The following is a 69,611-nucleotide window of genomic DNA, read 5'->3' as shown; positions in this document are numbered from 1 at the left end:
AGTTCACTTCGACCCATTCCAACATTGGCTGCGAATCTTCATTGTAGTATTCGAGATCGATGGGATTAATTTTTAGTTTCTCAGGCTCCTTGTCCAGGTCCACACACCGCAACCTTAGCTGTATTTTGTAGTAGACATATACTAGTTTCTCCAACTGTCTATATGATAGTTTGTTGTAGATCTTCATGCGAATCAATGCGACCGTTGACCAATTACGTTCGTAGCCACTTAATGTTGTCGTCTGTGGAGGTACACAAATCGTAACCTTAAATTGGGTGCGGACCCTCCTAATTGTAGCCACCACTCGATTGTAAAAAGATATAAATGACTTTATTCGCATAACAAATCATTAGTGACAATTTTAATTTATAATCAATATGTGTATAACTTTCCCTTACTAGACGTTAAAGAATGAATCGATAGTTTCTTGGAATAGTTGGCCGTTCGTAATAGCATTTACTGCATTGACACTTTTTGACAATAGTTCGGTATATTACATTCCTTCATGCCGACATTAAATCTGTTCGCGTACTAAGATTATACCGAAATTGGATGGTCAGATTTAGATAATATGTTGTAAGACAAATGATTTTGTTTGTAAAAAAAATTTGAATATTGAAATTTATATTATAAGTAACTCTTAATATGAATTTACATTCATTATGGATGTCTTGGTCCATATGAACTTCGATCCTATAATCGATGATCTGTAAGTATTGATCAGCCTTAAAATCATCAGCAAATGCTTTCTTGACCCCTCTTTTGTTGTATGCAATATATGTCTAAGATGAGGCATTGCAGATGCTTCTCCGTATCGACTTTACGGAGGATAACATAAAGTAGCTCCACTCCTTTTATAATTTCATTCACGACCTTCCAAAATCTAGAAGAAAGAATTATCTTTTTTACCTTTTTTCCATCACTTGATTTTGAATATACTAAATCTGACCATTCCTATGATGTGACCATTGCCATGTGACCCTATCTCTTTTGCTGGATTGATTTAAGACGATAAAATTTGTAGTAAACTAAGTGATGTGAGTTGGAGTATCTTACCATTTGTATATTTCTATATCGAGTGGACCCAATGATGGTTGTATATAAATCTTGTCATCGATTGTGCCGTTGCCACACATTTTCTTACTAATGGTAACTCACCAATATCCTTCAACATAAGATCCATGCAATGAGTTGCACATGGAGTCCAAAACAGTGTTTTCCTTATTTCAATCAATTGTCAATCGGTCTTCTTAAAATTAGTTCCATTGTCTGTGACAATCTGGATAAGGTGCTATAGCTCGATCTCCTCTACCACGCTGTCCATTAGGTTCTCAATCTAGCTTGCATCTTGAATTTTATCGAGAGCATTAACCGACTTATGAAATATGACCTTTCTGTTGCAATACACAAGAAAGTTGACGATGCTTATTCTTGTAGGCCCTGTCTAACTATCGTATATCAGTGTCACCTCATAATCGTCCCATCGCTTCTTGAAGGATTTGATCCAATCCTTTTGTTCTATCATATTCTCATCTAAATAACCGTCATGTATCTTCTTCGACGTTGGAGGTTCAATCCCTGTGCCAGCCTCTTGGATTGAAGATACCATACTCTGATACCATACCCAAGCATCATCATGTGCTTGTTACTTTGGAATCATATTGCTACAAAAATTTATCAAATTTACAAGTTGCGATTAGCCTTAATTTTTGTCGAATCAGAAATAATAAGTTGCGATTATATGTAATGAACCATAGTTTGCTACAATAAACATATCAATCATCCTAATAGGCATTAAATACATATAATTGATCAAATATAGGTTAAAATATGGTAAATTTATTATTAAATCCGCTAGTCACAGTATTAAAAAAACATAATTACTCCCTAATTAGCCCTGTTTTACCACTAAAAACATGATAAACACCCCAATAGGCATTAAATACATAGAATTGACCTAATATTGTTCAAATTAGGATGAAATCATCATTAAATACACTAATCACAACATTAAAAATTCTAATATCTCTCTAATTATCCTTCTTTTACCATTATAAACATGAAAAATACCCTAATAGGCATTAAATACATAGAATTAACCTAATATTGGTCAACTTATGATGAAATCATCATTAAATCTACTAATCACAACATTAAAAAATCTATTACTTCCTAATTAGTCCACTTTTACCACTATAAACATATCAAACATCCTAATAGGCATTAAATACATAGAATTAACCTAATATTGGTCAAATTATAAAAAAATATTATTAAATCTACTAATCACATCATCAACATGATTACTCCCTAATTGGCCCTCTTTTACCACTATAAATATGTCAAACATCCTAATACGAATTAATTACATTGAATTGACCCAATGTGGATCAAATTTTGATGAAATCATCATTAAAACCATTAATCATAATATTAAAAACCTTAATGAGAACCTTTTTAAATCTCATAAACCATCTTAAACATGTAACTTACCCTAATATGCAGTAAATACAAATATTTCACCAAATATATGTCTAATTTTGATTAAGTCAGTACTAAACAGACTAATCACATCATTAAAAGCTTTAATTACTCTCTGATTAACCCAACTCTATGATCATAAATATGTCAAACAACATAATAGACACTAACCTCATAGAATAGGGTTAATCATCTCATAAATCAATAAAAATCTAGAAAGAGAATACATACCTCTTGATTAGAGTGGTCATCCACTAACTTAAATGTTAATCCTCCAAATGAGTCCTCTAAATTTGATCCAATTCACAAATCACAGCATCGCTTGAGTTTAAGAGTGTGAAAATGTGAGAATGAGTGGGAGATATGAGTGAGCATGAGTTTGAGAGAGAGAAAAAGGTTGAAAGAGGAGAGAGGAAAGGGTTTAAAAACCTTTTGAACTGATTCCAGCGGTTAAATTGACTATTGGAAATAGGTAAATCTCAGCCCTTAATCAGTATCGATCGAAATCCAACATTATTGATTGGTGCAGGTTGGTAACAATCGAGTTTTGATCGAATCGCCAGATACAGAACCTGTATCGCTCGATGTAGGGTACCTAACACTTAACCGTCCGGTACAAGGTTGTCCGTTTGTCGGTCACCCATCAAACCGGTACATACCACCCATACCATATCATATTGGGCAGTACAACGAACCTTGATATAACCATTAAGTAATCAACATCTATGGATTCTAGATAGATTGTTACTTGATAATTTTCACTTGGTTAAATGTGTGGATGACTTATAATATTTTTGTTGATACTTAATACGAGATGAATTATAGGCTCAGACATCTTTAGTTTTCATGATCAATATAACATGTCATAATATTGGTGGTTTCATGATTCGTGATGTTAAAATCCATGACTCTTGAATGATAAGATGTGTTGGATGAACACAATGATGGGACATGATACCAAATTTTGGCCTAAAATTTAAATAGAGATTATCCTTGAAATATTCAGTTTGCTATTTATTATTCTTCCACAAGTCACTTATGTACATTGCGAAAAATCAATTACTTGGAGCATCTAGTACTAGTGGAGGTGCCTTTTTTTGTCTCTATGTCGTAAGATGGTTCCTGTTGTGATGTCAGGATATGTCTGCTAACTTTTTTGTTTGATAAAATGATGCCGTGTGATGCTTTATTTCTATCTCTGAGCATGCTCATTTAATTGTGATATATAGTTTTCTTAAAATAAAATGTGTAAGCTTACCATGTGATGCATCTTCTTTTATAGGTTTTCAACAGCAGGTCGTCAGCTAGCAAGAAATTTGGACTTACAATCATTGAATGACTTAGGATTCTCCAAAAGATATGTTCGGTGCTTGCAGGTAATTGAGAAGTAATTTTGGTGCTCTATGTTTTGTTCAGAAATCGACTTGTGATAGTGTTCCTTTTAATTTTTCCATAAAGTTGTTGATTGTTCATTTGCTTTCTCAGATATCTGAGGTTGTCAGTAGCATGAAGGACTTGATTGATTTTAGCCAGGAGCAGAAGATTGGACCAATAGGTATAAAGATAGGATCTAATAGATTATCTTTTTATTTTTCTTAGCTAGTTTGCCTTGAGTTGTCACTTGTTCTGCTTCACAGATCTATCTTTCTGGCTGAAACATTCTCAATCCAGGGTAATGTTCATACTGCATTTCATGCTAAAGCATCAGCATTCGAACATCAAAATTATATATTTTGAAAGGCCATTAGCGTTATGTATGTTACCAAGTAAACAGTCTTAATCAAGGTTTAAAGTCTTGGTCCAATACCGTTTCAAGACCTTGAACTATCGTAACACCCTCGATTAGTCCCATATCGAAAGTGGACAAGATTAAGATTGGCTTATAAGGGATCTGATGAGTGTACTACTATCAATTTCAACTTAAGCATTTTGGCCAGTGGTTTGGGTCAAACGAAATTGATAGGCTAGTTAGCTCATCAGGCTCGGGTTGTAACATTTGGTATCAGAGCTGACCTAATATTTGAGCATGGTGAGGGAGCTCGAGTATGAAGGGACTACCCGTGGATGGAGTGACTCGTCACGGCATGAAACCACCACTAGGCTATGCCTCACATGCACCATGCTAGCTAGTGGTTTCGGCCAAATAAAGTTGATATGTCAGTTAGCCCATTTTAGCTATTTGACTTGTATCACCTGGTATTGCTGAAAGAAATAACCCAAAAAAATGAATACTGACCATATTTAAAATCTTCATCTTAACAAATATTCTATCAAACATAATCATATTTAGCAATTTTGTTAGCTTCACCCAAGATATCTAGCAATAAATGACCTTGAAGTTGCAAGTTTTATCTTTGTTTTATGACATACGTCACACGTGTGCACGTGCCCCATTGTCATGTGTTATTATTAGGTTTAGTTGTTTAAGAGTGATCTGTCCTTTCCTTTATTATGCTTTATTTCGATTTTTGAGTTATTATGATTTAAATTTTATGTAAGCCTGAATAATTGCTTTAAATGTTTGAACTTGATATAATGAGTCTTTGTATTTGCTTGTATTTCCTGAATTGAGTCTCAGCTAAGGAAATTACTGGAAAATAGCTAGTATTAGTTGGTTCTAAAATGTAAGTAAACATTTTCTACAGAGAGTTTGAAGAACTATACAAGGCAGGCTTCAGCAAAGCTCCAAAAACAAAAGCTGGAGACGGAGCAGCTGATGAGTTATAATAGTCTGCCAGGTGATCAGAGTGCCGTAAGCAAAGTAATTGGCATCCATCCAGGGTTAAACAGTTACATGAACAACAATATAGCAGCTAACCAAGTTGTTAACGGCAGCCAGCAAAGTGTCCATGCACTAAACAGCTACCAGAATATGCTGAGAAATTCTCTGAACTTGAAGCACAATTTGCTTCAACAGGATGCTTCGAGTTCTTTGTGTGCCTCCAAACATGCACAGCAATTTCAGGGTTCATCATCAATTATAACAAATGCATCTGCCAATAATTTATCTGGGCAACAGCAGCAGCAACCTACATTGGATGGTTGCTTGCCCCAGCAGAACAGTGTGCAAACCTCCCAGGTGAACCAACACATGCAGCAACATATAATTCAGCAGCTGCTGCAAGAGATGATGAATAACAACAAGGCAGCACCACAACAATCTCTTATTGCTTCCAATGCAAATGCTAATTTGGCAGCTCGAGATGCAATTGGAGGTGGTATCAGTGGATCAATCAGAAGTGGGATTGAGATGCAAAATATGCCCTCAAACTTTCCTAATAATGGCACAGGGGCTGTTTCAAGCAGAAGTAACTGTTTCAAATCTGCTGCCACTGCTGGCAACCCCATCCATAACAGTGGCAACAGTCTTAGTTCAAGACCTGACTTGCCTCAGAACATGGATTTGTCAGAAATGGATCACATTGCTCAAGAATTTTCGGAAAGTGGCATGTTCAATGGGGATTCATGGTGACGTTAAATACGTTTAATGGTGTGAAATTATCTATAAGTTTGTTGAGAATTTCTTAACTCCACTTAGTATCTGCAAAATACTTCAACATATATAAGGATTCTTATGTTGCCATTATGAGGTTTCCCACTTTGAAGTGCTTGGTTGCACAATGGTGATTCTTGGAATTATATTTCTTGCTTCCTGTGTTGGTCTTTACTAATGCATGGAACCCCTTGGAGGATTGTAAATGCAATGATGAGTTTGGAAGATTTGCTGCCCTTTTGGTGAAGTAGTTGCCAGCAGACACATTACCAGAGTCATTTTTGGCTTAATATGTTCATCCATTAAGTATCTGTCATATCACTATCTAGTTTTCTGTTTAGCATCATCCCTTTAATGTAAATATCACAAATGCTAGCCTGGGCAACAACTATATGCATGAAACATTGATATTTGGGCAAACTTTGGTATGCTCACAGAGATGTAAAACATAATAAGTATTTTTATATTTATCATAGGCCATCACATTATCTATGTTTTCGATACTATAGATGGATTAGTCTTCACTTCACTTTAAGGTGCATTTTGTTGCCTACAATTTTTCTATTTTTCTTGCATTTTGGTGGGTACTTAATTCCTTTAAACATGCCATCAACCCATTACTAGACAATCACAATTCCACAACCTTTCAAGAATTAGCTTATACTGTTTTGGATTGGCTTCATTAATTTAAAAATCTCTATTACAAGGCAATGCTTGCCCTTTCAACGTTTAGCATACTCGATACGAAGGGAATTGACATGGTAAAAATGTCTTTGCAATATAAGATCGAGGATATGGTAAAAATATCTTCGATCATCTATATATCTATATCAATTTGATATATTTGTTAGAATCAATTTTGAAAATAATTTTCTGATATAGTATACTGATACATCGTATGTCATTAGTATATCAATGTGATAATGATCGTAGTCTAATCGTTGTGAATCATATATGTTCAAGCTAGCTACTAAGGTAAAGACGATTGTGGCATGTATTGGTGTGGAACATGAAGAATGTTAGAACTTCTACTTTCATCACTGATCTACTATTTCGTATCATAAGATCAATTATTATACCATTATTCGGAAAAATATAACCAATTGTTATCATATTATTTTTTACCATAATATTATATATAATACTACAGCTATGAATACGATGAGCTTCACTATATATCTACATTGTGTAAGCTTTGTCGCATTTCCTTAAGATCATCCATTGTCTTCTCTTTCCCTTTCTCTTTTCGTGTATAAACTTGGCTAGTACCTCGTTGAGCTCTATAGTCTGAATCTTGAGTAACATGTGTAAAATACTACTTATTGATCCATGCACTACTCTCAAATTCTGTAGACGGAGCCATAAATTCCTAAGCGTCATCGTCGTTATCGATCGAGGCATTACTGTTCATGTCGTTGTCATGTCTCTGGATCAAACGAGTTGTTGAATACGATTGATAATGTGTCTCATCACTTTTATTGATTCTTTTCAACGGTACAACTGATGCTATTATCTTTCTCTTTACCTTTGCTTTTACATGCTATGCGAACGACCGTGACAAAGAAAAAGGTTTAAAAAATTATTTTCTATGGTTCAAACGGTTAAATTGATCTTCTAAAATAGGGCAATCTAAACCCTTGATCAATAATGATCGAAATTCGATTGTTATCGTTCAATACAGGTCGATAATGATTGGATTTAGACTATTATCAACGTGTACAAACCCCGTATCGCATGATACAAGGTTATGCAATAAGTATTGCCTAATTTATTGTGATCCACATATTGATTTCTTATCAGACCAGTATGTATCGTCCGTATCGAGTAGTATAGCTCAATACGACGAACTCTAGTGTAGATAAGATTATATCTCAGTACCTAAATTACCTTTATGAGCTAAGTTAAGACATCTTCAAAATTTTATGGTACCAAAGTATGTGAATGTATAAATTTATCAAACAGTTTTTTGAATTGTAGTAAGTCTAATTTATTATCATCACATCAATATTTTAAATATAATATTTATTGGATGAAAATTTAATCCTCAAATCAAATTTGTTTAATAATATTGAATGATGCAAATCAATATATAACCTAAAATACTATTCTGATGGTTCCCCAATATCCCAACATCAGCCCCGTACCAGACTTCACCAACTAAGAAGCGAAATGATCATCATCATCATCATCATCAAAATTGCAAGCATCCAAAATAATATCATGGCAATGCCAGTCAAACACATCAAGAATTAATAGCCTAAGGAAAATAAAGTGAAAAAGATCCAACCCAAAAAGAAGCTGTTTGCGATGAGACCAACCAGCAGAATAATAAGAATGACATAAGAAAAGAATCGTGAGAGCTGCCGAACACCAAATGGACAACAGGATGGCAGCTATTCATGGGATCTTAATAGCCTTAATCCCACCTACACATGAACAATCTTGCCACTACCATCACCATACCGAGCTTTATCATGACATCTGAAAAGATGAATTGACGGATAGACACTTGAAATGTTGGTAACACATCACTCTGGACGATCGAATAACAGATACGACAAATGAGGTTCTTAGCTATGTACACCTGTATTCGAAGTACGATAAAACAAAAGGCATCACATAGTTTCGCCGCCTCCACAAGCAAAAGCTCATTGTTTCTTAGGCGTCGCAGCTCCACCTCGATGATGGCACACAGTTCAGGTAGTGGCACCAGTGGCAGTGGTCGTTCCCATTCACTCCCCTAAAGAGCATGACTAAGCCGACTACGAATCTGCACAAGAAACAGCCGGATGTGAGCAGAGAACCAAAGAATGTGATAGGCAATAGCAACACCAACATTGTATTTTGACCAATCATTGCTGATCGATTGGTAATAAAAGCAAGAAGTTGTCAAACAATACTGCTGGTTAATGCATACTGAAATGACTTTTATAGAGTGTGGTAAAACCAATAATGTTTGATGCTAATCTCAAATGCTTATGCATAGTGTGAAATTTTCGGGAAGACTTACCCAGCTATCAGCAAAAGCAATGCAATCACCCATAAGACATATTGGTAAGCTTTGTACTTGGATGTAACCTGGGCTGAAGGGGGGAGATCATCCCGTTCCAGCCAGCCGAACTGGGGCCGGATTAATAGAACAAAACCCAGGAGGAAACCGGATAAGAACCCTCCAATGTGGGCAAAGTTATCGACATGAGGAAATAAGCCTATACCCAAGTTGATCACGATGATGACCACAAGAGTCAATAGAGCTGCAACCTAAAAATTGGAATCGTATCTGTTAGACTGAGGTGCTAAACTAATCTAAACTCCTATAAATTCAAACTCCACAAAAAGCTTATAAATATTCACCCTATTGGAATAGATAGTCCAATTTATAATAAGTTCTGAAAGCATTGCTCCGAGAAGTCCAAACAATGCCCCTGAAGCACCGACCGAGATGCTCTTCTTTAGGAGAAGAGCTGAGAGCACAGCCCCACCAAAGCCTGATAGGAGGTATAGTATCCCGATGCGCACTGCAACACAGAAAAATTAGAGACAAGAAATGATTGACATGTCGACACCATATTCAAATAAATTAACAATCCAACATGGTAATTTATTTGACTTAGGTGGTTCAGAAACAATATAAAGAAAGGTCGTCCAGAGCACATGGCTCCTGTCAATGTAGGATCTAAAGGAGGGCTATCGTGCATAATTTTATCCTGCAAATAGAGAGATTGTTTTCACAAGTTAAATCCTCGTCACCTAGTCCACAAAAGAACAACCTTACTGCGACACCAAGTCGCGTTCTCGGTTTAGAAACAATACATTGTATAACATTAAGATACAATACATAGTAGCATCTGACATTTTCAACCTCATGTTTTCTGTTGAATAGAAGGAGAAATTGAAATGGACAATCACCAACTCCGAATGATCAGAAATCATTCCATGAGAAGGCAAACAATGGCTGCAACATTTCTTAACCATATTCACCAAAACAAGAAGCAAGAGTAGTAGATACAAAGCATCAAACAAGAACAAAGCTCACCAAATCCAAACTGCTGTTCGAGGCGAATTCCAACAAAGAGCAAGCTCAGCATGTTGGCCAGCAAATGGATGAGCCCGGCGTGCAACCAGATACAGGTGACAAGCCTCCAGCCTTGGCTTTGATGGACTACTTTGTTCCACTCAAGAGCCCCCAGCTTCTCCAATCTGCAAAGAAGAGGGCGAGCAAGTCAGAGAGAACAAGCTCACTCCACGAAGTACCAGATAAAGAACTCGAAAAGCAAGGTAGCGACGCGTACTAATCCACTTCACTCTATGTTCAGAGGAAGAGAAATCAAACAGTAAATGCTAGGAAACGAAGTCTACAAAGATTCGAGAAGAGAAAGGGAAAAACAGCAGCAACAACAACATCGAAATCTAAAGCTAATCGGTGAAATTGAAGGTGGAGAGGGAAAAAGAACAAGAGGGTTTGGTCAAACAACATGAAATCGTTCTTTTCCTGCACCGCAGACGAATAAAAATCCGAGCTTTATCGGAATACCGAGAAGAAGGCGAGATGGGGAGAGGGGCTTACGTGGAGGAGGAGGGCCCGAGGAGGGGGTTCTCGCGGACGGGCTGGAAGGAGACGCGGTGGAGAAAGCGGGCGGCGCAGGAGCCGAAGGGCCCGGGGTGGGCGGGGCAGTTATTGACGTACATCTCCGCCACGAACACGGCCACGCACGCCACCACGATGAGCGGCACCAACCACGCCGTCCACGCCCTCTCCTCCGCCTCCGCCTCCTCGTAGTAATACGCTCCTCCGCCCGACCTCTTCCCAGCTCCGCCCGTGCCGGCCTCGACGTTGGCCATCTCGGTCAGCGGCTTTCCTCCTTCTCCTCGCTCTCCGGCGCCCGAAGGCGGGGGCTTTAAGGCCGCGGCGGGGGTGGCGGAGGGGCCTTGCGTCGCTTCCAAGGAGGGATTGGGTGGCCAATGATGATGAGCTGGGGGAGGTTAACAGCTCATGAAAGGGGAGTGAGAATGTGAGCAAAGCTGTGATTTTAGTTCTACACATGGAGGATTTGGTGGGGAGGAGGTGGTGGTGGAGAGTGGGGCAGCAGGGGATGATGGCGGCGGTTGGGGAGTGACGAGTAGTGGTGGGCCCGTGAAAGACACCGCCAACCGCCACCTCATCGCTCGCCAGCCACCACTGGCGTGAAAATCTTGCCGATAGATACGTAACAATCGACCGGAAAATGCCGAAGATCGTGAGATGTATCAAATTGGTCAAAATTGCCACTAAGCTCTTAGTATCTTAATCCTTTCGTAGTCACGATTTGGTAATTATATATTATATCTTATAATTAATTTTTTTTAAATATTTTTAATTTTTATATTTAAAAAAATATTAAAATATCTATAATTATCAAAGTGAAACATCTAATTTTATTTATCGTAACGTTAATGATTTTATCGATCGAAGCATAAAAATGATAGATAATAATTTTAATATTTTAATTAAATTTTTGATGATGACAAATGATAAATACAGAGTGACGAAAGGATCGCTCGATATCTACATCAGTATCGATATAGATGAAAATATCAAATGGCTCTTTCGTCGCTCTACATCTACGTCAACACCGATGAATCACCGAGTAACATCGACGCAAATACATAACATCGATATCTGCGTTGTCCTCTTCCGTCTTATCCTTTACGATGTCAACGCTTGCTATCACCAAAAACGTAATTAAAATATTAAAATTATCTTTGTATCTATTATTTTCGTGTTTTCATCAGTAAATCAATGACGTTATGTTAAATAGAGCAAGATGTTTTACTTTTATAACTATAAAAAATTTAAATATAATTTTTTAAAATCTAAAGACCGAAATATAAATCTAACTAATCTATAATTAGTCCAAATCTATAATTTTTAAAAGGCTGACTCCATGACTTACACCATGGACTTCTTCATGGTCTGTGACATGAAGAGTAAAGTATAAAGCATGATGTGGTATTTGAGGCAAAAATTTTCTACCAGAAAAAAATAACATGAGGAGCAGTTGACTTATACATACCATGGAAAACAATTTCAAATATTACAAACAAGTCATTGTAAATCTTATGGTGAAAAAATCAAGAATACAAGCCAATACAATGACTTTTGCTGGAGGCACTAAGCAGATGGCAGCAGTGTTCAGCTAGGAGTGAATATAGAGTTTTTGTTTTGCTCTGTGTAACATATTTGAATTCATCTTTTTAATATTTGATCCATCTTGTTTGGATTTGATCATCCATTTCATTCTAAAGTATCTGATGGAATTGAAGGATCAACTTGAACCAAATGCAATGATGTGCCAATGTTGAAGTTGGGGGGATAAATGAGAGAAGATGGTTGATCAAGAAACAATTTGTTTATCCTGTGTTCATAAACTTATCATTTTGATTTAACTTTATCTATGGAAAAAAAAATTTATGGACTTTTCTTGCCATGAATTAAATAACATGGTCACAAGAGATCAGCCAACAGGTTATATCAACCATACAGTTGGATTATAAAAAAAAGAACTTACCATGACCATGGTGGCTCATGATGGCAAACTGAAAATAAGCAACATGTTCAGAGTCTGTACAGGCATCTAAAAGATGTCAACTTAAGAATAAAAACAAAAAAGTTCAAAAATCTCAATCAGTGTTAGCTCCTGCAGTATGAAACAATTTTAAATATAAATGGAACACCATGAAAAAGTGAATCCAAAAACAAAACAATGTTACAAGTTGGGTGCAACAACCCTTGGGAGTCGATTAATATCATAACGTTTCCTGTGACAACCGAAGAAAATGCTGCTGGTGAACCAGCATGGCTACCTAACGTTCTATTGGCTTTTGTTTGAGAGATGTAAGATGCTAATAGCAGTTTAAGCAATTCAATCGACAACACTTTACTCTGTCTCAAAGCTTGGGTCCATCAGGTGCCACACCGGTCCCCCTTTTTGTCTGCGATCACCATGTCTTCGGAATCATTTCATCCTTCTCTGCCTTGTCATCCTTTGTTTTCTTGATTCTATTTGATTTCGCTGCATAATTTAGGCAACCAAAAGTCCAGATGATTTATTCAAACAAAAAGCCCTAAAAGAAGTAAATAACTAACCAAGAAAACCTCTTCAAACATACTAAATATTAACAATAGGTTAAAAGGTACAACCATATAAATGACATGCATGAAACTCGGCCTCAAGTTACTTCCAGCCCAGTGCAGTGCATAAAAAAATTATTTATATATATATATATATAGAAGATTTTTCTGAAAGCTACCTAAATTTGAAAAACCTACCATTCTATGGGATTCCAATTTACTAAACTACATCCAAATTATGATTCCACCAGATAGAGCGAACTTCAAATGTTCAGATATGTTCTCTGCACATGTTGATTAGTTATAATTAGCTTGCCTTCTACTTGAGTATAAGATGTTTGAAGGAATTATATACAGTATATAGCACGCGGAAGCCAATATGTTTTAATACAAGCATTAATGTGCAACCCAGATAGTAGATTTTACTGGAAAGTTTGCGGCCAAACTTCAATACTTCCACCATTTGAGTTTCTAGTTGCCGATATCAATTTAATCACCGTCTTGTTAGCTACTTCAAACTAATCATTGGTGTTGAACTGAGCCAAATTCTCAACTTTCAACTTGTTTAAGAATAGCTCCATTAGAATGATGACAACTTTTCAGCTTTGCAAGAATCGTTCCAACCATTCCTCAACAAAAGATTTAATGCATGTGGTGCCCATCAGCACATCTTTGTATCAACACAAGATATTTTGTAGTTGCCTTCAAGCCATGATTTCGAAAGAAAAGTTTAAAGCCCCTCATGGCAGACATACATCAAGAAGCTAACTTATCAGCAATCTCATGACCAAAATGGACAATGATATGCTCGTAGTTTCACAAAGGAAGGTTCCCCTAAGGTCATGTGTTCTCTACAATAAGTGTTAGGATCTCTCCATTTTTCCTTTTCTTGAGCTACAGACTTCTGCAATTGATTAATACGCTTAGTCTATTTCCCAGCCTTCACATGAGCCTTTCCCTCTACATGTAAGTATGATGAACATGTCAATACAATATCATGTATCTGTGCCAATTTTGAGCCCACATTTCGACTCAGATAAACAGGAAGCATTCTTGTGAGTAAATACACCGATCCAAAACAAAATTCCTAACAAAATCAAAGGAGAATGACATCAAAATTTATTCAAATATCGTCGTCTTCCAAATAAATTCGTCAAATTATCCCCAAAAGCAATCATATTCAACTGATGCCATTCTACACATCAAAAATCGACTTCCAATGTAACCCTACAAATTTGTAGTATCAAGAAACTAATACCCCACTAAGAATCAAGATATCATAAGCCAAAGCAGGTCAAGGAAACAACCAATCAACGCGATTTTCGATGGTAACTCCCCCCATCCCAATCAACCCGATCGCCAATACCCCCAAAAAGAAAGGATAGAGACTTCAGGACCTCGAGACCTGACGCACATTCTTGGAAGAAACAACCAAAGAAAAGGGAAAGCTTTTTGACGTACCGCCAAAAGAAATGAAATTGGAGAAGAAATTTACCGGTAAACAAGGAAGAATGGAGGAGGAGAAGAAATCCTCCTGTCTCCGGCATTCTCGCTCCGCGTCCGGAAACGGAGGCCCTAATACGAGGTCGATCAACCCCAACGTTTAAAAATTTACGATAACGCCATTGCCACCGACGCCCATTATATATAACGGTTTGATATAAAGCTTGCAAAGCTATATCGCCGTTACAATCGATAATTATCTAACAAGCTTCCGTATATACCGGTTTATAATTATCTAACTATCCCATTTATAATGAAAGGCGGAAGGGAACACCAAATCCAATCCCTTTGAATTGTTTTGCTTTATTTTATGTATCTCAAGTAGATTAATTTTTTTTACTTCTTTTACACTGAAGCTGATGATGCTTAAGTTGACAGTATGAGACGAGTTGGTGAAGAACATGACCTTTGCAACATCCATGAAGAAGAAGAAGAAGAAGAGCTCAATCAAAAGGGGTGGCATTAATCCAAGAAGAAGCATTTGGTCCCTGTGAGACCACTCAAGAAAAGACACAACATCATGTAGACATCACTGTTCCTTCAATGACACCATCTTCAGTGATTCCTTTTGCACCTCCATCCATTTTAGCTTCTCTGCCAGTACTGTGAAGAAGGTAAGGTGATGAGCTCTGAATCCATTCCAATGAAATAGAGAGAGGACTTTGTGTAGTCAAACCATGCATGTTTTGTTCATGTCTAATTATTCTACCTTGTGAGGCAGAGATGCTGACCCTACAAAACTTCTTACTGGTTTAGAGCCTGTGTTGAAAACATTTGCAATTCAATTCAGATATCAAGTATTTAGAGGCACTTCTCAGTTGTCTTCATACTGACAGATAAATATTCAACATCAGATTATTTCCACCTACCTTAATACCAATGACAGTGACAACCACAGCAAGCCTTTATTTGCCAACTGCATGATTGTCCTTTGCATCTTTCTCACCATCCAATCTTAATCTCATTGCCTTCTGTTTAATCTGTAGACTTGCAGCTCTGCAAATTGTTCTTGGTGATCTTGTGTCTCCAACTAAGAGTCAGAACAACAGCCTGAGAGAGTGTGAATTATTGAGAATAAGCCGTGAAGAGTGTTCTTTCATAAGTTGACATGACATGTGGACGATGAAATATCATGTCATCATCAATGCTAGGCGGAGTTGAATGCTTTCTCAACTCGACATGTTACTTATTGACTTAAGCATCGGAGGGTCAACAAGCCTACGATGCATCTTTGTAGGATCCCGATCAAATCCACTTGCTTCTCTGGAGAACAGTGTTGATGCTTCGAACAATCAAAATATATATTACAATTCTATTCAATGATGATTTCTGCAATCTTCTCTACTCGAACACGTTTCTGTTTGAAGTTTCCTTCACTCCACAATGCTCAAAACCCTCAAGATTAGTGATTGATTCCTCTAAGCAATAACAATGACTGACTTGGGAGGATGGATTAGACCAAGTCGCACAAGTTAAGCCATTAAAGAGGACCAAACCATGTCCGAGGTTTTCCAAAGGTGACGTAGCCTGCTGTTGACAAGGTGTTCCAAGGTTGTCCCTTGCCTTGGCAGAAGTGTTCTTCCACGTTAAGATGTCAGGATTCATTTCATTCCACCAAACCATCATTTACCTGCGTGAGATGGATGCGTCAAAGAAGAATGGTGCATCGGTCTAAGAACTGACAGCTTCTGATGTGAATTCTGCGTGGGTGGAATCGGTCCTTGAGCGTGTTGCTTGACTGGGTGTGCGAGGTCCAAAATATGGAGCTTGCAGCTGACGGTTCACGCGCATGGACAAAGATAAGAACCTTGGCGTGTCTCTTTCCCCTTCCTTTGTTACTATGTCTTCCTTTGACATTGTTGCATTGTTTTGGCGTCTCCCATTGATGCATGCTATATATTGCTGAAGAGATTCTCTCACCCTATCTATCTCCGTCTGAGCCGATGGGGAACTGTTTGTGGTGCTCCGCCTCGGGGAAGCGACTGATGACGGCAGCCAGGGATGGCGACGTAGAGGAAGCTCGGATGCTGCTGGAGATGAGACCAGGCCTGGCCAAATACAGCACCTTCGGCGGCCTCAGCTCGCCGTTGCACGTAGCTGCCTCCGGAGGCCATTCTGAGGTCCTCTTCCTGATTCAAGCAACAAAATTTGCATGAAATATTGCATGTTTACAACATTATTTTCGTCAAAAATCGGAATCTCAAACTAAGTATTCGTTCAATTTAAAGACAAGAAAAATATATATCAGGAGTGAGAACTTGCTCCTTTTTCAGCAGGAAGTAGCTGTCTGTTGATTTTGTGCACAGATTAAATCACTTTAAGTTCAATCAATCTAACATATTTCTGATTCACTGATCACTTTAGCTAACTAAATTTCTTACACATAGTATTAGGAGCAGTTCATGACTTCTCTATGCAACGTAAAGATTCTTTCTTCTCTGCTCAATGAACAGTGTGGTAAAGATTCTGTCTTCTTGTCAGATTGCTATGATGTTGCTGGAGTATGGAGCAGATGTGAACTCCAGGAACATCTATGGACGGGTGAGCACTATAAGCCTTAGCCTTCAAATCTCTATTCATCTCTTAACTACTCAAGAAGTCTTAATCTTTCTGCCCTGCACTTCAAGACTCCTTTGATGGAAGCATGCAACAATGGCTACTGGGAGGTGGTGCAGACATTGCTGCTGTATAAATGCAATGTATGTGTATATGTGTAAGCATTCATTATCTGTTCTAATTTGGCTAAATAATTAGACTACTGAGCTTTGAAGTCTGTCAAAGGTTTCAAGAGCAGAGTACCTGAATGGCTGGACAGCACTGCACTTTGCAGCTCAAGGTGGACACATACCATGCATCAGGCTACTGGCTGCAGACTTTGCACCTGCTGTTCCTGATGCAGCGACCAATTCTTCAGAGGATGAAACACAGAGAAACCTCCCTAATTCTTCCTATGATCAGCAGTAAGTTGGTTTGAAGAGATTAAAAAATGCATCTCCAAGTGCCTCTCTTAATGTTTTGGCAATCTGACTTTTGTTTGTTTGTCACAGCTCACTCTCTGGATTTATCAAGAAGACTGCCAAATGTGGCATAACAGCCCTGCATTTGGCAGCATTAAATGGAAATGTTGATTGCGTTCATCTACTGCTTGATCTACACGCTGATGTCTCAGCCACGGCCATCTCACAAAACACTTCATCGGCAGCCTCTATAGGTTTTCATTCATTTAAAATTTTCTTTCTAGGTGGTTGTTACTACATTAAAATGAGATTAAAAGAAAATTTTCTCTCAAACTGTATGACAGGAGCTGGAAGCACTCCTTTGCATTATGCAGCATATAGTGGAAACCTAAAGTGTTGCCAGGCAATACATCTGTTTCTGACATTAACTTAATTTTTTTGAGAATTCCTCATTTATTTGCATAATTGGCATTGTTGGAATTGTTAAGCCCAAAAACATCTCTTTGTTCAGATTCTTCTTGCTAGAGGAGCCAGCAGATCAGCAGTGAATGGCCATGGGTAATCTCCGTTTCTCTATGTTATTGCAAAAACCGATCTCTTTTCTGTCTGCATCTCTGGTTCTAGTCCTTATTCCTTTTTGTTTTTGTCTTTCAATTTTTAGGTGGCTCCCAGTTGATGTTGCTAGGATATATGGATGTAATGAGCTTGTGCCAGTACTAAAACCTAATTCTAATCAGACGATACCTGTCTTTCCTACAAGTTGTCTTTCCCTCCCTCTTATAAGTATTCTGAAAATTGCAAGGTACTACTAGACTTATTGTTGCACTTCACAGGTCCTGAAATTTCATAAATCTCATGGTCATTCTTAAATTTACTCACAGCAGCATTATCTGTTTTTGTAGTTGATACTTTTATCTTGTTTATTTTATGATATGTGGACATAAAATTTACTATACATCATAACTGGCAAAGCATATGTTGTTCACTACTTTTTCTCTCTCTCATAATTATAAAGCTCTGATACTGCTGGTGTCTAAATAAAAATGCATTGTAGCAAAATACTTGCTGAACTTCATCATGGTGGAACATATTTAGCAGTACAATTGGATCATCGCTGAATCAAAGAATTAACTAATATAAATCTTGAAAATTATAGTTATTTTGATGCATGTGCAACTGAATCAATTATAAGACATAAACTTGTTCTCAAATTTCTACAGCATAAGGTAGGCCCATGGGATTTTGTCGAGTTTGTTTTCCTGGCCCTTCACTTATCATGCAATTGACCCATATTTGAGTAGACCTCCACTTCCACATGTAGATTTTAATTGGAAATAAGATTATAAAGATAACAGATACTAAAATGTTTCTGAATCTTGCATGGTATAGTTTGAATGTATCAGTGCAATAACTGGTCATGCTCAGATATGTGAATCTTGAGCTAAATGTGTTACAAAGGCATGCTTATAAGGAAAAAAAGTAACTTGTTTCCCCTAGGAATCAACAAGCATGCCACCTAATATCCTCTTCTTGCTTATGTTGAAGTACCAGATGCATCATTGTACATGTTTACCAGACAAAAATCTATCTAATATTAAATTAGCAAGCATCCAAATAATCAGAGACTGGATCACATGAATAAAAGTTCAGCAAGTTTGGTAATTGTAAAACTAGATCTTATGTGTATCCTGAAATAATTTTTAAGACTTATCTCTGCAGAGAGTATGGATTGCATTCTTCAACTGTTCCTTCTGATGATAGCGATCTCTGTGCTGTTTGTCTAGAGAACACATGTGCTGTAGCCGCTGAAGGTAAGCATCATTTCCGATATCACCTCAGTTTGCTTTCTTCTACTTCATGCATTTACTCGTTTCATTTACTCTCCTTCCTGTGATTACACAATTTTATGTCTCCCCAACAATGTCCTGACACTGCTAATACCACATTGGCTTGATGGTTGATGCTGAGGATAAACTCTTCTTTCTTGGGTCATCCAAATTTGCTTCCTCTTGTTCTTCAGGTTGTGGTCATGAATTCTGCACGAGATGCACGCTCTCTCTTTCCTCAACATGCAGTCTGGCACCCGAGATGTCTGCACCACCTGGTTCAATTCCATGCCCCCTCTGTCGAGAAGGAATCGTGGCTTTCGTAAGGTTGCCTACTCTTCTGGTGAAGGATCCCAGTCTCAAAGGCAATAGCGACTCTCACAGCCAGAATCCATCTGCAATTGCCATCAGATCCGAGTTCTGTAAGAAACAGTCTGCAGTGGTTCCCTCAGAAGCCATTGGTCCGATCTCTTGTCCCCCACACATTCCTCCCGCTATTTCATCCTGTTCGAGGCATCAACATCCTGGCAGAGCAGAGAAAACAAGCTGCTCGACGTCAGTTCACAACGGTAGCTTGTAGTTTCTCGATCGTTTTGTAGCGCGTTGCATCTGCTATTGCCGATCGCATGGGTTCGTAACAGCGACACAAACAACAAGCATTTCATCAAGCGAGTTGTGCTCATGTACTAGTGATAAAAATCTCATTGCCCATTCAACTATTACACATGCGCGCGCACATGGAATGTACAGTCTCTCATCCTACTTAGAATCCAAGGCAATGGGAGGCTAAGGAGCCCTGGATATGCTCAATCCCGGCCGCTGGCAAGCTCTTCGATGACCTCGACGATGGCGTGGGCCGAGACGGCCTGTGGCGGCGGAGGGCGCGGGTGCTGGAAGCAGTCGATGAGTCGTTCGACGAAAGTATAGGCTGGCCGGAAACGAAGGACGACGAGGGCGATTTGACCGATGACTCCGCCGGTGAATGTGAGTATGGTGAGAGGTTCCATTTTGGAGCAGAGACTAAGATGGGAGGAGATGTGTGAGATGGAAGAAGCCTTGGCTTCATGCATTTATAGTGTGCTCGATGGCTGAGAGCTATTTTAGGCGAATTATAAGAATTAAAAAGAAGCATTTTTTGTTCAACACAAAACCTTCAGTTTACTTAACAGCATAAGCTATTTTTGGGAGGTGAGTTATGTTAGGTTTTGTTGGTGTGGTTAAGGGAAAAAAACAGTTAATGATGCTCGGATAAGCTCGATGTGGTTAAGACTCGTGTGCAAGAGTAAGTGACTCGAAACATCGAGATGACTCGAGAGCTCTTTCGAGATTTAGCTAATTTGCATGAAGATCGAGATTGGTGGATTTTTCGATTCGATTTGTTTAATGTTCAAGTGAGACGAATAAAATAAATTTAATAAAAATTATTTGCCTTTGATTATCGTATTTAAAATTTTCTTTTGTAGTTGATAAATCAAGGAAATATTTTCTCCACTGCCAATTCTAGTATATGGGAAAATGTTAATTGGATTATCGTCTCAGATTGATGTATGGTCATACACTCTTTCCATTGGCTATGCCACCACTATGTTTCGCATCGGTATTGAAGGAGAATATTTCCTCTATCAAGTGTCTTATAAGAATTTTAAGACATCATTGGCTATACCACCACGAAAATCTACCTGAGCTGTTATTGGCGAGATTGATGGAGTTTCCGGGCCCCGGTTCGGTAATCTCCAATTAAAACGTAGGTTGCGCGTCGAGTACAGACGCGCGAGTGACAATAGTATACCAAAATAAATAAAAGAAAATGGAAAACTGTTACTAATAATTGAATCCAATTTGTTTAGGATTCTTCTTCTTATGCTTCGTCTCTGAGATCCCAATTCCGTTTCGGTTCCCGTCGATCGATCGGCCGATCGATTAAGGCTCGGGTCTCGAGCTCGCTTGTCGATTCTATTTGGGGATCTTCTTCGCCGCAATGTGGTGGAGAAGTTCCTTGAATCCCGTTCTCGTCGGTGGTGGAGGGGCGTCCATCGACCCATCCCCCCTCGTGGCCGGCGGGGACGACCGCGTCCGCCTCCGGGGCGGTGGACCCCGGCGGCCCAGCCTCCGCGGCGCGGCCCGGTTCCTCCGCCGGGCTGGCAGCCGGCGCGGCATGCGGGAGCCGTCGCTGCTGGTGCGGGAGGCCGCGGCGGAGCAGCTGCAGGAGCGGCAGAGCGGGTGGGCTCAGTCGCGGCCCATCGTGTTCCTCGACGCCCTCTGGAATTTGGCGTTCGTCGCCGCGGCGGGCGGTGTCCTAGTCCTGAGCCGGGACGAGACGCCGTCGATGCCGCTGAGGTTGTGGATCGGGGGGTATGCCCTTCAGTGCGTGCTCCACATTATCTGCGTCAGCGTTCAGTTCCAGCAGAGGCTTTTGCAGCGGGGCGTGGAGGAGAGGGCAAGGTGGGGTCGGGCGAGTTCGGGACGGCCTTCTCCAATGGAGATGGTGGAAGCTAGGGGTTATGATGCTGAGCAGGGTCATCATGAGGAGACGACCGGGTAAGAAAAAGCTCATTCCCAATTCAATCTTTTCCTCATTAGTTTTGTTCTATCTCGGACTACTATTGCGTTGGATCTGAAGACTTTGATCCATTACTGACAGTTGAGAATGCCAATGATGCATGAGCGGCTCTTTAAGTTGATTGCAAGAAAACATTTGCAAGAATCAAGCAAGACCTACATTAAAAGACAAAAAAAGAAAGTTGGATTAGTTTTGGATTCCGGTCATGCAATCTTGTTAGTGGTATTTGTGGCGATTAAGATTGTTTAAGAATAAAGCTTCAGAAAATTATTATTTTTATTTATGCATGTAGGATCATATGCTTTACCATTTCCATTATATTAGTCAGAAATTTGGTCTGCCTATAAATGCATATAAGAGGATTCAGTCATTTGTTGCTGAAACAACTGGATATTTTTCTTCATAAGAATTCCTTGATATATTGATTCTTGGAAAGGATGAGTTAGGTCAATTTTTAAGGGTTCATACTTGTTCAAGTTGCAAACTACTATATGAAGAATATGTACACAGAGCAGGAAATACATTTTCTCTATGAGGCATATAAAAGAACAGCCAGCAAAACAAAAATGCTTCCAACTATATATGGTCAGGAGAGAGTCAATCTAGACAACCTTACCCTATAAGCAAACAGGTTGTTTTCCTGAAGAATACAAGACATCCTCAACATAAATGAAAATGAGCAGTTGAAGACACTGGTAAACTAGTAAATAAAAATGGGTAGCCTGGTGCACAGATCTCCCTCAAATATACAGTTTGAAGAGGTTAATGTAGGTAACACAGGTGAACTAGTGATTCCAGCATTAATTTCATTACATTTCTTGATATGTGGGCAACTCGTTTTTCATGATAACAAATATCCATACTTTTTATTGATCATACATGCTAGAGTTGCAAGGATGGTTCTTTGAAGACTTATCTCATTTTGAAAGTATCTTTTGGTAAAGCAATTTTTCATTTCTTCTGGCAAGTACTCTAAGAGAAAGCATCATACTTTGTCTGTGGCCATATACATGGGTATTTGTTTTATATCCATATTCAGTTTAAAAGGACAAAATCAACTCCATTGCATACATGTGCATGTGGGAAGTGGTGGCTTCAGAGCTGATCCATGATAAATTTTACACCTAAATGTAGCATGGCTTTATTCGTGAGACATGAGAGACCTTTCTTCAGATGCTTTCTTCTATTTATCCTTATCTTATTGCAAGCATGCGATGAAATAACATTTAAATATCTAACAAGCACTATCCAAAAATTATAATGTTCAAATCAGTTAGTTGTGCTATGATGAAAATACATGTACGTGTGAGTTATTTCAGATAAGAAGACAAAAGATCAAGGAAGATATAGACAGGCATAATAATTCTTTCATATTTACATACAACATGGCCATTGGTTAGGCCAAATGATGGGAACAAATTTATGCAGCTCTGTCGTTGCACCCTATCCTACTGACCAGATCTGTCTGAGTGGACAAACCTATAAATCCAAAAAGCAGCTTCTTTCAATATCTTTTGCTGGATAAATAACATTATTTGATAATTATCCATTATTTCAATTTCATGGCATTTTGCATAGAGATGCTTGATGCTATGTGTTCTTTTTTCCATGGTTTTTCTATTTAAGCTTGCTCCTTTATCTTTGTTATCTTTATTACTTTGATTTCTTTTTTCTTGTCACTTTTCATTTTATATTAGGATTCATAATCTTTTTTTTTCTTTCTTAATATGAATTCCAACTCATTTATGAGTGTAATAACAAGTTACATATGTTGTTAGGTATCCATTGTCTTTTGTGAATCACCTGGTGCTGAAAACAAAGCACTATGCTATTACCTTTTGTGTGTGTGTGTGTGATGTTTCTCTCTCTCTCTCTCTCTTGCATCTTTTTAGATTTTGATATATTGAACATTATCTGATTTGGTTGATCTTACTGATTGTGGTCCCACATAAATGATCAATTCCATATATGATACTGTGCATCTTGTTCCAGAAACTGAATCTCTAGAATCCACTTAACAATTTCTTGAATTGATAAACAGGCTCAGAAGACTGCTGCATATGCCTTTAAAACATCTACATAACATTATTTAACTTGAAATGCCAAGTTAAATAAAATGACTATTGTTACTTTTAAGGGCAGTGATTGTTGGTCCCATCTACTGTCTTTTGAGCTTGAAATCCTCACCCACATACTGGTGTCTGGAAATTTCTTTTCTTTTGGTGTACCCTAATATCCTAGTTTTAATTTTATGGTGTTGGGAGTTTTATATCCTATAAATTATTTCCCTGGACTGATTTCTGTGTTTATCACCTCTTAATATGTAGTGTTGCTAAATATCTGGAGTCAGCAAACACTATGTTCTCATTCTTATGGTGGATAATTGGATTTTACTGGGTTTCGGCTGGAGGTCAAGCATTGACACGTGATGCACCACAGCTATATTGGTTATTCCCTGAATATGTATCTCTGGATAATTGGTTTACCATGTAAATCTTTCTTATTACTTATTTTTTCCTGCTTGATCTGTTTCTTTTTTTTTTTTCAGGCTTTGCATAGTTTTCCTGGCATTTGATGTGTTCTTTATCATTTTTTGTGTTGCTCTGGCGTGTGTCATTGGCATTGCTGTTTGCTGTTGCCTACCATGTATCATCGCAATTCTTTATGCTGTCGCAGATCAGGTATCTGATACTATTGCCAACTCCTTATTGTAGGATAACTTGTTCCCACTATAGATTAGCATCAGATATAGTTTTGTCTTTAAAAGGTAAAACTCTGTTGTGCTTGATCACGACATCACAATCTTTTTGAAACTATATGAGAGAATTTTTTATTGCTAAAATAAGGTCAATAAGTTAATATCAGAGATACAAAAAAAAAAGTGATTGATTTTCAATGATTGGAAATATGTTGTTTCCATTTGATAATATATTTCCTTTTCAATTTTATGTTTGGCTTAAACTATTGCAAAATTTGTCTTGCAGATATGAGATAGATCTGTACATTAGAATGTATAAGGAATAGTGATAATTTTTCCCAAGTTGATGTACTATCCAGGTAGTCAAACTTTAGAAGGCATGGTTGGGCAAGGCATGTTCCAGTTTTATTTGTACCATATAGGGAGGGTAGAATTGGTCTAAATGTTTAAACTGGTTGAAATGTGGGTCTATTACCCATTAAGATAAGAACAGAAGATAAGAATTTGTCTTCTTCCAGTGGGTATTATGCTGAGCTTTTCATATTTTTGAGATCATATACATGTATATGGACCGGAAGGGCTAGTTGGGTTATGGCATTTTTCTTCTTTTGCCCTATAAACTGAAATTTCTGGGTTTCCCTGACAAAGTACTAAACTAAACTTCTAATATTCCTAATGTCTTTTATGTTCTAAAAGATATATGCTATTTTTATAAATATCTCAAATGAAAAATTCATTCTTCAGAGCAGATACTCCTTTTTGAAAAACTAGCACTCTCCTTTCGATGTATTGACTGTGATATATGCAGAGCATATTAGGTGCTTACCTGATATTGTGATATATAGTACGGTTCATCTAGTCAAAGATCTGTGATATATCTAGAGCATATTAGTTGCTTACCTGATATTGTGATATATGGTATGGTTCATCTAGTCAAAGATCTGCTCATGAAAGCTAGGTGCCCAGAGAAATAGTAAGGTACATTTTGCTGGCATGAAGGAAATCAAATTACCCTATGACCTACATAATTATTATGTTTATGACCTCGTGAATGTTGTTTTATTTTCTGGCTAACTGTCCTAAAAGATATTCAATTGTTTGTTATCTTCATGTTTCCTCTTAAAGCAAGAAGGTGCATCTGATGAAGATATCCACCAACTTCCCAAATACAAATTCCGAAGGATTAGCAATTCTGAAAAACTTGGTGCTGGAGCACAAAGACCCGTAGGTGGAAGTATGATCGAGTGTGACACTGATTCACCTATTGAGCATGTTCTATCAGCAGAAAATGTGGTAAGCTTTCTTCTTTGATTGTTCATTGAAGTTCATGTTTGTGAGCATTTGTGCCTTGATTATTTTTCTTTATCTTTCACACTCCACTCCCCTCTCTCACGGTTTGAGATTTTAGCTGACGTTATGGTTCTCTTCTGCAAGATCAATTTAAAACTAAAATCTACATAAAACTGATGATGGTGGACAATTATAGTTGTTGGACGGTGTTATTCTTTGTGACAGCTAACCATGGACCGGACGAGGCAATTGCATTTATCATGAATTTTACCTGGGAGCAATAAAACCTTTTTGATTTGTTACCTTGGTTCTATACTTAACTGAAGTTGTAAGTTAGCATGCATTATCTGCACATATTATTTTGAAGAAAATAGAATTCTATAGAGCCCATTGCAATAGATTATATATATGCAGAAAAAGGATCTTTGATTCTTTGTGAGATGTTTTACCCAATTCTGAGTAATAAACTAAGTCTTACTCTACAAGTTATATTGGGCACATGCAGGAGTGCTGCATCTGCCTCTCGGCCTATGATGATGGGGTGGAGCTGCGGGAACTCCCCTGCAAACACCATTTCCACCGTGCCTGCGTGGACAAATGGCTCTTCATCAATGCTACTTGCCCCCTCTGCAAGCACAACATCGCCAAGATCACCAACCAAGGAGGGGAGGAGGTTTAGAACAAGGTAAAAGGACTTCATTCCCATTCCTTCCTTTTCCAGTATTATAGCCAGTGTTCAGAAGAGCCCCGTGAGTGTGTGCCGACCTGTCCTTTCTTTCTTTATATACATGCATATCCTATTATTCCTTGTATTGATGCGATCATACGGTGTCCTGAGTGTGTGATTTTGGATAATTAAGAATATATTTCAATCCAAATTTGTCATACGTTCACTTGCAGCATTTAATATCAGACACCAGTTTTTTAGGCACCAACGAGGGCGTTACATCGTCGTTGTGGCGTCGGTTACGTGAGTCCCATTTGGTTCCCCGCCGCTTCCTCCAATTATAAGGCAGGTATGTCGGGCAGGTGGGAAATTGTTGGTAACGATTGGCTTTATCCTCTAAGCCTTTCCTGACGAAGTCAAAGCGGACACCAGAACCCACGCGTCCTTCGGAGAAGCGGCTACCCGGGACACGGTCAACGCCGTCGGGACGGGCCCACCCCTGCGGCGTTCGCTTTCGGCGAAACGGTCACCTTGGACGCAGTCAGGGCCGCCAGAATAGGTCCACCTCGGCGGCGGGAGCGCCGCCGCGGGCACCGCCACTGGGATCCCGATCGCCACCCGACACCAGCCGGGCTCCTCCATTGGCTTCCCTGGCTGGGGCGGCGACGGGAGGCGGTCCACGCCGCGGCCCAGGAGCCGGACGGTCACGTGGATGACCCCGTGGCCGCGACCGCCGTGGCGAGGGGAGCGGAGGGCGTAGCTGAGGCGGCGCAGATCTGAAGGCGGCCGGAAACCGTCGAGGATGTCGGCGGGAGGGATCCGGCACCACCCGAGTCGCGCGGGGCCGCTGAGGGTCTGCTTCGAGAGGACGACGATGTAGACCGCGGCTCCGTCCTCTCCGCCGCCACCGGCGGCGGCGGACGTTTCCACGCTTGAGAATGAAGAGTCCAGCGGCAGGCGGACCGTGTCGCCCCAGTCGGGGTTATGGGCACCGTGTTCGTCGACGCGCGTGCGGTGGAGGGAGGAGGGGAGGCGGTCGCAGTCGGGGGAATAGAAGAGGGCGGCGTAAGGGCGGAGGCGGCGGCCGGGGAGGAGAGGGGAGGAGGGGTTTTTGAGGTCCTGGGCGGAGATGACGGTGATCTCCATCGCCAGCTCAGCGTCGTTGCCCTTCATCGAGGGCGAGGCGGCGGCGACGTGGTGACAACGGGCGGTGGTAATGAATGGAAGAGTGGAGGTGCAGGGAATGGAGCTCATGAGGGAGGAGCGGGAGGGGTGCGTATGTCTACTGTCATACATATAGAGAACGAGAGAAGGAGTTCGGAAGACATATATATAGAGAGAAAGAGAGAGAGAGAGAGAGAGAAGAGGCGAAGGGAAGAGAGAAATTTCTGCGCTGTGGAAATTGAGGAGAAAGGTGGCGCGTTGAAGCAGGTTTTGGCGGTTTTGGCGCGTCGAAGGTGGCCGAAACTAAAACTTGGAAAGAAATTTGTTTTAAAAAATGAACATTAAGGACTAATTATTTTACCACATATATATATATATATATATATATATATATTAGGTAAAAGAAATATAGGAAATACTTTGAATGGCTTGGTATATAGATGATGAGAAATTATTATTATTATTATTATTATTATTGTGGTGAGCTGATAAAGTAAACATATGCCAGATGAGATTTCTGAATCACAATCCTTAGTAAATGGGTTTGGTATATTATCATCGAAATAATATTTTAAGAATAATCTTAAAGGTATGTGTGAGAGGACGAATAGGATTTTTAGATTTACTCAATCAATAGAGAATATTTTATTTCACTTTATGCACATAGGTAGGTAAATAGTTTCGAAACACATAAAATCTTATATGTACTTTTTATTTATATTTATGTTTTATTATTTGATATCTTTGTTGTTGTTTTCTTACGAGAGTATTCTTTCATCGACCCCACTTTCGTAATGGAGCGTAGACAGCATGATGGACGTGGTGGCGTAGACAGCATGATGGACATGGTGGAATGATCACAAGCTTGTCTCGGCGACGGGGCGGAGGCTGGTGAGCGCGGTCGTGGTTGGTTCCGGCGAGCTTCCTCGGATAGAGCGCAAAGCTCGTCGATCACTGCGAGAAACTACGTAGAAATGCGGATCCCGGCGACCATGTTTCCGACAAGGGCTTTGACTAGTTCTTGAAGCCAAAAACACGCGGCTTTCATCTTATTCCACGCCGTTTCCAGTGCACACGAAGTCAGATGGCCGTCACGATCCAAGAGGAGATTGCGGAATCCACCGGACTCCGTCGTGTGTGTGTGTGTGTGTATGAGCCGCAAAGTCCTTGTCAGTTCACACGCCCGATGAATAACTCCTCGTGAGGAATGATGGTAGCGCTGGTTAATTAGATTCTAGAGGACTATATTTATGACTTGAAATTTAGTTAGATAGAGAAGTGATTAATGAATTATGATTATTTATATAAATATATCATGTTTTTTGATAAGAAATATATATTGTCATTAATTGTCACGTAGTGTAAAGGAGAAGACGAAGGTCATCCTTTCACGTGAGCAATGGTCTAAGCCACACAATTATGGGTTGCCCCTCATTTTTGTTAACCTGAACAAGAGACTAAAAGAAGGTTATTGGAGACGTTAGAGATTATATTCCTGTAGAATATTTTATGAAATATTATATTCTTTTACGATCAAGTATAAAAGTGCGTTTTCAACACAATAAAAAAGGTCAAAAAACCTTTTTCGACCTCGATCTTCATGTATGTGGCACCTCAGACAATCCTATGCATACATATTTAAACCACGTCAACGACTTCTTCCCTTATTATTTTTTATACTAGAAGGAGGGCCCGATGTTGTAAGCACACCCGCTTACTAACCCTCTTAATGAATGTGGTACTGACATTCTAAGAGCACCCGAGACCTGTTGAACAATCCACCGAGGGAGCACTTCGCTCCCTAATTGAAGAATTCAACGAACCGCACAACCGCTCTACCCTACTTAAATTTGAGACCTAGTAGACGAATTTGACGGAGGATTCCTTACAAATCTAACTTGACGTTTGGAGAAGATGCGACTAGAGTTCCAACTTAGTAAGTGCAAAATGATCGATGTGCGAAGACCATCTTGAAAAGCGTAAAAGTGATCGATGCACAATGACCATATCGAAAAATATCAAAAATAATCAATGTGCAAAAAATCTGACTTGCATAAGAAGAAACCCGTTATGGCGGGAGATACAAGACAAAATGTGTCCGAGGCGCACGAGTTAAAAAAACTTAACCTGTATCAAAAGAAACTCGCCACGATGAAAGGGACAAAATGAAATGTTCTTGAGGCACGTGAGTCAGCAAGCTTGACCCCTATCTTCGCCCGAGGCATGAAGGTCGAGAAGAGTAACCATCACCTCTGCTCGAGGTGAGGAGGTTGACGAACCCAACCCCTATATCCATTGAGGCACGAAGATCAAAAAACCTAATCATGCCTTGGCCAATCCCTGCCTCCGCTCAAGTCGAGGAAGTCAGGAAGCCCAACCCCTGTCTTTGCTCGAGGCCTAAAAGGTTAGGATCGCCTCTGCCCAAGTCATTGAGGTTGGGAAGCATGACCCCTACCTTCGCCAAAGACGAAGAGGTCAAAAAGCCCAACCCTTGCATCCTTCGAGGTGTGGAGGTCAGGAAACCCAACACTATCTAACCAATGTGCATCCCTCAACAATACGAGGGGTAGATCGGTGATGGATCGCCACTAGCAGTATTGGGGGGAGACAATCCTAGATGGACATGCTAAACAAACTCGTGCTAGATGATACAAGGGGCATGATGGACTAGACATGGCAGACGAACTGAATGTGCCACTAGGTCGACAATAGATCAAAGAGGTATAAGCTTGACATGTCGGATGAACTAGACATTACACTTCGGATCTCTCTCGCAAGAGCCCCAAAGCATGCCTTGAGAAAGAGGACAAAAGATAGGGAGCACACTATCAGCTAATCGTCATCTAATACGTAACCATCACGTGATGTTTAAGGTAGAAGGCGAAGGTAAAGATCATCCTCCAACCATCTGCCTATGTGGCAATACTGAAAGGCAAATGATTATGAGTTATTGGAGCAGTTAGAGGCTACCTTCCCATAGAGTATTCCATCCCTTTATGATTATGTAAAAAAGTTCATCTTCAACACAATGAAAAATGACTTGTATTTTTTGACCACTCACGTCCGCATTCATACATCACGAGTTACTAACTTGAACATCAGATGGATCGGGTTAGGAAACCTTTCTTGATCTCAATCTTCGTGCAAGTGACACATCGAGAGCTAGACATTTCTACTCAGAAGCACCTCAAACAACCATATACATACGGGTTTGGATCACATTGGGTTGCTGAGAACGTCAACAACTTCTTCCATCAATATATTTCAAGATTTTGATAAGATGATAAACATATAAAATAATATTCTAGATTTTTTTGAAATTTTCTTTAGTGGATTAAAGAGAATTGATTGGAAAAAATGAAAGAAATAACTAACTATATGATCTTTAAATGTTTTGTTTGTGTATTTGCACAAAGACTTAAAGACCTTATCCTTTCAAGTCACGGCTTGTTTGTGTAAGCTCGTAACGTTTAAAGATTCTGTCTGTGCAATCATCTATCGTCTCAGCTTGTTCTTGTCGTAGGCATCTTGTAAGAGACTTAAAACAGACTTCGCAGTTCATTTCAATTCCGTGGAGTCGTTTTGTCTTATAAATTAAGTTCATGAGCAATCATTTTATGCAGCCAAAATTGTTCAAAAATGAAGACTTTTAATCTGCAGTGAAGATTTTTCCTTATATGGAGATGATTAAAAAAGAATTGTTAGTCATATGACTACCCTAAAATCCATCGAAGAAGGCGAAGTTGTACGGCGCATTGGATGGTATCCAAAGTGCTAAAATAACATCCATATCTTAAGTATTATTCCTAAAAGAAATTAGTTTCTCATATATAATTGAATTTTAATAGGAGACTCAACAAAAGGCCCAAATTCAACAAATATACTCGCAAGGAAGAACAAAAAGTCATCATAGGATGGTTTCCAATCGTGATTCTTTGATGATCATGTCTGTCATAAAAGATAACCTTGGCACTGAGGCGACATCTTCCTTTGTAAGTTGGCATCTCCATGATATAATATGCCATAATGATTCTTCATCAGGTAAAATTAGAATCTATTGTGGAGTGCATGTGTATGAGACTATCTTTGAGACTAGTGGGTTTGGGTATGAGATATCACAAAAGGATCCAACTAAAATTATCTATGTTGAAAACATGTCTATGCTTAAGTTAATAATTTCGAAGATTAGTCATATAAGATTTAGAGAATTCAGAGAGCTTTAGGTGAGCTAACATACCTAAGCCCTTTTATAGAGATCTTTAATAACCATTGGGACTAAATGATTACTTGACTTATACGAGTGATTTCATGATATTATCAATTACATCTAGCATTACAAGTAATGTCATTGTGTCAATGGCATGGGCCACTCATCCTACAGGTCGAACTGTAGGGTGCGTGGCACCAGAGTAGAGTAGAACATGACGTATCATCGAGTAGTCCATTGGCATGTCCATTATAAAGTGTACAGCTATAAAATTATGAATGTTAATCGCCAAGTTCATGCCCATCCCCACACATCATGAATCGATTTAGTATAGCAAACCATTAATTGGGTCAATGAGTCGATAACCCTATCCATGCAAAGTTTCTAAAGTTAGAAAGATCAATTGAATGTGGATGCAGCAACACAGGAGAATCATCATATGGGCCACAGGATTTCTACCTACCCTTACTTGATTGCTACTAAGCAACTACACTCTTCATTCTATGTTCGACAAAAAGAAAAATGATATGAATTCGATGACAATGAGGTTACAAAAAGGAAAAAGAATTGATGATAGGGTCAAGAATATTCTTTGGTCATCACTCGAGAGGGATTTATGATAGGAAGAAACCTAATATAACAATGGAATCTGACACATATCTAAAGAGGGTTAAATTGGTATAATATTGAATTATAATGATTCAAAACATTATTCTTACTCTTCACTACTTGTAAATATAAAGATTTCTTATAGTAGCGTTTCTATGTAAAGAATAATTCTCAGGTAGACTCGATCGATAAGGATTAACCTAAAGATTAAGAAGGGAAAGGAGGGCAAGTTAATTAAGTTTGAATTAGTACCAATTGGGATGTCAAATCCAGCTTGTCAGCACCCAAGATGACGCGGATCGTCCTCTGGTACGAACCCTAAACCGCGTCTGTCATAAGCAACACGGATTAATTATTGGATGCACCTGAAACAAGAAGGCAACAAAGTGAGAGAAACTTACGAGAGATGAAGGGATGACACCTCTCCCACGCGCTCGCTGACCGCGTCCCTGAGTTCAAACAAGATATATATATATATATATATATATATATATATATATTACAAGACTCCAAAATATCCTACTAAATTAGATAAAATTTTTATCTCATTATTACTAAGTACTATTTTATGTGCAGTTAGAAACACGTGATGTCGCCCCGCAGTCACGTGCGCGCCCCGTCGTCGATCGGCCGGTCCGGCGTGATGCATGCTTTCCGGGACGGCCGGGGGCAGTGGATGACCCACGGCTGCCGGCCGCCGCGTTCTGGCGACACATCCTTCGGGTTTGGCCACGCGGATTCGACCGACTCCGTTTTTACCTCCTGCGATACGGGTGGGCCGTCGCTGTCCTCCAACCGAGGTCGTTTCACCCCGATCGACACTCCGAAGAGTTTCGGGCTTGCTCCCGGAGGCACCTCACTCTTCGTGGCTTCTTCCTCCTCTTCCACTTCCTCCGCCGCGGGACCAGGTGGCATCAGCTCTAGCAACGGCGCGGCCGCCTCCTGGCCTTCCACCCCTTCGCCGCGCTCCTGCCGGCCCGACGCGTGCCTTGATATTAGCGTTGCGATCTCCCTGCATAGCTTCTTCATCTGCGCCACCTCGCGGGAGAGCCGTTCGTTCTCCTTCCTCAACCACGCGTTCTCCTCCCCCAGCTCCGCCTCGCCGCGGGGACGCGTCGTGGCCGAGTGGTTCGGCGGCGGCCCGGAGGAGGAATTCGATGACAGCACCTGCTCCTCGCCCGAGTACGTCGACGATCTGGCCCGTCGCACATGCGCTGTCCCCGGGATCGTGGCGGGCGCTAGCGGTGGCGCCGCCGTCGAGATCTTCCTGCGGTGGATGTCTTGAAGCAGGCGCTTCTCGCCTCTCCTGAAGCAATCGTTAGCGAACTCCCATCGATCCGGCACGATCTTCCGAAATCCCTAACAGATCCCCCCAAGAAACCTCAAAAACACATCAAAAAATCGCAAAACAATCGAACATACCCGGGAATTAGACATACATAGGTGTTGAGTTGGCGGACGAAGCTGGAGAAGTTGTTGTGCTTGAAGTACTTAGGGAGGAGGTCGCTCGCGAACTCCGCCGGCCGCCAGACGACGAACGTCGACCCGTCCTCGTTCCACGAGATCACGTCGTCCACCGCGGGGTCGTCCACTAGCTGGTACGTCTTTGTCAGGAATGGCGTCGGCAGCGACCGCTGCTGCCCCTCCGCCGGCTCCGCCGCAAGGGTCATCTTCGCACGCCGCTCGCGAGTCTTCACAGTTCGAAAGGCGACGGGGGAAAGATCTTGAAGCTTTCCAATAGTTTCGGTGGGCAGAGGAGGAATTGTAATGGAGTAAGTGGAATATGATCCAACGGCGACGGATGATTCGGTGGATGGATCAGACCGAGAAGCTTCGATTCGGTTCCTCTTCTCGAAGGTTCGACGACAGTGCGTGCCCGTGGCTGCATATGATGGGTTGAGACGTGGAAGGGGCGGATCTTTTGCAAATATGATTGCATATAAATAATGAAAGGCGGGCGAGGCATGAACACGTCCGGATGTGGAGGGAAAGAGAGACGGGGCAAGGAAGAAGACCGAAAACATAAAACATGTGTAGAATGGATTACATTTACGGCTACTACAAGTCAAATTTGAACATGTGGAAAATTGAATTAGTGGACTTTCTGAAGAACTTGTAAGCAGATGTCATCTTCTTTCATAGGATAAGAATTTGTAAGCAGGAGATAGATAAAGTGGGAAGCTTTTAAAAGTAAGAACCAATGGCCACTGGTCAAAGTTAGGAGCAAAAGCAAAGGCATGGGAAACAGCTTGGTGCAGTCTATAATTAATTTAAGTGAAGCATGAGGAAAGATAAAAGACATCCTGAAGGACATGAATAATCTCACAAGGCTAGTTTTAATGATGTTTAGATGAGCTTTTCTACATCCTTGAAGAAAAATGAGCAGTTTGAAACCAAGAACATACAACTGAAGCCAAGTTCCAGAAAGCCAACTTTAACCCTCTAAGATGGGGTATTGGATCTTCCCAATCATATGGAGGCAGTAACATCAAAAGATGCTCATAAAAGAGAGGCATTCACCACCAAAGAATGATAGTAGTAAGGGCAGGAAGACATTTAATGTCAAGCAACTCATACAGTTGGGGAGCAGAATCAACAGTCAAATGATTGGGAGAAAAGTTCTAGATGCTTGAACTAGGAAGTAAATGACCAAAATACATGTAGCAAACAACAAATCTGCAACTTGTAGCAGTTCATCCAGTTCAGAGACTTGTAATCATCAAAAGGTAGAATGAAAGGGAAAGGATAGATTAATTGAATGGAAAATTTTGTTTCTAAGAGTTATGTACTGCAAGAAAGAAGAGAAGGAAGAATCTTGAACTTCATTTGTAAGGAAAAACATATTGCAGATAGTATTGGCATGATACAACAATCACATGACTGATTAATTATGACATTTTGGTGCATCCATCTCTTAAATTAAACCAGAAAAGTACAGGAGAAAACTTCCTGAGAAGCAGATTGTTTAAACATTTATCTTCTTGATGGATTTCAAGTAATGAATGAACTTTGAATATTCATTTGACGATAACCAAGGAAGTAAGACACACAGAGCCGATCGCAAACAGGAGCTATCAGATGAGAATAGGAAAATCATTAACCAACATTAGAACTATGAAACACAAACTAGGAAAATCATTTACTCGTAGAAAGGAAACATCCACGAGTCGAAGAAACCTGAAACACCAATTAGCAAAAGAGACTTATACATGAAAATTAATCTGTTTGGACAAGCAGAGTCACTTAGATTAGCAATCAAGCCACTGATGATGAAAGATAACAATAAAAGTTGAAAACAGGTACAAACAACATGCCACCAATCAAAAAAAAAAAAAAGGTTGGTAAGTCGATCTCTGTTCAATGCCATAAAAAGAAGCCCCATTCATCCTATCAGCATATCAGAAAGTAGAACTCGATTTCTGCAGAGTCTTAAGAGACCAAGCTGCCCGAGAACTGAGTAGCCAATGAATGGTGATGCTTGACACAGACGTATATCATTAGTCTCCAACTCAATTGCATTTTCTAGAAGCAGAAGAACATTTTTCTTGATCTAATTTGACTCAAGTGGATCTCATCAAAAAATAGATAATTGTAATGATCAGAACAATGACTTAATTCTCCAAATGAAATGATAAAATCAATATGACTTCGATTTTATGACATTTACCCTCTTTTCATTGGTTACCTCATAAGTTGCAACAACAACATGACTTACCTAACAAATGCTGTAAAGCCTTTCATTTTAATTAAAAAGAAAAAATGTTCCAGGAATCATATAGAAAGCTACCTATTGAAAAAGAATGAATGGTAAAGTTCACCAAAATTTTCTACAAAATTAAATCCTCTTAACAGAATATCTTTCCTAACTGCAAGTGTTCTAGATTACAGATATAAAATGGAAAGGGGCACCTGCTCTAGTAGGTTGGTACAATAGCTGCTTGAAAAAGGACAATCAATCTTTCACATTTAAAACATACTAGAAAGATCATCCAGATATAAATTTCCTTTCTTTAGAGATGCTTTACTTTTGAGCAATGAAAGAATAGAAAAAGCAAATAGAGAGAAAACACTTTAGCATTCCTTAGGGTTGCCTCATAAACTATGAAGGGTTTACTCATGTAGAAGCAAGGCTCTAAACTATTGTATTAGGTGTATTGCTGGGTTTCACACAGATCACAAAAAGAGGAACAGGTGAAGACAAGATCATTTGCTTTCTGCACGTGCAATTTCCTAGGATGCAACTCAAGATGTGATACCTTAGGTAATGAAGCAATAATCAATGAGGTGGATTCCTTTTACCTAGATGGCGTTTGGTGTGGCCCAAACATCAAACTTGTAACCATCAAGAATTCTCTGCAGTTGGGATGTTGTAAGTAAACTTTATTAGATCTCTCACCCAAATTAAACTACAATATCCCCATCCCTTTCCCTGTTACACTCACCCCTTCTTCAGATCTATATACTAATGACATATCAACACTTACTGGGTACAAACTGATACTTTCTTTTTTATTATGAAGAAGTTGCATGCTTATTTTGATGATGCCTCTAACATTTCAAAGAAAGGTAATTAGCTTTGTAACTTTAAGTTTTAGTTATTTTCATTTTTTTTTAAATCCTAGATCATCCTTGTCCAAGCTTAATTGTCAAAATTTCAAGCAGCTCCAATCACAGACAGGAAAAGAAAGATATCTTGGTAAAAAATTGTAAGATATTGTGTGCCCATGTTGAATTGGAGACAATACATATGCCAAGAACTCATAAAGCAAACTATTTTGATGATGCCTCTCACATTCAAAGAAAGGTAATTAGCTTTGTAACTTGAAAGTTTTTAGTTCTTTTCTTTTTTTTAAATCCTAGACCATCTTTGTCCAGGCTTAATTCTAAGCGGCTCCAATCACACACAGGAAACAAAAGATATCTTAGTAAAAAAATTGTAAGCAATTGTGTGCCCATGTTGAATTGAAGACAATACATAACCAAAGAACTCATAAAGCAAACTAACCATACAAGGAATGATTGCATTGATGATAAATAAGATAGAAGTGTCAAGCTCCTCAATCGAAATTAAATATCCAATTACTTTAACATTGGTGAGTAACAAATAATCCAACTCCCATCTTTCTGAAGGCAATGTTAAACAAAATAAAAACTCAAATCAAGACACAAACAAGAAACCAAATCGATATAAAGTGAGGATTGACATGGTCAATATGGACCAAGCAAACATAATCCACCAAGCTAAGAACAAAGCTATCTCTTTTACAAGGTCAGAGAAATGCAGAAGATCACCCATGAAAAATAGACCACCAAACAAGTCAGATCTAACCTGAGATAACCCAATCAACAGCAGAACCATAACCGGTGGTGCAAAGAACTGGAGCACCACCAAGCAGAGGTAGTGATTGTGTAGAAAAACTTTTGCTCTCCCGTAATCCATGTCAGGCACCCGGCTAGCGTGCAGCCGCTGATACCAGCTGACCACGGCCTCGTTAAGGTACATTTGAACATTAGGGCGGAGCACCATAAGCTGCAAGACGGCAGAAGCAATGAGAGCCCAAACTCTGAACTCCCTGAACCAGACTGACCCGACCTCACCACCAGCCGGCACCACTGCCACCGGGATCACCCAGAGAAGCGGTGCAGCGGCCGCTGCAAGGACGGCCACGTAGAGGAGAACCTGGTTGAGGGCGCCACACGAGACCACTGCAAGGTCCCACCGGAGCTGATCCGTCCCGAGCCAGAAAGCCCGTGCCGCTCGAGATGCCGGCACGAAGAGCAGCCCCACGAGGACGCCGGCGAGTACCGAAACCGTCGCCTTGGTGGATCCGGCGTCGACCCCGCCCAGCTCGAAATCGAAGAGATAGGGGGAGAGGACGAAGACTATAAGTAGAGCAGAGAGGAAGCCCAAGAAGCCGGCGACAAAGCTCAGTTCCTTCTCCGACCGCTTGGAGGCGGATCGCTCGAGGGAGAGCTTGGAGAGTAGAAGAAGGAGGTGAGCGACAGCGAGAAGTGCGACGGCAGCGACAGTCGTGGCAGCGGGGGAGGGATCGGGAGGAAGAAGGAGACGGAGGATGGCAAGATCTGTGAGAGCGACGGCGGAGGCGACGAAAGCGGCGCGGAAGGAGGGGAAGAGAAGGCGGGTGCGTAGATGGGAATCGGAGAGACGAAGGCGGAGGAGCTGGGCGTTGCCATCGTCAAAGCCAGGAACACGGTGGTGGGAGGCGGAGGAGGATCTGGGCCGGCGCTTGGGATCAGGGGGGGCGTCTGGACCAGAGGGACGGCGAAGGACGGCGCGGAGTCCGTCGCCGCCGGGGTTATCGGGGTGAATGTAGGTGTGGAGGCCGTAAAGGAGGAGGGAGGGGAGACAGAGGGTGATTGAGAGGAGGGCCGCGGCAGCGGAGGCTGCGGCGAGGAGGAAGAGGTGGTCGAAGGGGGAGGCGAGCATGGCGGGCGAGGAGCGGATTAGAGCTCAGAACCGTAGATTGGGTTAAATAGCAAAAAGGGAATCGGGTAGGAAAGGGGCTCTTATGGTCCGTGATCGACTGGTAGTAGAATCTGCTCAAACCAGACCGGCATCATTGTTTCGGACCCGCCGAGGGCCCCACTATGTCCTAGTTTACAGGTAGGTACACTGCTCGTTTGTGCGGGTACAGGTTTTTTTTTTTTGCTGTGAACGAAGAAGTCAATATAATCTCCATCACTACATCATGATTGATTTAAAAAGCATACACAATATATACTGTAATAGAGGATGAATACAAGTGCAATGCAGGTAAATACAAGTAACCAAATTGATTGAAATTTTATACGTAACTCTGGAATGGTACAATTGCTTGCAACCATAGTATTAAGCTGCACACAGTGCATGGAATGGTACCAGACAACACAAATATGGATTACCAAGAAGTTACACAAAAGCCATAATTGAAACTTCTTGGAGATTTGTTTCTTGAAGTAATGATTTAGTAGGTTCGAGTGTGAGAAGATGAACATATCACCTCTGACACCTTCGACTGTTATAGCTCTAAGGACTCCACAACCCTTCGAGCTTGGATTTGTAGAGCAGTTTGTCTCTGCTCTGGATCCAGAGTTGATCCGAACTGGCTTGCTGCCCAAATCAGAGATGCACACTTCTCTCCTAAGCTTCGTCGCATTTCATCGGGTATGTTTGCCAAGGGAGAGTTCTCGGTCTGGTTGACATACCCAACTAGTAGCAGCAGAAACTCCCCACATTTCAACCTGCATCAAGATGTGGAGATAAGTCGTGTAAGCCTACCTAGAAGCTAAATCTCTTAATGTTATAAAGAGCTCCTTACAATTATGATAAACTGATCAAAGATTCTTTTTCTTCATAGATGAAATAAGTTTCATGAACCAACCTAAATGCTAAACCTCATTTCTCTTTATTTACTGTTCTCTTACTAGTCTTTTAGAACATTTGAAAGACTATGGTTCTTCTACTCCCTCCAACCACCTTCAAATTTGCTCCAAATCTTCTTTACCATCTCCGACTTACCCTTGATCCTCTGTCATAGTTTCTCTACCATTCCAGCATTTCAACCAGACCTTAGTCAGCAACAACGAATGATTTATCAGATCCTAGCTACAGTCCCAAGACTTACATCACTCCTTTGATCCCTCATCTTTCTATCCTCTCAAATATGTCAAAAACACCAACATAAACCCTTGAAGATCCAACCTAACCACACACTGAAAATTAAAGGGCTACTAATTTTATGTTCTAACATATCTGTGAAACATGCATAAAAAGAATAAACACATAAAACCCAATAACTGAATCATTTACATTGAAAACATCTTGAAATTGTAGTCACCTGCTACGGTCATGATGACAATGTTCAAGAATGATGGATATAAAAACCTGATTTTAAATGCTTGCATACTTGACCAAGAATCACAGGCATTCTAACCTTGGAGATAAAATTAGAGAAATTGAACACATGTAACAAATGAGAAATTCAGTGAGAACAAGACAATAAACCATAAACTGAGGTGAAAACAAACTAACCTTATGTTTTCATCTGCTTGCTCATCCTTAATAAGATCTGTGACGTTCTCAATTGCATGACATTCCCGAAAATCCTGGGATAAAAAAGTTCGACAAAATGGGATAACTTTATCCATAAACGGGATTGAAGATATGAGAAAAGAATATCATTCATAAGAAACTTTAAACATGATGGTTGTCCTACAGGTGACGCTTGACCTTTCTCTATACAACTCTAGGTTCAAAAAGACCCACTATAACTAAATCACAGTTGTCCTTTTGGAATATGTTACTATGATACACCAAAGGACAAGGAATGCCACCAGCCTACAAAGGACCATGGGGAAGCAAAATATGCTCAGCATGTAGTATCGTACTGTGCCATGCTTTGTATTTGATAATTGTACTTGCATTTGAGCCAGAAACTTAGCAGCGAGATAAACATCATACATCATACCACATAGATTGCCACATTATAACATATAAATTATTATTAATTAGCTTCCTTCTCAAGAGTGGCAAAATTTACATGCTTACCAATAGCCATAACATAGCTCACATGGTACAATCAGACAGAAATTCACGACTTTAAAGAAAAAAAACTTTTTAGCTTCCTAGTGTGATAAAATTCTAGAATACAAAGGATGCACAAAGCAATATAGCAGGGAAATACAAACTAATTTGGCAATCACTTCATAAAGGGGATTTTCCATCAAGGTTGTGGAACTGTTACTTTCTTCTAAAGTTGCTGTAAATTGAATTGTTCCAAGTTTTTCATTCATTTCAATCTAAAGAAAGATGACAACCCAGGGACAGGGAAGCACTTAGAAGTAAACAATTCAAGAAGATACAGTGACATCAATATCATCAGGATATTCAGTCCATTTCATTGAGGTTCAAACATATTGAGTTGACATATGAATGATAAATATCACAAAAGACGAGAGCACAAAATTAAAAAAAAGGATGCTTTTTGGTGAGACTAACTGAAATGAGAAAATTGATTCAGTATTGTTGGCCTCCAAAAGCCTTTAGAGAAGTAAACTAAATGCATGGGACTGACAAGGCAACTAAAATAATCAAGAAAACAAAGGGTGACAAAAAATCATAACATCAATTGTAGCTTAGTCATCACAATTACACTGACAACATAAAACAAATGGAGCAATTTTACTTATTAGGCAAGATTACCGAAAGATTTCCTTCAATGCAAGTATATGAAACACAAGAAATTCAAAAGGCAAGATCCAAAGATCATGTGCCGCATCATGTTAGCCAAGCTTAGCATTGCATGTAGTCTGGTTTTACCATGATAATTTAACATGGATTGGACTATAGGGTATTAGGGATTATTCTTCCTAACCAGGACCAACATTAGGGGAAAATTGAACCTGAACCCTTCCAAGGGAGAGGGAGAGAGAGAGGAATAGCATACCATCTGATTGGATGAAGAATCCAACACTAATGATATTAAAGCGTCCAAGCATGCACCTTGCTCAGTGGTTCCTCGAGTAGATAGTATGTTAGTTAACACCTGCAATCACATTGTTCTTAGCCTTTTACAAGCATTAATATTGTCTTTGTTAAGAAGAACATTTTCATGAACAAATAACATCAATAAGTAGATAAGCAAAAAAATTCAATACTCCTACACAAAGTAGGTTTTTAGATGTCTATTAAATAGAGCATAGAAGCAATATGATAATTTTCTCCTTAATAACTTGGACAAATCCTCTAATAATTGTCAAAAAAGATAGCATAGTCAAGATGTTGAGTATACCGAAAACAATAGAATATGTAGTGACTTGCATATCCAATAGAATGCAGGATGTCATCCTGATGCAGCTAAATTACTTTAAAAAAAAACCTTGTATCAATATCAAATATTTGAAATTTCTTCATTTTGTTGTAAGTAAATAACTATAAGCCTAGAAAGACAACACCACAAAAGAAAAAAGACCTAGGTCAAAGATTTAATTTTTGGAATAATGTAAGAGGATGGTATGATTGATCATATTCTCAGTAAAAATTTGCTCCTCTGGAAGCTTGATAGAATGAACAATCAAAAGCAGAAAAAAAATTAGATTATATTTCAAACACAAGGTAAAAAGCAAAATATAGCAACTCCAGATGCAGAGACTGCAATCTTACTTGGACAAAGACAAAACAAATACCAGTAGCATATGTATCTGGGAGCAAAAAGAGCAACCAAAAGATGGAAAATAGCAGTTCTTGATGGTTACTGTTCATAGCAAATTCCAAGCACCAGACAAACTTCATTGGAACTTCCTATAACTTGGATTAGTAGTCACCACTTAGCAGCAGCACAAAGGTCATAAGTGCTTCCAGAATTAGGTTAGGATAAATAAGGTTCACATTTTATTTCTCATAACTTTACATGGAAAAGTAGAAAAAACTTCATATAGCTATGGGCACATAGCTATATCTAACTACACATACATGCATGAACCAAAATTATTGTAAGACAACATCACAAGTTAGCAACCACTGTCTAGCATGCACTGCACGGTGATCATGATGATATAGATGCATGAGGTAATCAATTCTTGTATATCTATGAAAGAAACTCTCTCTCTCTCTCTCTCTCTCTCTCTCTCTCTCTATCTATTTAGAAGTGGATATAAAATGTCTTACATGAGACTCTATGTACCTCGATTGCCTTATGCTTGTGAGCTAAAGCTGCACTGCCACTATGAAGCAAACAGCATCCTTCCAAAACTCTAAGAGCAATAGCAACTTCAGAATCTGTTGCAGGACTAACTATCTTCATAGGTTCCACTCCAAATATATGACTCAAACTCACAACAGGGTTGTCCTTTGATTGCTGCAACGAATTCTGAAAGAGAACAGGAACCACTGCCACAGAAAAAATAATGTGAATCAGCTAAATCCATTTTTTCTAGATATGTTTTCTGTAAAGAATTAACAATATTTGACATTAAAATTCTGCAGCCAGTAATCTTCTCCAGTAAGGCTAACACATGCCCAGAGATATCCTAGTTATCACAAGATAAGAATGCACATACAGATTCAAAATCAGAACAATAACAACAGAGTAATACTGTAATGGTATATTACTATATTGTTCATATTATTTATTATAAACTGCATGGTTGTCAAACAACTGCTGCCACAAGAAGATTTTCTCATTTGATGCTGCGTAGAACAAGATCTTCTGAATTTGCAAAAACTTCTCCGGACTCTCATGTTCGTGTACTAAAAAATTCTAGCCCAATCTGCTACCAGCACTTTCTGATTTGGAAGGCCCAAGGTTTATTGAGCACTCACATAGTGAAATCTATCTCCTGCATATAAGTAATTCTTTTTCTCAAGAGAGATATGTTCTTTTAGCTTATTTACTATATGATAGGGATAAACTAGATTCATCCTGATTGGGTATTGGAAAATTCAGATCCATATTTGCTTTTAATACATCAGAAAGACATTAATGGATCTTGTATATCATAACCATGTTTATTTAAAATGGATACATGTATGAATCAAATGGACAAGGGATATACAGATTGAAAAGGATTTAGAGTGCATATAGATGTAAATTGCACAGCTATGGTATGTTAATCAACAAACGCAATTCAGGCACGAACTCAAATCTATCAATCATACTTCTTGCACAGGAAGTCTTCAAAGAGAATATCATGACAAAATAACAATGAGAAGAAGAGAGTAGACCATATCATGAAACAGCAGGAAACCCATTTTTGGATAACTATATGGCAGCTGATGAGAAAATTTACTAGTATATATTTCTATTTTAATCCCACATACCCATCTCACATCCACATTTATCGTCGTTAATCTTTCTCATATGATCTTTCTTAATTTTGTATATTTGTGAGATTGCCCAATTTTAATATGATCCTGCGAACCTAGGTCAGGAACAACCTGTCAAACCTTGAAACTCAACTTTTTAGAGGGTCATGTGAACTTGGTTGAGTTTAACCAATTTCGATCAGGTCCTTTCGATTACAGTTGATATGGCAAATCTCAATGCTTCAGGACATTTGAAATCTCTATTGGGTTTCAGTCATTCTTTGTTCAAAGACTAATTTTATCAGTTCCAAACTAGTATTACCAGTTTGTACTAGATTTCAACTAGTTCCTGCTATCCTTCATTTTTTTTAAACCCATTTGATTCATAAGCATTTAAAGAAATGTGAACTGACTATCCAATTTAGCCAGTGATCTAGGCCATACCAAATCTAAATTCTGCACATCATCATGAACCTAATATGATCCTTTGAACCCAATCAACTGTCAAATATTACATACCATAATGCATACCCAGCCACACATGGGCCTCTTTTTTAGGTTCAAATGACAAAAGTATGAAGAATTGCATATGAACATGCAAAGTTCTGATGCAAATTTAGTCTTCATGAGGACCTATCACGCAGAAATAAATGGAAACTTCTGTACTTTCCATAGGCATATTTCATTCCTAATATTTCATTGTCTCCACACTACATCATTAGTCGAATATTCAAATTCTATGATATATCATAAACTTCAATGATATTTCAATAACTTTTGCTTAACATATCCAAATCCTTCAACTATTACTTTCTATGTCCATGCTTGTATTCCAGAAGAAGGTCACACCTGCCTTTATTTATTGAGTGATTTCATGTGTTTAATTAGGAGCTTCGTAGACAATATTAATCTATGCTCAAGATCTAGATCAAAGATCACTTGTAGATTGGCATGGCTTAGAATGTCTTGTTGTGATAGAAAGGTATCAACACGTGTTGAGTAGAGCCTTGGTTTTGTCGACACATAAATGACAACAACAAACACAAAACACAGTAATGTCCTGACTATTTGGGATAGTACCAAAGATTACAATTTCAATCTGTGCCGGTGTACCGAAGCCTGCTCGGTACAATACATACCAAGGCGAAACTGACGGTACACAAGGGCATACCGACGATACGCCTAAAATCATTTAAAAAAACCTTCAAAAATACCTGAAAAATAGAAAAAAGTTACATTATGGTTTTTAAGTTAGAAATAAATATAAATTTAGTATAATTTTAGCAAAAAAAGTGTAAATTAGGAAAGAATAGTGTCACATATCTTTTTCAAACTTTAAGGAGTAGCTTTGTGGTATGTTCCGGATTATCCTTCTATTAATAACCTTAAGTGTCTAATTTTGAAAAAAATGTCTAATTTGACCTATAAAGATTTGACCTATTAAAGATTTGCCCTATTCAAAAAAATGCATGAAATATAAAGATTTGACCTATTAAGTGTCTAACTTAAAAAAAAAACCAATATTAAACACACTAATCACAACATTAAAGAACTTAATTACTCCCTAATTAATACTATTTTACCATCAAAAACATATCAAATAACATATTAAACATTAAGTCATATACTATATAGAATAGGCTTAATAATCACATAAATTAATAAAAATCTAGAAAGAGAATACATACATCTTGACTAGAGTGTTCTTCCTTTTAATCCTCCTAAATTAACCTGCTAAATTTGATCCAATCCATAAATCGTAGTTTTGTTAAGTTTAGGAGAGTAAAAATATGAGAACAAGAAAGAGATAGTGAAAAAGAGTTTGAGAGAGCTTAAGAGATTGAGAGAGTGGAAGTAAGTTGAAAGAGAGGGGAGAAAAGAGTTTAAAAACTCTTTTCTAAGCCTCAAATGGTCAAATTGACCATTTGAAATAGGGCAATCTCAGCCCTTGATCAGTAACAATCGAAATCCAATCGTTACCGACGGGTACAAGTCGATAATGATCGGATTTTGATCGTTACCGCCCAATACAGACCCTGTATCACCCGATATGAGGTCAAGTGACCAGTACCGCCTGGTAGAGGGCAGTCCACATACCAATATCCTATCGAACCGAAATACACGCCCGTACCAAAACCTTGGATAGTACATGGATTTTTCCCACAATTAAGCTTTTTTAGAATGATATGACCAGTAAACTAAGGGCAGACAAATATCTTTATAATTTTGATAAGGCTTTCTTATGTCTTCTTCTACCTCTCTTCACAAGACAAATCTCAATCAACTCATCTCATGTAACTAAAGAACATATACGTGTACCTTGAACATGTCAATACCATCTTCATGAATGTCAACGTTCCATATTTTCTCTATGCATCAGCATAGTGTCATATGACAATTTACGATGGAAACTATGTTTAATATGATGTGCTTAATCTTGATCACTAACACTATAAAACCTCAGTCAAAAGTCACATGGTTCAATTCTTGCAATCTAAGGTGAGGCTACGATCCCTTATCCTTCTACCCATTGAAGCTCATGCGGATATATTAACATCCTTCCATTTGTAAATCTTCAAAACCAATTAAGTTTTATATCTTATTTTGCAAGAACCTTTTTTCTTAAACGATGTCTTTTCTTCTTAGTAACTTGATCATAAATATCATGATGCCTGATTTCTACCATTTAATGACAGGTTCCTGATCATAGTCTTCTCAATGACAGTCATCTCCTCCTACCTTCTTTGAAATAGAATAGACTCTAATATCTTTCCTGGTCATTTCTGCTATTTGATGCCAGGTTCCTGATCATAGTCTTCTCAATGACAGCCATTTCCTCCTACATTCTTTGAAATAGAGTAGGCTCTAATATCTTTCTTTATAAGCTCAAACATTTCAACAATTTTCCATCATTCATTCACAATTTTCTATCACTCTAGCAGCTCCTAAATTTTTCTTGATATATCTCTGATTTGACCACAAGTGTCTAAACGCATTCACAAAGCTAAAATAATCTGTTTGTTTAAATTTTGGACCTCCTTGTATTTCATGGGTCTAATTCTATTTGAAAATTGTTATCAATGGTACTGAAAACTGACATAAACAACTCTTAATTTCTTTCCTTATGTGGTTATTATGAACAGTTATTACACAGTAGAACAGAAGGATAAAAGCCTCTCATGCCTTACACTGGATTTATGGGTTGTACTTTTCTGGATGGCCCATTAGGATCGAACATACAGGATAATTGACCTGTTGCAATTGGTCTACAAGGATCTCACATCCCAATTCCATGACCATATATACCTGTTTCATGAAATGCACCAAAGCCAAAGTAACCCATTGGAGAAGATAAATAAGCTCCAAAAGATCCAGATACAATTTGCTCCATTTATAGCAGAGAAATTCAAGATCTATATACAACTGATGCCGCAGGCCGTCCCACATTTTATACATTAATCCTTTTGCACAACAGGATAGAAACCAATCATTATGCTTTACTTTTAACATGATAGCACTAGCGTCTCCATTTCATCTGGTCATTCCTCAAATAGATCGCATTTGGAATGCACTTAATGCCTACACAATGTAACCCTACGAATATCATCACCTTCATCTATGACTAGTGTAGAAGCAATTGTCTCCAGTGTAAATTCATAATTACTTGTCGCTTCTTGTCAAGTTTCGAGTAAGACATTATACCTTCGATCGGTAGACTTTTTCCTCTTCCTTCGTATGCTTAATAAAACTTTGATTTCCATAATAAGTCCAGAAATCAAATAACATAACATCGTCGATTATAGCTCATATGGTGTATGCATCAGGATCGGAACCCTAGATAGCTGCGATTCACAAAGAGAGACATCAAAAGGGCGGACCTCGGAGTTCGGGAATGGTTTGGGAGTGACGGAAAAGGCGGATGGACTCGTCGGAGCCGGCGATGGATCTGAAGAACTTGAGGAGGTTCCGAAGGCCTCTGGTCCGGAGGAAGGAGAAGTCGGCCATGGCGTCGCGGAGGCCGGAGCGGAGGGCCAGCGTCACGTCCCGGTAAAGCCTCCGACGGTTCATGGCGGAGACTAGCTCCTCCACCGCCGCCTCGTCCGCCGGCGCGATCGGCGGATGCGGAGGCGGGGGGCCGGACCCCGACTCCTCCTCCTCCCGGTGGGCGCTGCTGCCCTCCGCCTCCTTCATCCGACTCATAGTTGCGGTTCTGTTCCGCCAATTCCCAGAATCCCATTTCGGCTCCTCTTAAGAGTTCGAACTTCCTTCCGATTCGACCCGGACCGGCCGGTTCAAATAAACCGATCAACCGGAACCTCTTACATGAATCTTTTATCGCAACAAAATTAAGAAAAATTAATTTTTTATTTCTATTTTTTTATTAAATTTTTTTATTTTTTAAATTAATTATGTATTGTTCTTTTAATTGATTATTTTTAATATTTCAACTGTTGTACTTTCAAAAATTATATTATGACTTATAGAAGTAAAATACTTAATCTCATTTCTTCTTACTTTATTAACAAAAATATCTTATAATTTATCACTGAATACGTATTGATTTTATCTCATTTCTGTATTTCCATCGACATAATCGATAAGTAAAAAAAGAAATAAAATTAAATATTTTATTTTCATAAATATAAAAATTTTAATATAATTTTTAAAAATATAAAAAATTAAGATACTAAAGATAATTAATTATATGAGATGACATATAATTAATTTTTTTTATATTTACAGATCAATTCAAGTTTATAATGGATTTAAATAGGAATAAACATCTCATTTAACCACATAATTGATGAGATAAAAGAAAAGCCAGTCAATGAGCACAGCAGTGTGATGAGCTGCAAAGCAGCAGTCATCACCGTCCTCTTTCTTCCTCCTCAATGGATGGTACATTCCCCGAACCACCAGAAACGTTGCCGACTAATCTCTCATTGGAGCTCCTGCAACCCATGGTTGCAGCCAAGTCGTCCACCGCCACCTTCATCACATCCTTCCTCACTCCTATATCAGTGATGTATCGGCCTGCACAATACGCCCCGGCAGTGACGGCGGCCATGCCCACAGGCCCCGCCGCCAGCAGCTTGAACGGCGTCGAGAACAGAGCAGCCAGAGGAACACCAAGGAACGACGCCGCCTGCCCGCTCCTCCCCACCCCCAGCTCCTCCAGCAACAGCAGACCGGTCTTGCAGTAGAGAACGAAGTTCTCGCGGTTGTTCTCGAACACATCATAGCTACCGAACCCGTTATGGAGCAGATGCATCGCTCGGTCGATCACCGAGTCGTTGGCGAGGAAGACCGAGGGGGGACTCCGTACTCGAAGCGGTAGAGGGCGCCGTTGCCGAGGAAGCAATCCAAGCAGCAGAGGATGACTCCACTGTCGGGTTGGCGGAATCCGCAGTCAGGGAAGGTTGGGCAGATTGCAGAAGCTGCCGAGCTCGAACCGAAAGAAGAATCCTTCTTGCGGGTGAAGTGAACCACTTTGCTTCCTCCGACATAAATGCCTGCATGATTGAGTTGCTTGTGATGATTAGGAGAGAGGATTAGGTATTTAGGTAGTCCTTTGACGAGAAGTAAATGGGGTTCTGATGTGATATCACACCAAACACTGCAGTGCAGTCCAACTAACCTCCACCTTTAGGTTACAAATAATAAAATGAAAACAAATTATAAAAATCATTTTTCCACCATTATGTAAAAAAAAAAAAGAAAATACAACAAATTAAAAATCATTTTAGCAAAAAAAATACTAAATTAGGAATCAGAAAATAAAAAAATGAAATATCACCTTTAGATTAAAGATAAAAATAAAATCAAACAAATTTGAAATTTTGTTTTTGCACCATTAGCTTAAAAATAAGGAAGTAAAAATAAATTAAAATTAATGCTGCAAAATAATTATAACAAATTAGATATAAGAAAATAAAAATAAGATTTTAAAAAGTATTTTCCACGTTTAGATTAAAATTAAAATTAAGAAATATAAATGCCTGCATGATTGAGTTGCTTGTGATGATTAGAAGAGAGGATTAGGTATTTAGGTAGTCCTTTGACAATAAGTAAATGGGGTTCTGATGTGATATCACACCAAACACTGCAGTGCAGTCCAACTAACCTCCACCTTTAGGTTACAAATAATAAAATGAAAACAAATTATAAAAATCATTTTTCCACCATTATGTAAAAAAAAGAAAATACAACAAATTAAAAATCATTTTAGCAAAAAAAATACTAAATTAGGAATAAGAAAATAAAAAAATGAAATATCACCTTTAGATTAAAGATAAAAATAAAATCAAACAAATTTGAAATTTTGTTTTTGCACCATTAGCTTAAAAATAAGGAAGTAAAAATAAATTAAAATTAATGCTGCAAAATAATTATAACAAATTAGATATAAGAAAATAAAAATAAGATTTTAAAAAGTATTTTCCACGTTTAGATTAAAATTAAGAAATACAAAGTTAGGTGGCGTCGCCCGGACTCGAACCGGAGACCTTCAGTGTGTTAGACTGACGTGATAACCAACTACACCACGACACCTTGTTGTATGTGTTCTCCAGAGTTTATAGATATACTAATAATATTTCTTATTGGGATCTGAAATAACTATTCATCGAATGATTTCAGTATTTGCTTAGATAAAAGTCTTAAAATCTATATGGATTATTCAAACATATTGTTTGAAAGATATCGTTAATGTCTCAATCAGTTCAATATGATTTTAACCCGTGTACGTAGGAATATCTAAGGTATGATCGAGATCTTTTGAAATATAAATGTCAGTCTTTCGATACTACATGCGCATGAAGATTAAGGTCATATGAGTTTTTTTTTTATCTAGTCTCTCTAACATCTAAGTTAATAACCCGAGAAGGTGAATGTTATCACAAATGGTAAAACTGATCCTCCCTTCGAAATTATGTTAAAAGTGAGTTTTTATATATAATTGTATAATGATAAAATATTACGTCGAGAGATAACCGTTAACCGCTTCTAACAAATTGTCTGTGTCCTTTTGTTACCAATGCGACAGGTCTTATCTCCCCTATGATAACTTAATCATCATATGAAGGTCACATGTTTAATGATAATTGATAGATAATAATCCTCCGTCACCCATCAACCATCATTTCTAGACCTAATGATATAGGATAATGTCAACGAAAATTAAAATTTTAGAAATAATTTAGTCACTTTATATAATAATTTTATTTTATTTTATGTATAAAAGATAAGTAGTGGAAAGGAGTTTTGATCTCCGAATTTACTATCAACAATCAAGTCTTTTACTATATAAACTATTTAATATATTAAAAAATATGAGATAAGATTTTAAATCCTCATATTTTCATAAGTGGATTTAGATAATCAAACAAATTTGTTAATAAATGTGGTCCAAATAGTTTTTGAACATAAAGATGTTTTGCTTTGACATCACCTTAATCAAGAATATTCTTTATTAATATAATATTTTTCCTATGATATAATCTTAAATTTTTTAAATTAATATCATTGCATCTATAAGTTAAAACTAGTAGATGAGATATATTATAATTTATATTCTTAAAAGTATGACTTATGAAAAATTGAGTTCTACTAGGACATAAAGCTAACTTTAGTCGGTTGTGAATATTAAAATTATTAAAAATATTTATATACATGAGATAAAATAATATTCTAAGATGATAGTCTCATATCAAAAGAGTCATATTACATATATTACATTAGCTTATAATATTTTGTGTTGAATTGATGATAGTCTAACCTCATATATATTTACAATGGTTAGAATAACTCAAACTAGAAATTACAAAATTTATGACAAAAGTGAGATTATATTTCTAATTGGATTGATTTTTTTTTTCTAATTGCAAGATGTCTGTGAATCAAATATCAAAATATCAAAGGTGAGACGAAAGTGAAGACATCCTATGGTCATAGCCCTCACCAGATTCATCCTCTCCACTAAAGTAAATGCTATTAAGGTGTAGTGAGCTATTACAAAGATTTGGATTTGAGAGTCACTTACAAGGAATGGTTTGAAGCACATCAGATGTTTCCATGGCCATTGATAATTGAAGCCTTCAGATTATGCTTCAATTTGGCATTAAATTGTGAAGGATAGTGTAGTTTATGATACAAGTAATGGAACCAATTAAAGTCAAGCAAAATGCACAAAAAGCAGCCCTTCCATCTGATCATTGCAATGTGACTTTGAAGCTGATATACAAAGAATCAGTTCTAATGTTCCATCACATTTATGTATTACTTACATAAGCGAATGAAATCAGTTCCCCAAAAAATTAGAGTTTGACAAATAAAAAGACTTCAATGGTCAAATTTTTTTTTTTCATAAACTTTAGTTTTTTTTATCTGACAAAATTGGTCAGTCAATATGTTATTATAAAGGATTGGTTAGTCCAACTGATAAGGATTTGTTAGATTATCACTTACTATAATATATTTTTTAAAATTATCGTAAGGTTTAAGATTCGAATCCTATATATATATATATATATATATATATATATATATATATATATATATATATATATGTTAATAATAGTTATGTATAAGTCAAGGAGGAGAGGAGGAGAGTGACTCTAAATCATTTAATTTTTTTTTTGCTATTTTTGCCGTGTGCAAATCTTATCAAGATTGAGAAGTTGGACTCAAAAGATGGGATGTTTCCTCTTAAAATATGCAAATATATGCTTTAATTATGATGAATATTTGTAAATAGTTATTTAGGATGCATTTGGTTCAAGAAAATTAATTTATATAAAATAATGTATTATATTTAAGAAAAAATTAAAAATTATCCCTATAATTAGATGACCTAAGTGAAGAGAATAATCAGTTTGTCAATCACAATAATTCTTCATTTATCCTAATGATATTAGTTTTACTAATAAAAATATTAAAAATAAATAAATTTAACATTCGGATGATGACGGACGATAGCATTGCTAGCGCTGATGTGATGTAGTTGTTGAGCAATCTTTTCATCGCTCTGTATTTGTGTCGGTGCTTTCTCACCACGTAATTGAAGTCTGCTACCGAAGCCATCGTGGAGATTCATCGCCTATCAAAGCAAGACTCGAAGATGTGCCACCACTTATCCATGGCCCAAGAGAATGCCACCACTGCTCTCCTCAACTTCTCCATCTCCGCCCATGCAGTACTCATGTGCACCTTGAGCATCCTTGATACCCTCATTGTCGCTCTCCCCCTCCTCTCCCTTGTTGCTTCCCAACACGTTGCCACAACATTTTACAGTAACATTTTTGCCTTACTCTTCCCAATCACACTCACCCTGCTGTCACCACTGGCCAGAGGGAAGTTTGCCACCTTCACTCCCTCTACATCCATCATGTCCCCCACCACTCTTTGTTAGGTTTAGCAACGTAATCGTAGCATTTTCCCTTACCCTCCTACTCCCCTCAACCACCATATCTACTAGGACATTGATGTCATCCACCGTGAGGGCTCTGGCCGACGACAATAGTAGGGTGGGCGTGAGGGAGAAGAGTAAGGCAGAGATGTTGCTATAAAGGGTTGCAGCAACGTACTAGGCAGCGATAAAGAAGAGGAGGCAGAGGGCGATAATGAGAGCATTGAGGATGCTCAAGGTGCACATGAATGCCTTATGGGTGGAGATGAGGAGGGCATCAACGACATTCTCTTGGGCCGCGAACGAGTGGTGGTGTGGTGGTTGAGGAGGCGAGTGACAAGGAGGGACATGGCATTAGCACTGGTGAGGGGGGTACACATCTCTAAGTCTTGCTTCAATAGACGATGGATCTCCATGATGACTTCGACAATGGACTTTGATTCTGTAGTGATGGAGCGCTGATGTAGATGCAGAGCAATGAAATTGTTGCTTTACAATTTCGTTAACGTCAGTGTGAGCGACACCACCATCCGCCACCACCAGAATATTAAATTTACCTTTTTATCTTTTATTTTTATATGTTTATTAGTAAAATTATAAATGAACTTAAATGTTTCACTTTGTAATTATAAAAATATCAACGTAACTTGTCCCTACAATGCTAAAGATGATTAACTATAAGGGTATAATATATAATTAGTCATCCATCACTTATTCTTTATATTTATATATTTTTTTAACTCTTCTAATAAAATATAAATAAAAAAATAATATTTAAAACTATTATTAATATTTTCACTAGTTGATATGATTTCCTTCTCCTTGTGGTCACTTGTCCACGTCTCTCATCGTCGTCCATATATTTACTCCCCAACCCCAGCCATCACCACCAACCTCGAACGGGAGATGGAGAACCAAAGCCAAATCTAATTCCACTCCCAAATCCCCCAATTCCAATGGAGACGCTTTCCACTCCCGTCTCCTCCATCAAAGCCATCCCTTTGTTCCCCACCGCCGCCACCCCCAATCACCTACTCAGGCCCTCAACCAACCCCTCCTCCCTCCCGATCCCTGCCTTCACCAACCTATCCGCCAGAGCCCGACCTCAATCCCACCACCACCAAGCCAAATCCGTCCTCCGCCTCTCCCCCTCACCGCCCCGGCACCGCCCTACCCCGCTCGGCACCCCGCGCCGCGTCCACCGTGCGGCCTCCACCGGCTACGCCGCGGCCCTCCTCGACGTCGCCCGGTGCGAGGGCGCGCTCGCGGCCGCGGAGCGGGACCTCCGGCGGCTCGTGCGGGGGGTCCGGCCGGTGCTGGCGGACCCAGGGCTGGACGAGGCGGCCAAGGGGGAGGTGGTGAGGGCGGTGGCGGAGGGCGGCGGGTTTTACCGTCACGTGGTGGCGCTGGTGCGGATGCTGGTGGGGAAGGGGAGGGCGGCGCTGGTGGAGGAGGTGATGGAGCAGTTCGTGCGGCTGTGCGACGAGCTGAGCGGGACGCGCGTGGTGGTGGTGATGTCGGAGGAGGGGAAGAAGATGGAGGAGCAGCGGCTGAGGGGGATCGCCCAAGAGGTCCACAAGGCGACCGGCGCGCCCAAGGTGAGGGTGAGACACCTGCACAGGTTTGCTGATTGACCTATATACTTTATATGTTGAAAGGAATGGGAGGAGGCAGATCTCTCCGTACCTTTTTATTTTTATTTTTTGTTACAATAAATACCAAATGGCACTCTTTCTATCTCTCTTCTTCTGTGCAGTGGCAATTCTTTTTTGCATGAACATTATGCAATTTATTTATAGAAAATATAAATTGACGGCACAACAAACAAGCTGACTTACTTCATTGATCATTTGAAAAAAGTAATTTATTCTTAATAAATTAAAATCATCAAATAAATATTTGTTTATAATTTTTAGTAAGATCTTCTGACATCTCTCTACTCCTCTTACCATTACTAACTGCTCTCTTACCATATATTCAAAGCAACCGGAGCATATGTATTCATAGTATCTTATGCTATGATATGCTTTATTGACTAACTACGCATATCTATATTCATAGTGTATCTACCATCCCTCCTTCCTTATTTTATGCATTAAGATGATTGCTGAAAAGAAGATACTACTCCTTGCCAGAATGGTTTTGTGCACCCCACAACATGCATCATTTTCCACGTTTTAATGTACCGAGAGATGACATGAAAAAAACATGATAAACTAGTTTCACAAGAAACACGAGACGGTAGTGATCTGTCAAAAACAACAACAGCAGGTTGCTTGCTGTAACAAAAAGAGCTAGAGAAGCGTTTTATAAATAGAAATCACGAGATCCGAAGGCTTATAATATTAATTATTCTCTGAATACATGACGAGACTCAGACGTGGATATAATATCAAAGAACATGAAAGCAAAAAAAAGATAAAAAAGAAAGGAGCAGCAGAAAGGGATTGTAGAACAGAAAACCAATTGGGCTACTGACTGATAACCACTACGTTGAGATACTCGTATAACTTAGGATTGCACTTGTGCAGGACCACCTTTTAGATGAGAATAGAGAGGGAACCTCATATGGAGTCATTGCACTTGTGATGTTCTATGCCTCATGACTGCATGTCCCCAATTTTATCCACCTAAACATGGCAGCAAACTTATTTTTGTATTAGTAACGACAGGAACCAAGAAATGATTTCAGTAGCAATATGGTGAAAGGCCACTTTTTATTATGTTACTCCCATCTTTTCTTGTTCACCCAATGTTCAGTGGCTCTGCTTCCGTATCTCTCTCCTTCATATCAGTCCAATCTTGAGATTCTGCTTAAAATAACAACAATGAGAATATATCATAATATGAGAAAAGAAGAGAACTCATATGCTGACATTTGAATACAACTTGATGGATTTCTGTGTCTGCATATGTTGCACTGATCCAAAAAAAAAAAACATGGAACAATCCTAAATCAAAATGTGTTGAGGAAATTTGAGTTTGACAGTGATTCCACAACAAACCACTAGCTAGGGAGCATGCTCAAACTTTATCGAGAAGACTATTTCCAAGCTACTTCAAAAAACAATAACCCTCACCCCATCAACTTGGCTTATTAAGTTGATGATCCAAAAATGATGAACTTAATCGTGGAGACTATTATTTCCAAGCTACTTTTAAAACAGCAACCCTCACCCCATCAATTTGTCCTATTAACTTAATGATCCGAAAATGATGAACTTAATTGAGAAGACTAGTTCCAAGCTTCTTTTAAAACAGCAACCCTCACCCCATCAACTTGGCCTATTAACTTAATGATCTGAAAATGACAACAGGTTTGAGAATCACCAAATTAATAAATGGGAAATCCCTGGCTTGTGGCTTGGAGAGGATATTGACAGGCCTTGAAATACCATAGGGTGCACAGACATTTTTGTCACCCAACATACGATCATAAGCAGAAGAGTTCGAACAAATAAGTGAAAAGTGGTCAAGGCACAAACCATAAACAACATAATTGGTCGAATCTATCAAATGCTATTCCTCACTGCCGGAGGCGGGTTTGATGAAAGTTGGTCGTATCAAAGGTGATGAGCATAAAACAAGTGAATTGGTTTCTTGCCTTCGTGTTGAGATATAAAACATGCAGATGACGTGTTTGGCAGTTTGCATGTATCATCTACAAGCACTATATTTTGGCATTCATTTTGTCCACAAAAAGTTAGGAAAAATTCTGAAATCCTACCTTTATGTCTCTTTTTGTAGTTGGATTATGCTAGACACTGCCCAATACTAGTTACTAACACATAAACAGTAGAAGAAAGCTGATATTTGCAAAATTTATAGATTGTATTATATTCTCTTTTTTAACTATCAGCTAAAGAAAATTGTTATGCCTAAAAAACATGCAGTATGTTTAAAAACTTTAAGATAATGTACATTCTTTCAGTATTTTGTAGTACCAAGTAAGATTAATCTGTATTCAAGTTTTGACAGAAATATTTAGAACATTAAAGACTAAAAGAGAAAATCTCATCCACTCAGAAGGGAGAGATCAGAGATTCTGTATTACTTGATCTGTGGATCTCAGAAACCATCATCAGCCTCCTTTGAAGAAGTGAAGCGAGGAACAGGAAGCAAGAGCACATGCCAAACATGACAGTCATAGGGAATGCGCTCACCTGCAAATTGACAATTCACCGATCATTTTATAACTACAATAATGTTGTGCTTCCTCAATCTTTTATTTGTTAAACAATAAAGAAACCTTTATCAATAGTTCAACTAAATGCATCCTAAATATCAACCAACAGAGTCTTCAGAATTCAACATGGCAAATGACAAAAAACATAAATGTTTTTTCTGTCAAAAAAGGAACCCTATTAACTATTAAACTGTAACAAATGTACAAAGCCAGTCAAAAAGTGCTGGGGTTTTTCTTTTAGTGCTGGTTGAATTCAGGTCCCCAAGTAGAACCTGATTCAGATTGACTTCCAACAAAAGTCAACCTATGGGCAAGGTTGTTTCTATCCCTATGTATGTGAGAACCTACAGCTTCGGAGGAACTTGCTGTAGACAACAAGAAACATTGATGTTACCAGCTCATGGAGCATCCAATGGAACTGCTATAGAATACATAAACCCTGAATTTTCACTTGTAGAGCATTGCCAAATTTTGCATGGAAGACCACTTCACTAATAATGAGATAACAGAACGATGTGATAGGATGCTTACATTGTAAAGCACGACGCACACAAATATGTTAAGGGGAATGCGGAAGAAGTTCATGATCGTGCTCCTAGCTTCTTCAGGAATGTATTGGGACCTCATCTTCATAATGGATGGCCAAAATATTCCAACACATGCTTCAAATGTACAGAAGCCAACAAGCTGAATACAACCCCCGAAAGAAATGCTCCCACCTCTGACTGTGGATGGTGCTACTAAGAACTGCAACATATCATATATAAAATCAGAACAATTGAATGAAAGGAACACAAATGCATGAAAGAAACACAGATGGAGCCAGTAAGCAAGGCATACACTGGTAATAACAGGTAGGAGGAGAGTGACTGCAGCGACTGCGAATACAAGCTGCATGTAAGATTCAACTCTAGGAGTTGGACGGGCCAATAGTCGAGATGCAAATGAGCTACCCAACATTGAGGACAGCATAAATGTAGCAAAAATGAAACCATGAGGAATGTCTTCATCATTTGGGCTTAGAGCAGGGGTCCAAAGGAATACAAATGTATACATGGAACCTTCAAACAGTGACTGTATCGCACCCAGCAACGCAATTTTCTCATCTGAGATAACACATTATTTTATCATACTACTGATTGCCATAATGAGATTTCCTTTAAATACAATCGAAACATAGTAATACCAACCAGAAGAAATAGCCGCTGCAGCAACCTGAAACTGCGTAAGTAAACCCTTGCTGTCAGACGGATCCCCATAGTTCTCAGTCCATGTTGATAATATAATTGCCATGCCAATTGCAAGGAAGCATGCAGCAGCATCAAAGGGGGCAACAGGTCCAAATCCCAAGTTATCCGTCAGTAGGTTAGCAAATAACCCAGCGATGATGGCAACTAGGCCATTGCCAAGAAAGATAGCCTTGGAGAAAGTTATGGACAGCCATTGTGGTTCAAAACCCCTCTGTATTATAGCACCGAAAGACACATGAGAAATGGAACATGTTATAACAAGGATATAAGATCCTAACATTACAGATGTCTAGATTATATGGATAGTATCTGAGTTCTGCTCAGCATTTGTTCCATTAGTGTTTCTCATCTCCAAGCATCAACATGACATGATCTTGGATGGTTACAGGAGATGCTTAGACTTCTGATTCAGGTTCACATGTTTTGTGTACAAATAAAATAGAAACCAAAGATCTTGAATATACTAGTACAAAATTTCATTCCAATAAGAAAAAGGAAAATATGCCTAATTTCCATATAAAGTTAAATGTCATGCCTGAAACCAAGAATTTATGTGACACTACAAGTAATAATAAATGTTTTGTAAAAATTGAGTATTTTTTGAACATTTCAATGCAAGTTTTTCAAACTTCATCTTTCAAGAAATTGTGTAAGTTAACTGACTCAATTATTTACTGTTTAACTCACCCCCCACAGGGTTCTTATTATCTATTGCAATCCTGTATAGTATTGTTTCTCATGTTTCCTTCTTCCCGACTTTTGTCATTTACCTTCCTCTCTCTTTATAATCTATAATGAGTTACAGTGTAAAATTGAAGTCACAAGGCCAGTTTGAGTAATTCTGTTGATGAGGAATTAACAAGAAAAGTAAAGATGAAATGTATGATAAATAAGACTCTAAAGCTGCAAAGTTAAACAGATGCATGGAAAATGTTCAGCAATTTGACCAGAAGCAGAGTCTGACAATAACAATGTCAATGGGGGTGTCTGCGACAGCAGATACAGTATACAACGAAATGAGAGAATCTGACTGAGTTCTACTCGAAAAGACAAAAGTGGCACAGATCATCGAACTTTCCCTACCAGTCTCCAATAAGAAAGGAATTCTCTGAACAAAACCAAGCATATTTCTTGAATCTAATAAGTGAGATCCAGATTCACCTTGTTGTGTTCTGCGACGAGCCATGACTCGAATGCCGAGAACAAGAGCGACGTCGCGATCCCTCCTAATACGCGCCCCAACATCAAGACCTTAAACTGCGGAGAATGCTTGGTCATGCAACTGAGGATGTAGGTGATGCAGTAGGTGACAGAAGCTCTCTTCCGACCCCTGTCATTTCGAGAAAAGAAGCTCAACGATCACTAGATCGAGGACGAGCCCCAAGCGCTCCAGATCGATTTCTGGTCGAGGGAGTGCTTACTGTTTGTCCGCCAGAGATCCGACGATGGTTCCGAACAGCATGGAAGATCCGAAGCCCGCGATGAAGAGCCGACCGATGTCTCCCTTCCCGTATCCGTACTGGCTGTAGAGGTAGTACACATATGGACCCTGCAACCAATCTCCAGCTGCATCCACGAGGAGAAGGGGAAACGTGAAGAATCATGCGATCTGATCGAACGATCTAATGATAAGACGCTCGGAACAGATCAGATCTGGCCGATGCGAGGGAGGGCGGTGAGACGCCAGATCCAGAGGGAGGGGGAGGGGAACGCACCCATCATGAGGGAGTAGACGAGGATGTAGTTGTTCTTGAACGAATTGAAGGCGGAGGAGGTGGAGGCACGATCCCGGTTGGTCTTGCTCAGCTCCATGGCCGCCACCACCACGGCGAGCCAGCAGAAGAGCAGCCAGTAGAAGGCCTCCATTGTGCGGTGCCCTTCGAGTCGCAGGGGAAAGGAGAAATGGCGGAGGAGAAGAAGAGGGAGGGCGAGCGGAAGTGTTGAGCGATCGACCGCTTCGTTGGGGGATGTGGGGGGGATAAATATAGACGTCACCACTCGGTTGCTTCAGGCGCCGAGAACGTGTGCTTAATTAAATCAGACATTAATCAAATATAAAAATAAAAAAAAATAAAAGCTGTGTGTCACTTAGTCTTAATATAGGGTTTCTCTTTTTCTTTTCAGATACACCCCTGTGGAAATTGTTATTAACAAAATAAGCCTTAAATTGGATGATTAGGGGATTGTTGATGAGAAATTATCACAAAAAAAAATGTAATGACTTCGAAATTAGTGTAATGCTGATGATAATTTATAAAATTAGTAAAAAATGGATGTAATGAGATATGCCGATAAAAGATTCATATACCTGACATCATAATGAAGTATATCTTAGAATAAATAGATCTGAATTTTGGGTGACTGCTAGACAAATTTGTGTTTGAATGGAACACATCATCAAGTGTTTCTTTTCCCAGTTGAATTGTAATTTATTCCTCTGCAAAAATATTAGATATAATATTCTTATATCATTAATTCCTTGGCATTATGCATGTTGGCTGGGGATATGAGATTTATGTACAACCATCTTACTGGTTCATAAAGATTGAAGCAACCTAAAACCAAGTATTTCATTTGCCAAATTAGCAATTGTTTGGGTGTAAATCCTTGAAACAAATATCCTAATCTGTTTAGATTATACTATACTAAGTTCATAAATTTTGTATAGCAAAGCATAAGTATGATAAAGAGATGCCCTTAATAACTTAAATCAATAAAATCAAATACATATTTCTTTTGTACTTCAACAAATTAGTTGATAATAGAGTTGAAAATACACCATTTTTTACATTGACACTATGCACTGTTGGGAAAAACAATGAGAGAAAAAAAGGTTGTTTTGTTAACACACACACACACAAATAGCAAACCCAGCTTAATCACACAAAAACATAGGGAATGACACACTGTGAAGGATTTGTTTAAGATGTGAAAAGAATGATGGCAGCAAGGAAAGGACATTGATGTGCACCAGGTTGGTGATTCCACTGGTGCCATTTCATGAGTGCTACTGCTATAAGAAATTTGGTAGGTTTCCTACTCCTGTCATGGCCTTCAATTTGCTGAGAGTGGAGGTAGGCAAAACTCCATGGATGCCATACTGGCTTTGACTTTTATTGACCAATACTTCAGTCAAATGGGAACAAGAAATGGGGATGCATTGACTTCATTGCTTACACCAGACAATGAAACAGCTAATCAATTGACTTGTTGGTCAACAATCATTGACAGTATTCTCTCAGATCACATGTGCCTGAAAGCTTACTGCAAACACTGGAAGATTCCTGTGGAAAGAGTTGGTGTACAGAGCATTTTATTTTGTTGTGTCATTTTAGAACATGTGAACAGAGCTTCAGATGTATTTAGCAGAAGCCATGCACAGCTTTGGGCATGTAATTGGGGTTGGGTGAGGGATTGAGTGGAAGCTCAGCAAATTCCCACTTTAGGTTGGACATTGGCCTAACCCATGATTTGTTGCTGCAGGGATTGAGTTGGACTTGAATGATGGATCTCTCTACATAAAGAGCAAGATTTAGGCTAACATTGGCCACCACTTAAATGCCTAAATTCTTCTTGTGTTGAACATAAATTAGAAATAGATCTGCTAGAACCTACTGTCACAGAAGTCAAACAATGAAGATAAAGTAGCTATTAGATGCCATGCTTTCAACATACTTATTTGCCCATGCCACCAAGAAGTCATAATGTCACAACTAGTTGAGAGCAATGACAACCTATCATCCTACTACTAATAATAATTATAGCATCTAAAAATATCATCACGATGCCCTATATACAAATTACCTTATACTTTTGATCATGAAACTTTGGTATGTCAAAATGATGCTCCGAATAGCTCTAAATGATTATAAACAACAAGTTGCTTGCAAAACAAAAGAAGTAAGCCAATGGTTTGCAAAGATTATTATGTTGCAGAGTGCAAGGATTAGACATTCAGTTCTATGCATTTTGTGAAACATACAAGAAACCAAAACTCTTTTTTTGGTAATAGATTTCTTTGCTCAATTCAGAAGGCATAAAAACTAGATAAACACTATTGAATGACCAGATGCATTCTCAATTTTAGTCAATATTGTATAAGCCAAAACATGCATTTCAATACATCCAACCGAGTCAACAATTCCATTGGATTTTTCCTAAATTCCACTCAATTTTAATCAATATTACTCAAAATATAGTCTGAATAAGCCCAAACATGCATTTCATATACATCCACAAAAATCCCACCGAATTACTCATAAATCCTACCTGATTCCCTGATGCTGTCACTCTGATGAAAGCCCAAGTAACTCTGGAACAACTTTTAACTCCTCCCCAACTTTTAATGAATATTACTCGAAACATAGTTTTTATAAGCCAAAACATGCATTTCGTATAGAAGTGACAGTGCTGGAAGATGAAAAAAAAGCCGAGATTAACTGTGTTTGGAGTGCAGTAGAAAATATAGGAGCATGCACAATAGAAAGAGCTGCATGAGTCAAAGGAAGATATTATGACCCACTCTGTCATGTAAATTATAGGAAGAAAACTATGTTCCTTAAATGGTTGCTATATGAAGGTGTTCAACATCTGATCATGCTGCCAGATGGGTCAAGGAACTTTGAGCAACCATAAACAAACCCACAGCCACTGACTCTTCATCTCGGACGCATCTGCCATTGTTGCTGCGAATGTGGAGAGTGTTTTCTTAAGGCTCACGGAGGATATCTATCTCAATGTAGGCCTTGGAGAGTGAAGCAGAAACTAAAAAACTCAGCATGCTTGATTCTTAACTGCTGTTTGCGCTTTGCACTTTGCAAAGCAATGATAAAGCCCATGGAGGTTTGAGAAGAAAGCAATGATTGTGTGATTTCTGACTTAAGTAATTATCAAGAGGAAAGCTCCCTGCATATTGATGATTTAATCCTACAATTTGAAGCTCTGGTTGATTACCGTAACTAAAGATTTAACAACATTTTCATCTTGCATTATGGACTAAAAATATTGACAAATTGCAAACAGTAATGCTGCACAAACTTAATATCAGAGCTTAATGTGCTGAGAAATATGTTAAATGGACAAACTGTCATAGCTAGTCTTTGTTTAATCATTATTAGACACCTTGCTACATGTCACAAACTTAATAATCAGCAGAATGAAAAATGAACATAGAAAATGTAAAATGATATTGATGAGGTCTACTGTTATCTTTTGAATTATACTATAATTGTTTTCATGCATGTTAGACAACAAATGATAGATACAGTACAATAACAAGCAAATATTGAGAAACAGTCCAAGAGAAAACAGAAATACTTTTACTTGGTAAATGGGATTAAAAAAACCAAAAATAATATCAACTGCCTTACAAATAACTACTTATAAAGTTCAAAAATTAACTTGTTTTTTGTTGCAAGTGAAGAAAGAATATATTCTATCTTGCGAGTTTTCTTTCGAAAATTTCTCGAACGGTTTAGGCACATTGGCATCCTATGTGACAATCTATTAAAATGTAAAAGTTCATGACAAAAAAAATTTCCACAAACAATCCTTTGGCATCTTTCTGTATGATAATTATTGCAGGAAGTTGCTAAGTTATCAATTAGAAAGAGTTCATTGAAATATGCTGCAACAACTAAATGAAAAACGCACATTAGAACGATAAATAAACATATCAAGAGCAGATGTTTTCCTAAGTAAACTCAGTCTATGCTATGGGGCAACATTGTCCATTTGCGACTCACCAGAGAGATCTTACTGGGTCAACTCACTCCACCGGTTTGGGTGGAACCGTTGAATTCTGTGACTCGTCTCACTCGCTCCAGTACGACTCTTCCCGGGGCTTCTCGAACTCGTCCTCCTCCTCGCCGATCTCCGTTTGCACCAGCCGGAACCGCTGCACGTCCTCCACTGCAGCCCGTCGGAACAGCCCCACGTCCACTGCCCCCGCCACCAGGTGGTACCCCCTCGCTTTCAGCTCCTCCGGCGGATCGTGCGGCATCGCAAACCCCCCTAGGTATGGACCGCCGGCGCCGCCACCCTCCGCCGCGGCGTCGGCTTCCGTCCGCGTCTTCCTCACTCCCAGCACCTTCCTCTCCACATCCCTCAGCACTTTCCTCACCTTCCTGTTCCCAGGATCCCACAGGTACCCCATGCTCGCGCTGAGATCCATAGGGCCCATCTGCACCACGTCGACTCCCTCGACAGCGGCGATCGCCTCGATCTCCGCCACGGCGTCGAACGACTCCACTGGCACATCACCAGGATCTCTTCCTCGCAGCGGGTGAGGTAGCCGTCATCGAGGCCGTAGGCGGAGGCGCGGACGACGGTGTGCGCGGAGCCGCGGATGCCACGCGGCGGGAAGCGGCAGCAAGCGACAGCGTGTGCGGCTGCGGCGGGAGTATCCACCATGGGGAACATAATGCCCTGGGGACCAAGATCGAGGGCCTTCTTGGCCCAGGTGGCTGAGGGCTCAGGAAGGCGGAGCACGGCGGGGGTGCGCGTGGCGGCTAGGGCGCGGAGGCAGGGGAGGGCATCGGAGATGCCCCCGGAGCCGTGCTCCATGTCGACGACCACGTAGTCGTAGCCGGCGAGTCCGGCAATCTCGGCGAGGGTAGGAGAGGCGCTGAGGAGAAAGAGGCCGTAGAGGGTCTCGCCAGCAGCGAGGCGGGACTTAAGGCTCCCGGAGGTAGCTTCATATTCCAGCGGCGGCGGCAAAGATTTAATGGGAGGAAGCAAGGGGTTTTTGGAGGGGATGGAAATGGTGGTGAGGGTTTGGTAGGATCGGAAGGAAATGGTCGACGGAGCGTTTTGGAGGGTTAGGGTTTTGGGGGCCAGAAGATGAGGCTTTGCTTTGAGTTTCGCTGCGGTGCCGACCGCCATCGACGACAAGGAGGCCACCATCGCCATCGCAATCGTGTATCCTTCCAATCTCCAGTATGCGAGTCTACGAGAGAGTGAGCGGGCGAGAGAGACAGTGACGGCGGAGTTTCATAAAAGAAGGCTTCTATATGCGGATGGTGACGCATATGAGTCAACGTGGAATACGAACATTGGAAATACCCTTCGGGACCCACTTATGCGTTATGGTTGTCGAACTAAAAATTAGGTAATTTAACGGGTGAGAAGTGACGGGTTGGAGGAATTGCGTTATAGTTTATCCACTCTCACGGTGTTCTCCTCCCCCATCCCACGGCGAGATAACGGACCGAGGACGATGGAATATAATCTCACCGCTTCATTCGCCGTCCTCCTCGTCGCTCCTCGGCCCAAGGAATATAATCTCCAACTTCCCTCATGATTTCCGCCTCCTGAAACCAAATCCAAAATCAAATAATCTATCCACCTCCCCTCTGCGGGGTCGATCCGGCGCCAACTCCAAGGGGACAGAGGAGAAGCTGCTGAGGAGGGCGAGAGAGGCGCTGTCCGGAAGCCGACGCCTCGAGGGTTTAGAGTCGGAAAGCGGAGGTGAGCCGTCTTTGCCCCCTTGTTCTTCGCTATGGCAGTGATCTCCTGCATGATTCTTCTTTTCGTGGTCTCTTTACACCATTAGTCGAAGAGAAGATTCTCAAGATGATGGATTGTGATATTAATAGCTGCAATTGATTCCATCTTCATGTGTCTACTGGCTTGCGAGATTACATTTGCTGCAATTTTAGTCTCTAAGTGTAATAGTCCACTAAAATGTGCTCTCAATGATGAATTTGGTAGTGTTATGGTGTGTGAGATTTCAATGCTTTTGCTGCCTCACAATCCTACTGCCTGCGTTTTTTGCTCTAGTTTTCTTTTCTTTTGTGTTCTAAATTGTTCACTTCATATGATGCTATGCAAATCAACAGATAAGAATGGGTGTGTAGTGAATGTACTGATCAATCTGAACCTCATTGCTCAAACCATATGATTTACATTGTTTTCCTACTTGTGCTTAAAAAATTGGAACTCTTTAACTTGTGATATATAAGTCACCAGGACAAAAGGGTAGCCAATTTGCTAAGCCTTGTCTGGGCACTTCCAATAGCTCACTCTTTTGGAACCAAAGATGTCAGACCATTTCATGTTTTTCGCATCCTCGAGAACCAGGAAAATATTTTCCAGGACTATGACCTTCTTGCTAATTGGCCGTAAATTTACAATTATACTTAACAAAGGAAAACTCTTAGTTCTTTTGAATCCCTCATGCACTGGACATTTATGAATAGTACATTTATGTAATTGGTAGCAGGTAGCACTGCTCGGTTATATTGAAGACTATACTTACCAATTACTATAATACTTCTTTATAAAGATAATATGGTGATGAAACCTGACAAATCATTTGAGTAACCTGATGAAATACAGTCAGGAATTTTGGCATCAAGCCTTAGCATAGTATAGTTTAGGAAAATAAAGTTTTGTTACTATTCTCTTTCATAATTTGAAGATTTACTTACAGGATGTTGTTCTGAGTCTGTATATACAAATTTAAACAAGACGAGCAAGACCATCTAAGGATGGACTATGAAAGCAAGGTTGATGCACAAAGGAGGAAAACCATGGTATGGTAGCTGAGATTGTTTGTAATCTGTGGCTAGGTGGCCCTTAGCCTTCTCCCATATTGAACATTGAAGACTACGGACTTGTGCCAAATACCACGAAATAATGACTTCATGCAAGGACTCAGCTACTAGCCCAAGTCCTTAATTGCCCCAAGATTAGGACCTATGGATGGTTGCTTATTTTTTTTAAGACCTATACTGCTCATGACCTGCTTGTGCTCTTACCTGTCACCGCCACTGGGACTTTGCATAAGTGACAGGATCATAGAGAAACGGAGCACTTCCAAAAGGTGTGCAAACCTCAGTCTAGTACTTGCCTTCGACCTCTAACCTATGCATCTTTCGTCAGCCACACTTTAATTGGCTGCCTTCTGCCACTAATGGCATAATCGCCTTGGTTATGAATAGGAGAGACCTGTCGCTGGCCTAGGTACATTGCCACTAATACTTAAGCATGAAATTGATAATGTTGTTATGGTTAGCTCCCTTATATTTTTCACTGCGCTCCATTCAGGCATCAAAGGGTCTTTGCTGAAGTGGAATATTATGAAATCTTAGGTGTTCTACCTTGTCTTGCAGGGGCACTTGCCCTAACTCCACCCTGCAACCAGCATTCCAACCAGCTGAATCCCGGAAAGGAAGACGAACTGCCACATGGTTGGCTCCGCAATTACATTATATTCTAGTACCATTCAGTAGAGAGATTGGAGTCTGCCAAGTCTGTTCTAGTTTCATCTGTTGCTGGCTCGCATTCTGGTGTCCCTATTTCTATATATCAAGCTACTACCTTTCTCAACTTATTCTTCCATTGGTGATCAGTTCTATTGATTGTGCTTTTTTGGGGGCAATCTTCCATTATACAGTAAGATGAGACTTGGATAATCTTCAACTTAAAAAAGAGAGGTGTACAGCCTTTGGTTTTATTTAGGGAGTGAATGAATCTCTCGGTGTATTCCGCAACTTACAGACTTTCATATTGTTTTTGTTACCTTAAAATCAATAGTGCATACTAAAAATCAAAGTGAAATTGCAGGTCTTGCAGCAGCAGTGACTGCGAAGCCCTTGGAATTAGGCACTGAAAGCTCTATCTCATCTTCAATTGATGGAGCAGTTTGTGCATCAGAGAATTTCTTCATGTTCCTTGCTGCTGCTATTGCCTTTGACCTCTGCTTTAAGATGATGGTTTATAAGTCCTTTTCCTACTAGTGAATAGACCAAGTAAGCCAATTGTTATTGATAATAGACCTTTCCAAGTGCTTCAGATATTATCAGTGTAACCTCTTTAATATAGAGATATATCAAAGAGGATTTCCCCCTTGCATGTGGTTTGTCCCAGAAGATATGCCAACAAGCCAGTGGTGGAGCTAATACAGTGCCCTAAAGCACTGGTTCTTTCTTATGCTTGCCCACATGTAATGAAGACATTGCATCAGTTGCAAACTGTTTGGCAACTAGAAATGTTCCTTCTGCCATGATCTCTAACTCCATGTGTTGTCAATGACTTTGATGTGTATCTCAAGCCACACTGTAAAATTTGAACCATTGTAATTTGTTCTTAAGATCAGTTGTACTTGTTCTCTCTCTCTCTCTCTCTCTCTCTCTCTCTCTGTGTCTGTTTCTGTGCTAACTTGTTTGATGCTATGTGGTTGGCTTTCTTACCAATGTTGATGTCAGTGCAAGATCAATCTTTTAATCCACTCAAGATCTCTTTTTCTCCATGGCTAACCTAATGCTGTGCTACATTCACTGATCAAGCATTTTCTCTTTCTTGTTTCATCATTTGGTATGGGTTGAACTAAAAAACCCAAATTAGGAGAAGAAAAGAGCTATTTTTCTCAAACTGGACGCATTGATTGGACAAATCAA

The 69,611-nt window shown here is 39.3% G+C and overlaps 9 protein-coding genes, 1 long non-coding RNA gene, 1 other non-coding gene and 2 pseudogenes across 15 annotated transcripts in view; 4 read left to right on the top strand and 9 right to left on the bottom strand.

Moving 5' to 3' along the window:
- The window catches only part of LOC103979108 (probable transcriptional regulator SLK2), a 15,069-nt gene extending 8,983 nt beyond the window's left edge, over positions 1-6,086 (top strand). For all 4 annotated transcript variants that reach the window (XM_009395173.3, XM_009395148.3, XM_009395165.3 and 1 more), the window contains exons 8-10: positions 3,764-3,857; positions 3,967-4,036; positions 5,127-6,086. In XM_009395173.3, coding sequence (XP_009393448.2) covers positions 3,764-3,857; positions 3,967-4,036; positions 5,127-5,953 — 991 coding nt within the window. In that variant the 3' untranslated portion in view covers positions 5,954-6,086. The remainder of the gene's footprint in view (positions 1-3,763; positions 3,858-3,966; positions 4,037-5,126) is intronic.
- A 2,130-nt stretch (positions 6,087-8,216) lies between these two features.
- LOC135628482 (RHOMBOID-like protein 3) lies at positions 8,217-11,033 on the bottom strand. Its single transcript, XM_065135159.1, has 5 exons — positions 10,542-11,033; positions 10,011-10,174; positions 9,329-9,492; positions 8,985-9,235; positions 8,217-8,744 (listed from the first exon to the last, which is right to left on the bottom strand). Exons 1-5 carry the CDS (start codon positions 10,814-10,816, stop codon positions 8,633-8,635), a joined length of 966 nt encoding a protein of 321 aa, XP_064991231.1. The 5' UTR covers positions 10,817-11,033; the 3' UTR covers positions 8,217-8,632.
- A 1,624-nt stretch (positions 11,034-12,657) lies between these two features.
- LOC135628364 (uncharacterized) lies at positions 12,658-15,023 on the bottom strand. Its single transcript, XR_010492836.1, has 2 exons — positions 14,581-15,023; positions 12,658-13,026 (listed from the first exon to the last, which is right to left on the bottom strand). It is a non-coding gene; the product is annotated as an uncharacterized LOC135628364 (long non-coding RNA).
- A 1,153-nt stretch (positions 15,024-16,176) lies between these two features.
- On the top strand, positions 16,177-20,093 carry LOC135628562 (probable E3 ubiquitin-protein ligase XBOS33). The gene is made up of 10 exons (XM_065135309.1): positions 16,177-16,708; positions 17,070-17,129; positions 17,216-17,287; positions 17,370-17,548; positions 17,636-17,799; positions 17,890-17,948; positions 18,057-18,103; positions 18,207-18,347; positions 19,265-19,356; positions 19,566-20,093. Exons 1-10 carry the CDS (start codon positions 16,478-16,480, stop codon positions 19,949-19,951), a joined length of 1,431 nt encoding a protein of 476 aa, XP_064991381.1. The 5' UTR covers positions 16,177-16,477; the 3' UTR covers positions 19,952-20,093.
- A 1,140-nt stretch (positions 20,094-21,233) lies between these two features.
- On the top strand, positions 21,234-26,806 carry LOC135629585 (E3 ubiquitin-protein ligase At1g12760-like). Its single transcript, XM_065137145.1, has 5 exons — positions 21,234-21,909; positions 24,259-24,378; positions 24,480-24,612; positions 25,755-25,922; positions 26,425-26,806. The coding sequence occupies exons 1-5, from the start codon at positions 21,350-21,352 to the stop codon at positions 26,596-26,598; spliced, it is 1,155 nt and encodes a 384-aa protein (XP_064993217.1). The 5' UTR covers positions 21,234-21,349; the 3' UTR covers positions 26,599-26,806.
- Positions 26,807-33,093: 6,287 nt separating this feature from the next.
- LOC135628940 (heat stress transcription factor B-2b-like) lies at positions 33,094-37,459 on the bottom strand. Its single transcript, XM_065135955.1, has 2 exons — positions 34,006-37,459; positions 33,094-33,925 (listed from the first exon to the last, which is right to left on the bottom strand). Exons 1-2 carry the CDS (start codon positions 34,588-34,590, stop codon positions 33,170-33,172), a joined length of 1,341 nt encoding a protein of 446 aa, XP_064992027.1. The 5' UTR covers positions 34,591-37,459; the 3' UTR covers positions 33,094-33,169.
- Positions 37,460-37,606: 147 nt separating this feature from the next.
- Positions 37,607-39,153, bottom strand: LOC135628941 (uncharacterized). Of its 2 annotated transcripts, XM_065135957.1 has the most exons (2): positions 38,247-39,153; positions 37,607-38,096 (listed from the first exon to the last, which is right to left on the bottom strand). In XM_065135957.1, exons 1-2 carry the CDS (start codon positions 39,012-39,014, stop codon positions 37,725-37,727), a joined length of 1,140 nt encoding a protein of 379 aa, XP_064992029.1. In that variant the 5' UTR covers positions 39,015-39,153; the 3' UTR covers positions 37,607-37,724. The 2 variants fall into 2 exon arrangements, with proteins under 2 accessions (XP_064992029.1, XP_064992028.1); XM_065135956.1 differs by having other exon boundaries at positions 37,607-39,148.
- Positions 39,154-39,346: 193 nt separating this feature from the next.
- Positions 39,347-48,609, bottom strand: LOC135628942 (uncharacterized). The gene is made up of 5 exons (XM_065135958.1): positions 48,248-48,609; positions 43,249-43,454; positions 42,013-42,111; positions 40,599-40,672; positions 39,347-39,808 (listed from the first exon to the last, which is right to left on the bottom strand). The coding sequence occupies exons 1-5, from the start codon at positions 48,567-48,569 to the stop codon at positions 39,586-39,588; spliced, it is 924 nt and encodes a 307-aa protein (XP_064992030.1). The 5' UTR covers positions 48,570-48,609; the 3' UTR covers positions 39,347-39,585.
- A 531-nt stretch (positions 48,610-49,140) lies between these two features.
- LOC135628294 (protein LEAD-SENSITIVE 1-like) lies at positions 49,141-53,600 on the bottom strand (annotated as a pseudogene).
- Positions 50,848-50,921, bottom strand: TRNAV-AAC (transfer RNA valine (anticodon AAC)). Its single transcript has one exon. It is a non-coding gene; the product is annotated as a tRNA-Val (tRNA).
- Positions 53,601-54,657: 1,057 nt separating the features above from the next.
- Positions 54,658-55,512, top strand: LOC135628829 (uncharacterized). The gene has a single exon (XM_065135758.1). It carries the CDS (start codon positions 54,732-54,734, stop codon positions 55,407-55,409), a length of 678 nt encoding a protein of 225 aa, XP_064991830.1. The 5' UTR covers positions 54,658-54,731; the 3' UTR covers positions 55,410-55,512.
- Positions 55,513-56,057: 545 nt separating this feature from the next.
- LOC135628827 (uncharacterized) lies at positions 56,058-61,178 on the bottom strand. Its single transcript, XM_065135757.1, has 8 exons — positions 60,927-61,178; positions 60,633-60,777; positions 60,373-60,541; positions 59,152-59,422; positions 58,802-59,067; positions 58,493-58,708; positions 57,830-57,938; positions 56,058-56,585 (listed from the first exon to the last, which is right to left on the bottom strand). Exons 1-8 carry the CDS (start codon positions 61,075-61,077, stop codon positions 56,521-56,523), a joined length of 1,392 nt encoding a protein of 463 aa, XP_064991829.1. The 5' UTR covers positions 61,078-61,178; the 3' UTR covers positions 56,058-56,520.
- A 3,593-nt stretch (positions 61,179-64,771) lies between these two features.
- LOC135628828 (uncharacterized) lies at positions 64,772-66,174 on the bottom strand (annotated as a pseudogene).
- Positions 66,175-69,611: the final 3,437 nt, after the last annotated feature.

The sequence above is a fragment of the Musa acuminata genome, chromosome BXJ3-1, assembly GCF_036884655.1.
Source record: "Musa acuminata AAA Group cultivar baxijiao chromosome BXJ3-1, Cavendish_Baxijiao_AAA, whole genome shotgun sequence".
Classification (NCBI taxonomy): domain Eukaryota; kingdom Viridiplantae; phylum Streptophyta; class Magnoliopsida; order Zingiberales; family Musaceae; genus Musa; species Musa acuminata.
Note: the sequence above shows the minus strand (reverse complement) of the source record. Positions and strands in the feature narration are given on the sequence as shown.

Excerpts from the sequence above, each read along its gene's own strand:
- LOC135629585 (XM_065137145.1), top strand. The coding sequence starts at position 21,350 with ATGTGGTGGAGAAGTTCCTTGAATCCCGTTCTCGTCGGTGGTGGAGGG. Across the intron at positions 21,910-24,258 it reads CATCATGAGGAGACGACCGG|TGTTGCTAAATATCTGGAGT; the intron begins GTAAGAAAAAGC and ends CTTAATATGTAG. Across the intron at positions 24,613-25,754 it reads TTTATGCTGTCGCAGATCAG|CAAGAAGGTGCATCTGATGA; the intron begins GTATCTGATACT and ends TTCCTCTTAAAG.
- LOC135628941 (XM_065135956.1), bottom strand. The coding sequence starts at position 39,014 with ATGCTCGCCTCCCCCTTCGACCACCTCTTCCTCCTCGCCGCAGCCTCC.
- LOC135628482 (XM_065135159.1), bottom strand. The coding sequence starts at position 10,816 with ATGGCCAACGTCGAGGCCGGCACGGGCGGAGCTGGGAAGAGGTCGGGC. Across the intron at positions 10,175-10,541 it reads CTCGGGCCCTCCTCCTCCAC|ATTGGAGAAGCTGGGGGCTC; the intron begins GTAAGCCCCTCT and ends TCTTCTTTGCAG. Across the intron at positions 9,493-10,010 it reads CGAACAGCAGTTTGGATTTG|TGCGCATCGGGATACTATAC; the intron begins GTGAGCTTTGTT and ends TCTGTGTTGCAG.
- LOC135628942 (XM_065135958.1), bottom strand. The coding sequence starts at position 48,569 with ATGAGTCGGATGAAGGAGGCGGAGGGCAGCAGCGCCCACCGGGAGGAG. Across the intron at positions 43,455-48,247 it reads AACCATTCCCGAACTCCGAG|TGGTTCCTGTTCTCTTTCAG; the intron begins GTCCGCCCTTTT and ends TTTCTGTGGCAG. Across the intron at positions 42,112-43,248 it reads ACAAGCATAAGGCAATCGAG|GTGTTAACTAACATACTATC; the intron begins GTACATAGAGTC and ends ATGTGATTGCAG.
- LOC135628827 (XM_065135757.1), bottom strand. The coding sequence starts at position 61,077 with ATGGAGGCCTTCTACTGGCTGCTCTTCTGCTGGCTCGCCGTGGTGGTG. Across the intron at positions 59,068-59,151 it reads TGCAGCGGCTATTTCTTCTG|ATGAGAAAATTGCGTTGCTG; the intron begins GTTGGTATTACT and ends GTGTTATCTCAG. Across the intron at positions 57,939-58,492 it reads TGTGCGTCGTGCTTTACAAT|GTGAGCGCATTCCCTATGAC; the intron begins GTAAGCATCCTA and ends GTCAATTTGCAG.
- LOC135628562 (XM_065135309.1), top strand. The coding sequence starts at position 16,478 with ATGCTATATATTGCTGAAGAGATTCTCTCACCCTATCTATCTCCGTCT. Across the intron at positions 18,104-18,206 it reads TCAGCAGTGAATGGCCATGG|GTGGCTCCCAGTTGATGTTG; the intron begins GTAATCTCCGTT and ends TTCAATTTTTAG. Across the intron at positions 19,357-19,565 it reads ATGTGCTGTAGCCGCTGAAG|GTTGTGGTCATGAATTCTGC; the intron begins GTAAGCATCATT and ends CTTGTTCTTCAG.
- LOC135628940 (XM_065135955.1), bottom strand. The coding sequence starts at position 34,590 with ATGTTTTCGGTCTTCTTCCTTGCCCCGTCTCTCTTTCCCTCCACATCC. Across the intron at positions 33,926-34,005 it reads TCCGCCAACTCAACACCTAT|GGATTTCGGAAGATCGTGCC; the intron begins GTATGTCTAATT and ends GGGATCTGTTAG.
- LOC135628829 (XM_065135758.1), top strand. The coding sequence starts at position 54,732 with ATGGAGACGCTTTCCACTCCCGTCTCCTCCATCAAAGCCATCCCTTTG.